Source organism: Homo sapiens, chromosome 13 (assembly GCF_000001405.40).
Source record: "Homo sapiens chromosome 13, GRCh38.p14 Primary Assembly".
NCBI lineage: Eukaryota > Metazoa > Chordata > Mammalia > Primates > Hominidae > Homo > Homo sapiens.
The window spans coordinates 78,723,466-78,784,413 of NC_000013.11; the positions used below are offsets into that span (position 1 = coordinate 78,723,466).

The 60,948-nt window shown below is 37.9% G+C and overlaps 1 long non-coding RNA gene and 1 pseudogene across 1 annotated transcript; one reads left to right on the forward strand and one right to left on the reverse strand.

The window, feature by feature from the left end:
- Positions 1 to 37,309: 37,309 nt before the first annotated feature.
- Positions 37,310 to 39,458, reverse strand: LOC105370272 (uncharacterized). Its single transcript, XR_942107.2, has 3 exons — positions 39,182 to 39,458; positions 38,077 to 38,219; positions 37,310 to 37,567 (listed from the first exon to the last, which is right to left on the reverse strand). It is a non-coding gene; the product is annotated as an uncharacterized LOC105370272 (long non-coding RNA).
- On the forward strand, positions 37,669 to 38,221 carry RPL21P111 (ribosomal protein L21 pseudogene 111; annotated as a pseudogene).
- Positions 39,459 to 60,948: the final 21,490 nt, after the last annotated feature.

Genomic DNA, 60,948 nt, shown 5'->3' on the forward strand with positions numbered 1-60,948 from the left:
CTTTTGAAAATTTATTTTTGCCTATTAAAAATGCTAAAGAAGAAGTTCCTGCAAGATCTATGTAGTAAGGCATATTAGTGAGCATTTGTGATGGTACATTGTCTCAGCTAAGGCAAGATAAACAGACAAGCTGTGAAAGGAGAATGCAAATTAGTAATTACCACCATTTGTCCTGATTCTGCAGGATACAGGCTAGGGACAATGGAAAGATACATGAAAAACATAAGACAAAATCCTTGTCATTATGGTATTTATAATCCAGCTGAGTAGACTAAATCTACTGTGTGTTCACTGTATGTGTCATATACCACAAGAGAAATTCTGCTCTTATTTGGGCATTTCATACTTGTCATCTCCTTGGTGCAATTCTAGTTCCATGATTGTATGAAACATCTATAATTAGGAAATTTTAAATAACCAAAAAGTACTTCTGCTTCCAGCCAATATAGAGTAACAGGGATTAGATTTACTTTTCCATCTGAAACCAAATAAACCAGACAAAATATTTGAAGCAACAAAAGACAGCAATGCCTGAGAGAAAGGGAACAAATGAACACTTTGATTGCTCTAACTAACTGCATGGAGAGAGTTTCCAGGCTGTGGCTCAGAAAAAAAAAAAAAGACCCAGGCTGTAACTGGCAAAATCCCTGAACTGAGGAGATAGAGCTATAGGTCTGGGGAAATCAAGGCAACTGGAGTTCACAGGACAGAGTACTTGAGAAAGAACCCCAGAGATTTACAGAGGGTCTTCCTTGAGTATTTCACTGATCATTACATAAATGCAAGGAAGCTACTCATAAGTTGAGGAAAAGGCCATCTGAAAGGATTAAAGAGAAGAATGCCTCAAATCCACACAGGGCTAGGGCTATTGCCTGTTCCCCTCAGCCAGATTGGAAAATATTACAATTCATGGGGCATTAGGTAGATAACTCAGAAGGGATTTACCTCAGAGTCAGGAATAATTAGCCCCATTCTAAACAAAGCTCTGATCCCAACTAACAAATATTAAAGCTAGACCTGAAAAGATCAGACTGTTTCCAGATGACTTAACTATATTCCAGAACAAAGCTCAAGCGTATTTAATATTTATAGGAATACAAAATATCCAGCTTTTAACTAGGTAAAATTTATAATGTCTGGCATCGAATTGAAGATCACCAGGCATGTAAAGAAGCAGGAAAATATGACCATTAATGAAAAGAAAAATACATAAACCAAAATGAACACAGAATTCACAGAATTATTAGAATAACAGACAAGGCATTAAAACAGTTTTTATAACTATATTTCATGTATTCAGATAGTTGAGTAGGGACATGAAAATATGAGAAATGGTTCAAACTGAACTTTTGGAAAAGAAAACTACAATGTATGAGATTTTAAAAAACACACTGAATTGAATTAATGGCAGCTTATACATTTCAAAAGCAAAGATTAGTGAGATTGTGAGACCATAAAGTAAGAAATTATAGAAAAAGAAAATCCAAATAAAAAATAAATTTTTAAAAATGAGATGAGTATCAAGGATCTGGAGACAACTTCAAGTGGCCTAATGTGGATGCAACTGCAATTCCCCAAAGAAAGGAGTGGAGTGGAAGAAATATTTGAAGAAATACTGGCCATTATTTTCATTTGATAAAACTGTAAACCCACAAATCCAACAAGCTCAACAAATCACAAGCATGAGAAACATGAGATACATCATGACTGAAGTGCTCAAAACACAGGACAGAATAGGAAAAAAACAGTTATGATGCATATAGAGGAATAAGAATAAAAATAAAAATAACAGCAGGATTCTCTTGAGAAATAATGCAAATAAAAAGACAGTGAAGGCAGTGCTGGAAAAAAAATCAACTTAGAATTCTATACCCAGTGAAAATAACTTTCAGAAAAGAAAGTAAAAAAGGCTTTTTCAGACATACAAACATTGAAAGAAATAATCACCAAGAGACTTCTACTACAAGAAATATTAGAGGAGGTCCTTTGCGCACAAGAAAATTGATACCAGATGAATTGGCAATAAAAAGAAGAGAGCTGAAAATGCTCTTGTGGGAGTGCTTTTTACCTGCATTATCCAATATAGTCCTCACACCAGTTCGGTGAAGTAGGAGCTAAACCTCAGGATGAAATGACTAACATTGGCCACATAGCTAGTTAATAAAGCGGCACTCAGTGAATTAGAAAACATAAAAAGACAATTGAGAAAACCAAAGAAACTAAAATCTGTATCTTAAAAAGATTGATAAAATTGATGAAACTGTAGCCAAACTGATTAGGGAAAAATAATAGGAAAGAAAAGCAACAGCCAAAGCAGAAATGATAAGGGTGACATTACTGTAGATGCTACAGATATTCAGAAGATAATAAAAGAACATTTAGAGCAATTTTATTTTAATACATTTCTACAACTTAGATACAATAAGCTTATTATTTAAAGATACCAACTACCAAACCTTACTCATAAATAAATAGATAACCTAAATTGCCCTATATCTATTAAAGAAATTGAATTTGTAGTTACAAACCTTCCTACAAAGTAAACTTCAGGTGTGGATGATCTCATTGGTAAATTCTACCAAACATTTGATGTGGAAATAATACAAATTCTACACAAAATTTCCCAAAAAAACTAAAGAGAGGGCATATTTTCAAACTAATTCTCTAGAGACAATATAATCTTGATTCCAAAACCAGCCAAAGACATTACATGAAAAGAAAACGACAAACTGATATTTCTGATGAACAGAGATGCTAAGATTATGGGCCAAATATTAGCAAATTTAATCTTATAATATATATAAAGAATAATATATTATGACCAAATGGGGTTTATTCCAGGAGTGTAGAGTCAATTTAACTTCTGAAAACCAAGCAATGCAATTCTTTGCATTAACAAATTAAAAACAGCAACATATAATCATCTCTATGATGACAGGAAAACACTTAAAAATCTATTATCTACTTTTGATTTAAAAAACTCTCAGTGAGCCAGGCGTCTTGTTTCACACTTGTAATCCCAGCACTTTGAGAGGCCAAAGTGGGAGGATCACTTGAGCCAGTAGTTCAAGACTAGCCTAGGCAACACAGCAAGACCCAATCTCTATAAAAAATATACAAATTAGCCAGGCATGATGGCACACACCTGTGGTCCCAGCTACTTGGGAGGCTGAGGTGGGAGGATCTTTTGAGCCCAGTAGGTTAAGCTATACTGAGCTGTGATTGTTGCTGTTGTTGTTTTCCTGAGACAGGGTCTCACTCTGTCACTCAGGATATAGGGTGACAGAGTGAGACCCTGTCTCAGGAAAACAACAAAAAAACAACTCTCAGTGAACTAAGAACACAAGAAGAAAAATTCCTCAATCTGACAAGGGAACCCACAAAAATATCTAAAACTACCACCATACTTCATGGATACTGAGTGCTTTCCCCCTAAGGATTGGGAACAAGGCAAGGACGTCTGTTCTTACTCCCTGTAGTAAACTGGGAGCCTCTAGAGTCCCAGTAGAGTAAGACAAGAAAAAGAATTCAATTTCATATTGTAATGGAAAAAGGAGAACTGTCTTTATTCACAAATGATATAATTGTCTATGTAAAAAATCCAATGAAATCTAAAATAAAGCTACTAGAGCTAATAGCAATGTTTCTGCATACATAATCAAGTTGTAAATATCCAACTATATTTCTAAATACTAGCAAGAACGATAGAAATTGGGTTAGAGTCTCATTTACAATAAGCTTCAAAATATGAAATACCTAGGGATAAATCTGATAGACTTATAGTCAAAGTTTTATTTGGAATAGCAAAAGCTTGGTAACAATCCAAATATCCCTCAACAGATGAATGAATAAACAATTTGAGGTATATCTATACAATGGACTATTACTCAGCAAAGAATAGGAATAAACATGCAGCAAAATGGATGAACCTCAAAATAAATATGCTAAGTGAAAGAAGTCGAACAATAAAAACAGTATATATTACATAATTCCATACTGTTCATGCATACTGTGTGATTCCACTTTTTTAAAAATTTGGAAATTGCACTAATTTATCATAACAGAAATCAGATCAGTGCCTGCTTGCTAGTGGAGGCAGAATTATAACCAGGCACAGGGAATCTTCTGGGGGTAACTGACTTGATTTTGATTATTGTTTCATGGGCATATAGCTATCTCTAAATATCAAATTATAAATTTTAAATATGTGTACTCTGTTAAATGTCAATTATACCTCAATAAGACCACTAGCCTCCATCCCCAAAACAAAACAAAAGTATAAATAAGGCTAAAAAATAACAATAAAATAATTATTTTTTAAAAAACAGTATTTTCAGCCGTTTAGCACCTGTAAGCTTCTTCCTATTTTCCCATTTGAACATCTTGTTCCCTTGTTAGGATTCCTTTCTGTTATGCTTTACATTTACAAAACTTCCTTAATAACCTCCTTATATGAGACCCTCTAGATATGTGATATTTGCCTTTTCTTTAATTTTCTGCTTTTGGAGTTCTCATTAATGGTGGCCATCTCCCCACTCATCTCTAGAAATTATGTAAGCCTGTTCTAGGACATTTCTTTCTTCCTTTTTCAGACTTGTATATTGTTGGAAAAATCACTGGTAAAATATTTATATGCATCTAGATTTTGAGGCACTTTCTAATCTTTGAGCATATGTATTATATGGGATATATTCAATATATACCCATTATTAAAGTCATTGATCATATTAATTAGCAGATGGAGGTCACGAACGCTACTTATATTTCCCTTAAGGCAAGAAAAGATCAGTGAGAAAGAATGTAGAAATATAGATTGGTTTAAGAACGGCTTCAAGGTATGCATAAAAATAAATATTATAAGAACAATAGGAAGCAATGATTCTCCAACCTGGATACATATTAAGATAGCGCAGGAAGATTTTAAAAAATACCTGCTCATGGGTGATCTCCAAATTATACCATTGGACTCAGAAGTTTTGGTGGTGGGGCTTTGTGTTAATATTCTTAAAAAGTCTCCCCAGATGATTCTAGTTGTGCTGCCAGAGTTTTGAGAACCATGGCCATATGCAGTTGTAAGGATCTTGGACACTGGAATACAAAGACTGTCCTCTGCCACTTTCAACCTGAGTGACTCTGGGTGAGATATTAAGGAAGTGGTGCTCAAACTTTGACTGCACTTTGGAGTCATCTGCATAGCTTTAAAAATTATTGATGCCTGATGCCTGGGTCACACCCCTAAAAATTCTAATTTCAGTGGTCTGAGGCACCACTTGGACATGGAGCTATTTGTAAGGATCTTTTAATGTAACTCTGACGTGCAGCCAAAATTGTGAACCACTGTTCTAAGATGAGCTTACTCAGCTATGGCATGTGAACAATAACTCACAGTTTTTGTTGTCATTCTTGTTTGTTTGTATTTTTGTGTATGTGAAGCTTTGAAAAATAATGCATGTTAAGAATTTAATATAGTTGTTTGGCTTATAATAAGCAGTTGATAGAAAGTGATTATTATTTTGGTGTTTTCTGGGTCCCTTCAACTCAAGAAAAGTGAGATCTATACAGGAGAACTCCAAACCAAGAAAGGTTTTTTTTTTTTTTTTTGGCCAGACTCTGAAAAAGTAGGCTCTAATATATATTTTTAAAAAGTCTATACCCATGAAGGACCGTGTGAGGAGATGCTATCTTATATAGAATAGGGCTGAGGCTTATTGAGGCTTTGCCAAGATTTCAGAGTAAATCTTATTCACTTTGAATAAGAAATTTGTCTTATGAGAAAACTATTGGCTTGAAATGTGGTGAATACAAGGGCTGAGGGAGACTCCAGTGGGTTTGTACCTATTCTCAGCCTTACCCAGGAGCTGGCTGAAATGGGTTAGTTGATGGAAAAATCTCTTTGTGTGTGTGTGTATGTGTGTGTGTGTGTGTGTGTGTTTTAAGTAAGTTTTTCTGTTCGTAAGTGACGTTATTTTGATTGTTAAATGTGATGTTTTTCTATTGTAAAAGAAAAGTCACTAAAAACTGAGAGGACAAATGGTACCTCATAAGCACCCAGACTTGAGCACCTGAATAAAAGCCTGCCCCAGATCTTCCTGGGACTGACTCAGGTTGACTGCTCTAAGCACTGTGATAGAAATAGTCTGTAATAGAAATGCATTAGTCTTGGATTGTTATCACCATCATCATTGGTGAACCCAGACTTTCCCTACACCAAATCAATCCCTTTCCCTCCAGCTTCTATTACTCCAGCTCTTCTGTGGGCAAGGTACTAGCTTCTCAAGGTATTACTTTGATATTGTGACTCTCTTGAGATCCTACATTAGCTTTCAATTGGATCAAAATAAACTCTCCATCTTGGGGTGTAAAACCACCCTCTAACTCCTTAATTTAATTTCCCTGCTTCCCAGGTCACTCTAATCCAGCTTGGCATACCTGCTTGTTATCACCTGTTTGAGCTCTCTTTCCCTCTCACCTGTAATGCACCTCGTGTCTCTGGAGCCCTTACTCTGTTCAGTGACAGCATCAGGTATTGTCTTAGTCACTTTGGGCTGCTCTAACACGTTACCATAGTCTGGGTGGCTTAAACAACAGAAATTGATTTCTCACAGTTCTGGAGGCTGGGAAGTCCAAGATCAAGGTGCCAGAAGATTTGATTCCCAGTGAGGGCTCTCTTCCTGGCTTGCAGACGACCATATTCTTGCTGTGTTCTCACATGGTTGTTAATGGAGAGAGATGACGCTCTCCCTTTCTTCTTATAAGGGCACTAATCCCATCATAAGGGCTCTACCTTCATAACCTACTTTCCTCCCAAAAGTCCTACCTTCAAATAGCATCACATATGAAATGTTGACATATGAAATTTAGGGGGACACAAGCATTCAGTTTTTAATAGGCATAATGTCATTATTCCCATTTGAATAATGAGAATCTCAAGGATTAGAGATATTAAATAATTCAGCCCAGGGCACATAGGTAGTAAGTGGTAGAACATGGCTTTTTCACTGTCTGTATATCACATACTGTAAATTTCTCCTTACCAAGAAGTATGACTTAAATTCCTGATTATAGCCATCATAACAAGTACAGCTGAGATAGCATCCTTTATTCTAGCTCCCTAGCTCCCCACGTATAAATTCTAAAATACATAAATTAGAACTTACTGAAATATCTTTTATGTTTTGTTTTGTTTTTGAGACAGGTTCTCACTCTTTTGCCTGGGCTAGAGTACAGTGGCATGATGGCACAATCTCGGCTCACTTCACACTTGATCTCCCAAGGCCCAAGTGATTCTTCTGCCTCAGCCTCCCAAATAGGTGGGACCACAGGTGTGTGACATCATGCCTGGCTAATTTTTAAATTTTTAGTAGAGGTGGAGTTTCGCCATGTTGCCCAGGCTGGTCTTGAACTCCTAGGCTCAAACGATACACTTGCCTTGGCCTCCCAAAGTGCTGGGATTACAGGTGTGAGTCACCATGCCTGGCCTGAAATATCTTTTTGGTGGTAGGGGTGGGGGTGGGGTTAGGGGGTGGCAGCTGGGGATGATTTTCGTATTGCTATCATTCCTTCATTCCTATTTAGCTGTCATGCATTAGACTCTGTCTCAAGGAGAGGGATTATTCCACTGCCTTTCTTTTCTTTTCTTTTCTATTTTTCTTGTCACCCAGGCTGGAGTGCAGTGGTGCAATCTTGGCTCACTGCTGCCTCCGCCTCCTGGGTTCAGGCAATTCTCCTGCCTCAGCCTCCTGAGTAGCTGGGATTACAGGCACCTGCCACCACGTCCAGCTAACTTTTGTATGTTTACTAGAGACAGGGTTTTGCCATGTTGGCCAGGCTAGTCTCAAACTCCTGACCTTGGGTGATCCACCTGCCTTGGCCTCCCAAAGTGCTGGGATTACAGGCGTGAGCCACTGCCCCCGGCCTCCACTGCTTTTCATAGATCTCGGTAAAGACTTTGTAATGAAAAATATGTCACCTGCCTTAAAAACAGTGTGTTGTCAGTAAATTATCAGCCCACTTCCAGAGTCCAATCAAATATATCAGTATAACTGGAGACTCTACAATGTGTTCCATGAAAACATAGCATCTGAATGATGAATGGTCTTTGCCTTCAAGAGATTTATATCCTGGTGGTAACAAGAACATATTGAAAATAAGAGTAATAATAATTTCCTTTAAATTATCTTTATTAATTGAATTGTTTAAACTATTTAGGTACACAACAGGGGCAGCTGCTTTAATTTGAACTTCTCCAGCGGGAAACCTGAAACACAAAGTAGATAGGTGACCTGCTTCAGTCTCCTTGTGGGATCAGCCATAGATTCACTGCTGCTGAGGCCTCCTGCTTTCTGGCAAGCTGGGCAGTAAAGCTGATACCTATGTGCCTGGCCATATCTCATTTATGACTGAGATCCAAGGCAAGATTGTGAAATATTTATTCCTAGGAATATCTATTGACAACTGATGTACTTCTTGGGAATTTTCACAAATTTGACAATTAGATAAAAAGAAATGGCAAATTCAATAAAATTTTAAATCAACTATAACACCTTGCACTTACAATTAAATGACCAGGTTTATTTTCATTTTTATTTTTTTATTTTGATGCCCCAGACTAGCTATGCTGTATGGACAAGTGTTTCAAGTTAGTCTCACAATAGGGAATCATCAAGCAGTTCATTAAGTATTTCCTGAGGACCTATAATGAGCTAGGTACAGTCTGAAAAACACAGGCAAAATCTCTGATCTCATAGAGATTCTATTCTAGTTGAGGTGTGGTAAAATGGGGAAGATGGCAATCACCAAGTAAACTATTAAGAATGTGCCCTAAAGGAAATAAAATAAGACTATGTGATAAAGGAAAAATAGGAGACTAATGTAGACAGAGTGGTCAGGGAAGTTCTCACTTAGAGATGCCTTGTGAGCTGAAACCTGAGGGGAGAAAGAAACAAGCCATGTGAAGACCTAGGGGTACTCTTCTAGGTACTTAGAACAGCAAGTGCAAGGGCTCTGTGGCAGTAAGGAACTTAGCATGTGCACAGCAAAAGGACAGTGTGGCTGCAGCAAACAGAGGGGAGAGTAGCAAGAGAAAAGGAAAAGGACCCATTATTGGAGACCTGATGATTTTGGCTCTTCTTTAGTGTGAAATAAAGAATAGGGTTTAGTGGAGAAGTGTTTTGTTTTGAGAGTAGTTGTACATCGAGAGGATCATCTGTCTCTTGTGTTGAGAATAGGCTGTAGAGGTGTAAATCAAAAATAAAATTCTAAACCCCTCAGCTGACTGAATGGATCCCTTCTGAATGTCCTCCCCAAGGACATTCCAAAGTAAACCTGAAAAGCTAGTTCTGACCATGATGGGAAGCAGGGGTTAGAGAAGCCTCATTATACCCTTCTCCCTCTGGAATTCAGGCCAACTGCCCAGCATTAACATTAAAACAGAGATCTTAAGATTGACAAAACAGCAATAAGATACCAAAATCCAACCTGACTAGTATAACATCACATGACAGATAGCAGACCCTGAAAAAAATAAAAGTATTTTACCCCAAAATACTTTTCTTGAGAATGACCCTGCAAAGCTGTCTCTTGTAGGGAAAATCTACATTCTGCAGAGAATCCCCTTCATCTTCCAGGTCTTTTACTAACCCAGGAGAGAATTAACTAAGAGTCTGGCACCTTTACCATTTATTCTCTCTGAAGCCTGCTATCTGGAGGATTTATCTACATAATAAAAACCTTGGTTCCACAATCTCTTATCTTAACCCAGACACTCCTTTCTATTGGTTCCAGGTCTTTAGATAATAACTCTTTCAACCAATTGCCAATCAGAAAACTTTGAATCCACCTATTTCCTGGAACCACAACACCACCCTCCTCCACTTGAAGTTATTCCACTTTTCTGGATTGAACTCATGTGTACCTTTGAGGTATTGATTGATGTCTGCCTGTAGCTTCTGTCCCCCTAAAATGTATAAAATCAAGTTGCAACCCAATAACCTTGGGCACATGTTCTCAGGACTTCCTGGGGCTACGTCATGGGCCTTGGTCACTCACATTAGGCTCAGAATAAACCTCCTTAAATATTTTACAGTGTTTGACTCTTTTCATTGACAGAGGGCCAAGGATAGCCAGGACATAACATTTGTTGTTTAGGAAATTACTGAAATAGCTCAGGAGAAGGAGAGGTGGCTTGGATTTTATGGTAACTGTGTTAAGATGTGGTCAGAGTCTGGACATGCTTGAATAATATCTTCATGTAAAAGAGAGATAGGAGTCAAAAAGTATTCTAAAGTTTCTGGCTTAAACAATTAGAAGTTGAATATTACTATTGACTGAGATTGTAAAGGCTAAAAGTGGAACAGTTTGGGGGGATGATTAAGAGTTCAGTTTTGGGCATGTGAAGGATGAAGTGTCCAAGTGGAGGTATCCAGTAAGTCACTGGATATAGAATTCTGGAGTTTGGGGAGAGATCTGTCCTAGGGATGTGCATTTGGGCAATTGATGGCACATGGTTGGTGTTTAAAGCTATGAGACTAGATGAGATTGCCAAGAGAGTACCAGGTCATGGGGAAGGCACAGAGAACAGATGAGGAGTGTGTCTTCATATCTTGCTTTCTAGGACGTATCTAGGAAGATTCTGGAGTCTCTGGCTTGTGAGCCTCTCCTTTCCTCTTGGCTGATTTGTTTGTATTTCATCCACTTTTCTTGAACTAGTCTGTGGCTTTAGTATCAGATGACAGTATTCACTAATTCCTGAAACAGCATGAATAATTAACATCAGGATAAAAAAAATGGTCATAAGTGATTGGGACCCATCTAAGTATTTGGAGGAATCACCTAAATGGAATAAGATATATATACAATGTCAGAGGACAAAATTACAACAAATTGATTAAAGATCTCCATTGACTTTATTGTGATTCTAGAATTCTATTCTATGAAATAGAGTAAGTGTTCCAATGTGTTGACCAGAAGAGATTGGCTTTATAGACAAAGAAGGCCTGAAGAAAGCAGAAATAAACAACAAAAAATGGATCGGTCATTTCAAAGTTACTTTCCTTGTAAGGTGGGGATAGGGAGACAGGATAATAGAAAAATAACTGATTGGTTAATGTCAGATTACTTCAGGTTAAGCATTAAAAGAGAGGAAACTTCATTATCATGTCCATTGAAGATTGAAACTGATCTGTTTGGGAAATTGGCTGTTACCTCTCTCTCCTGATTTTTCTGAAGGTCAGACAAAATTTAATTTAGGTTTCATGATGTAGAACTTTGGCATGGGTGACTCCATTTTGACTTTTAATCTGTTCTATTGGGGCCTAGTGCAGGAGTTTAGTTCAAAACAATGTTTTCCTATAACTTGTATTCAACAGTGTTCAGTGGAGCCAGGACATCTCTTCTACTACGTTGTTATTAGAACATTTTTGAATTAGTGGAATCTAGGAGTAAAGAGAGTTCTGCTGTAACATGTCTTCTTTGGTTATGAAGTTGCTTTCTTGGCCCTTTCAATTATGGAGTCCCCAAGTCCAAGTTTTATTAGGCTTGGAAGATGGTAGTCACACCCGCGCAGAATTTTTAAATTACGGGCTCGAATACTTCAATGCACTAAAAATTGTGCTTTCTCGGAGCCAGCGAACACATGAGTTATTTCTGTTTTAACTGTAAAATGATAATGTAAGGACAAATTCAAATTAAAAATAAGAGGCTTAATTCTCCCGTTGAAAAATAAGAGAAAAGATTTCCCTCTTTTCTATTTTCTTTGAGCATTTACTTTAGAAAACTTGTAACTGTACATACTTTCTCCTCTGTTTGAAATGTGTATAAATCATTTTGAAGACTATATTGGTATATTGTCAGCTTTTTGACCTGAGAATGTCTTTCTCATGGACCTGGGAGCCGTCTCTTTAAAATGTAAACATCAAGGGAGATAGCACCCCTACCCATTTCTGTGGAAGGGTAGAATCCTAACTTGGAGGTGAATGGGGCATCTTACTCCAAGTTACAAAACTACCTTCTGTCATAAAGATATGAGAAGTTCCTTTTTTCTCTGGATGAAGTCAATTAGCTAACCCAGATGGCCACTTTAATTATCAGGTAAAGTTAGAACAAGTTATGTGTGACAAATGGTGCTGTCAAGTTCTGTTACTTGAGGACTAGTTATTGTTTATCTTGACAACATGCATGCAATGGTTTTTTGTCTGCTTGGCTGTATAGAAGGTGACATTTTGTTCTGTCTTTGCAGTCTCTTAGTGGATTGCCTGTGATGCACGTCACAATCTGCTTTAATGCATATTCAATAATAAAACTGTTTTCTTTCTGTACTATTTTCATGGAGAGGATTTATGAACTGGGAGATTTTGCTTTTAATTAGATTTCTCCAACATTTGTTTATGATACATATCCAAATTACTGATATGTTTTGGTTCTCTAAAATCCGCTTTCAAACATTCATGCATGATTCATTTCCATTGGATTGTTTAACTGACTTTTTGCTCCCAAAAGTAGACTTAGTGTTTGAAGACTGGATTCTTTCTTTCTGAGAGATAATTCTGATCACTGTATTCTTGGTATAATTAATTTTTGGTTCTTTTAAAATATTATGCCTATTTGCTGAAAATAATCACTAAATAATTGAGGGCCCTATTAAAGGGTGTTCTGTAGGTATACATGTTAATGCCACAACAAACTATCACAGACTAGATGGTTTACATAACAGAAATATATTTTCTCATAGATCTGCAGGTTAGAAGTCCAAAATTAAGGTGTCAGTAGGGTTGTTTTTTTCTGAGCATTCTCTCCTTGGTTTGTAGATGGCTGCCTTCTCTGTGTTGTCTCATGGTCTTCCCTCTGAGCATGTCTGTGTCTTAATCTGTATCTGAATTAGTCATAAAATATGACTAATGTTCTTTTCACAAGAGCATTAGTATTAGAGCCATATTGTATTAGGGCCTACCATAATGACCTCATTTTATCTCAATTACCTCTTTAAAGTCCCTGTCTCCAAAGAGTCACATTCTGAGGTACTGGGAGTTAAGACTTCAACATAGGAATTTTTGGCAGACATAGTTTAGTGTTTATCTATTCAAGTTGTTATTTAAATATGTGCAAAAGTAGTTTCATCAAAATGCCCTAAACCACAGAATGCAACTGTCACTTAAACTAGTTTTTATGAGATTAGAATTCAGCAATCTACTTGTCTTAGTCACTAGAACCAGTATCTCCAAAATGATGCCCTATATTTTGTTTCTTGTTTGTTTCTAAGAATATAGAATTGTTTTAGAATAACAATATGTATTGCTGACTAGTTCCTTCAAAGAAAGAACAAACTGTTTTATGGAAAATGTGCCCCAAATCTTAAAATTGAACTTCAGTAATCTGAAAGTATTCCCAAGTCTCTTTTCTGGCCTCAAGTTGGTAGAGTAAATTTCCTCTTAAACATAAATAAAAATGAATAAAATGTCTTTATGGTCAGCTCCACCCTAAATGACACACATGCAACATTTGCCCCCAAAATGGTACTTATGACCATTAATTAAAATTCAATTCTCTCTATGTTCACTATTGCATGTATGAGGGAAGAGATAACATATGTCCACATTTTCTGACCTTTGCATATACTTGCATTTATTAAGAGATTAGTGCCTCCCCCAAGCACACTTTGGTGACCCACAAAGTAACTTGCCACCAGACCTGAGCCTTGGAAGGAGAAGAAGGAAGAAATGTTAAAAGGTGGACATATTTTCTCCTTAGACATTATATTTGTCTCCTTCTATTAGATTTATTTTTGGCACACAGAAGAGCACATCCATATGGGGAACATTTTAAAATTGCTTGTGAAGAACAGGCATATTTCCAAGAGGAAATGTAACCTTCCCTTCATCTGGCATATCAGATCAATGCACTGTAAAAGATCATGTTCAGTTACCTCATTTTTTTTGGATTAGAATTAATGGCTCATTAGTCTTGATCATATCAATATTATAACACCACTTACATTTGATAGAAAAGGGAAGAAGGCTGATGGAGTGCACTTATTCCCTTTTACTCTTAGAGAGTAGATTGTGTGCCAGCCTCAGGGAAACCAGCAGGATCACGGAGGTGGCCCTTTTCAAATGGGCCATTTAGGGTAAATGTGGACTCTTTTGTATGAGGCTGTTGGAAGAAGAGTTAAAAGGTTCTCAAGGTTTGGGTCACTTGGGACATATATCAGTGTCTCCACCCCTTACTTTGGGCAGCTGGCCAGAGTGGGGGAACCAGACACCCTCAGCCTTTCTTTGGCCACATGTTGGACCATATGTTGGAAACTGGAAAAATAGACATTAAGAATCTCTTGAACATCTCTCCAATGAGGAATTCCATCTACAAAAAAGCATATATTTATTCAGGGCTCAGAGAGAGATGCGGATGTACTCTTTTGAAATAAAAATAAGAAATATTGCCAGGTACAAGATAACATTATTTAAGATTTATCCCCGCTCCCATCCCTAAATTTTGCCAAAAAGAAACAGTAATCAAATGGACTCTCAAATTAAAGCAAAAGAAAGCAAACCAAAAACTAACTTTATGGAAGGAAACACTAGACTAGGAGCCAAGGACTCTAGCTGCATTGTTGATGGCCATTATCTCATCTTGTGGCTGTGGGTAGTGAGTACTCCTTAGTTTTTGTCTGCACAGCACCTTTTTCTCTTGGGAGCTGCCAGCCAGCCATACACATGCCTTACTGAGCTGTGAATCTATAGGATATGAGTTAATACCTTATCTCTTTGGCCACAGGGGTTGGCTTAAAGATGAATGACCTTCATGCCAATTTAGTCTAATTAATGACCCTGGGATTTTGCTGGGACTATCGGGAAACTGGCACTTGCTTTCCACTGGGTTTATGAATTGAAATGATAATCTAAATTGGTAGCTGCTGGTCTTCATCTTTGCCACATAAAGGCAACTCCAAGAAAGGCAGCCTGAGAAATGCCCAGAGAGAAGCAGAGCTGGATGACACATATTTGAATCTTTGGCTCCTCATGGAGCCTCTTACACACACACACACACACACACACACAGAGAGAGAGAGAGAGAGAGAGAGAGAGAGATTACCCAGGCCTGGTGGTACAGTGGGAGGATCACTTGGAGCCCGGTGTTTGAGGCTGCAGTAAGCTACTGTGCCACTGTACTGTAGCCTGGGCAACAGAGGAAGACCCCCCCCAACTCAAAAAATAAAAATAAAAAAGAAGTGACCTATATAAATATTCTTTTCTCTCTTAACCCTTGGAGAAGCTCACAAAATTTTACTAAGCTAATTTTTAAACGGAATTCAGTGTCACTGGAAAAGTCATTTTGATAGCTTTGAAAGTATGGCATCACTCTGCAAAACAGGCTCAAAAGAACAGTAGTACTTAGCTATTGTAGTACTTGAAAGCTGTTTACTAGCACACTTAGCATCCCTTCATGATATGCAAGTGTGGACTATGAAATGAGGATAATAATAATCAGAGTGGAGGAAAAAAGGCTTGAGTAAGTAGGACCAGTTTTAAAACTCATAGCTTTTGATGATGTGTTTGTCCTGTATGTTGGAGACCTGCTGTTTATTTAGATGGGGTCTTGCTCTGTTACTCAGACTGGAGTGCAGTGGTGCGATCATGGCTCACTTCAGTCTCAAATTCCTAGGCTCAAGTGGTGCTCCTACCTCAGCCTCTCAAGTAGCTGGGACCACAGGCATATGTCACCACACCCAGCTTATTTATTTATTTATTTTTGTAGAGATGGAGTCTTGCTATGTTGGCCAGGCTGGTCTTGAACACCTGGGCTCAAACATTCCTCCCGCCTCATCCTCTTAAAGTGCTGGGATTACAGGCATGAGCCGCCTTGCCTAGCCAAGACTTACTGTTGTGTATTGCCCCGTGAGCACTTTGCCTGAGGTTTTGGGAAAATGGCCTTGCTTTAGTTGTGGGGTCTCTAATGTATTATCAGGAGCCAGAGGGAGAAAGATAATCTATCTTCTAATGCAGAAGTGACTTAGGAAATCCCTAATGGGTAAGTTCATCTCTTAACTATTTTCGAACATGTTTTCCAGTGCTAATTTATAAAAGTAGACTCTGGTTTGAGTGCCTCTGCAGAAAATATCACAGATGAAGCACCTGAGCAGTGAATGGATATTTGTGCATTATAAACTTTCTGTGGCTTTGTGGAAGCAAGCAGACATAAAAAGAAAAGTGACCACGTTCAATTCCCAACACACATCTGGCAGGCTTCCTCTTCATAAGCAGAGAATGAATTCATCCAACAGGTTAATGGCTCTTCAACTTTGATGTGCGTGAGAATCACCTGGAGAGTTTATTAAATTACCCATTCCTAGGACCCTCCTCAGAAATACTGGTTCAGCCAATCTGGAGCAGAGTTTAGGAATCTGATTTCCATGTAAGGGGTTCACAAGCAGGGTTGGTTCCCTAACACCACTGCTCTAAGTGCTGTGGCGAGAGTACAAATTCCTCAATGACAATCAGTTAGTCACAATGTCCAGATGAGGGCCAGCGGAACATACAGGTGAACCACATAATGGCAAAAACCCAAAGACCAGAAAGGGCTATTGCTCAGGAATACACAGCCTCGGGAATTTTAGGTTACCATGGGCTCGAGTTGAACATGAAAGAGCTGTAGGCCAGATTTAAAAAGTAACCTGGACTTTAAAAGAAGTCAAATCTGATCCAACCTTTCTATTTTTTTTTTTTTTTCAGAAAAGAAAAAGGAGATGCATAGAGGTTAAATAACTGGCCTATGGCCACTCAGCTAAGAGTTGAAGGGCAAGGACTGGAAGCAGAGTCTTCTAACTGTATCCAAGCCACTTGAGCCTATAAGCAGCCCTTTCAGGTTGCCCTGGAGACAATGGCAGAAGGTACACAGAGCGACATCCTATTAAAGAGACATGGGAAAAGATGGCTAAATATTGATACTGTTTTTAGATTTGAGTTTACAAAGCAGAGGAGATATGTCAATAATTTTCAGTGATATGCAGATAGTGTTCCACCCGGAAGAAAGGGATTCCATTGTATATGTTTTCATCACTGACTTTGATACACATAGATGATATATTAACTAACAATTATTAAATGCCATTAGCTTTTTACATGAATAAACTTCTCTCATCTTCTCAAAAAAAGGACTCTACGAGAGAGAGTATTATCCTTAATTTATAGATGCAAAAACTGAGATACAGGACTAAGAAGCTTGTCGAAGTTTGCACAGCCAGTAATGGCAGAAGTGTGGATGCAAGTAAAGGCTCTTTGCCTTCCCAGCCCTCTCTAAACCACCACTCTATACAGAAGCTTATAAATCTACATAGAATCACTCCATGCTTGTAGGAGTGGCCAAATTCTTAAATGACAGGATGAAGATTTTGAAAAGGTTCTGTTAGTTCTGTTAGAAACTAATGATGTAACTTAATAGGTATAAATGTACATTTCTACATTTAAGTTAAAAAAAATCAGCTGCACACATATCAGGATGCTAGTAAGACCTGACTTAAACACCAATCCTACGAAAGTCTTAGGGGTTTCCTCTGACTTTGCACTCCTATGAACATGTAATGAAAAGTGGCTGACAAAAGCTTGTGTAATCTTAGGCATAAGCCAGGACAAGGTAGATAAAGGTCCCACTGCATTTTAGATATGTTAGATCTAGACCGGAGTTAACTGGACAATAAAATGAATCTGTTTTGTTTTTTAATAAAAGAGAACAACAAGTTGAGTTCAGAAGTGGAGGTCTTTCATGTGGTAGAGATTTGTGAATTTTGGTGGCTCAGTATCTACTGTCTCAATTCTCTGTGTCTCTCTCTCTCTTTTCTTCTTCTTTCTCTTGATAACAGCACCATATTTTCTTATGTGTAGGACATGAGACAAGTGTCCCACACCAGATTTTACTGCACACACTCTTTCTCTCTTCTACTGTTGCTTTCCAATCAGTGTCTCCTGGGCCTGGTTTGCTATTCATATAGATTTACTGGGTGGAAAATCCGGAGTGCTCATAAGCTGCTTCACTTGTCAGCCACTAAGAGCCCTCTCAGCCAACAAAAATGCAGGTGGCTGTGTTCTGACCAGGTCTGTTGTTCTTCAACATGAAATCAAAACCCACCCTCACTGCATCTTGGTCGTCCTGATGGAACTTGTAGTGCCCTTGTGCCTCATCTTCCATTCCTGCCCCTTAGCCAAGGTGCAAGTCCATGGTCCAAACTGGCCATACTTTATCTTTTTGGGGATTTTATTTTATTTTTGAACAGAGTGATACATGACAAAAAGTGGTTGGAGCAGAATGATTCTGATATTGGCATCTGCAGGAGACTGTGCACTCCTCACCAAGATTTCTGTACACCTCTACCTTGGTTCCTGTGCCTTTTGAGGCTGAAAGCCCAATCTGAACCCAGGTACTTTTGCATAGATCACTCTTTATGAGCTATCAGCCCATTTATCCAAATGACATTAACACTCATCATGAAGTCTCACAAATATTGGCTTCTACTTTTGCTTCTTCTCATCCTCATCATCCTCTTTCTCTTCCTCTTTCTTCTTTAGAGAAGTGCTAGGTTCCAGACTTGTGTATAGAGGTGAATATAAATATGGAAAGCAATTTCTTCCTAGTAAATTTAATAACATGAAATTGTGTTTCTGAACTGTTTCAGATACAAGAGGTCATGTGTCTGGCCCCAGGTGGGTGATGGATTGATCAAGAAAAGACTAACTCGTGTACTAATTGAGGAAAGAAAGAAACAATTTCCAGGGCTGACATAGAATTCTGCATAAAAAAAATCCCACCCTAATTGAAAAGAAATAACCAAGAAAAAGAGGTAAAATTACAAAAAGAGAAAGGGTAAGAGAGCAATGATGACAATGAGGATGACTAAAAGTGTGTTTTTAGTTTGTCAACCACTGTCACAGATTTCCTTTCTTGCTCCTTGTGAACTCTTTAAGGTCCCTGTTTTCTAGGCTAGCATCCACAGGGCTGGACAATTCGACTTGCTCAAAGCCCTAGAGCCATGAGATTTACATGGCTAAATCACCCACTCACACCTTCCTATCCTCCACCATATTTTCCTGCCAAGCCCTTTCCTTTTCCCACCTTTCAACCTTTCTGACTGTGACTCTCTGTTAAAATAAAACTATTTTAGAAATCTCCCAGCTTCCTCTTTCTTTCCTTCTTTGAACAAGCACTGTGCCTCTCATTTTGTTTAGAACCAATTATAAAACTCATCTTTCACTCATGAGACTTGTGTCCTACACCAGATTATACTGCACACACTCTTTCTCTCTTCTAGTTTTGCTTTCCAATCAGTGTCTCCTGGGCCTGGTTTGCTACCCTTGTAGAATTAGTGGGCGGAAAATCTGGAGTGCTCATAAGCTGCACCACTCGTCAGTCACTAAGAGCCCTCTCAGCCAACCAAAATGCAGGCGGCTGTGTTCTGACCGGGTCTGTGGTTCTCCAACACAAAATCCAAACACCGTGATACTGTGCCCCTGTGACTGAGCTTTTAGGGGCTGAAAGAAAGGAAATGTTTATTAGTAGTAGCTAGAGATGTTTCTGAAGGCAAAAGGCCTAAGCAAAGAGATGGTGTTCTGAGTGGAGTTTGTATTAAGTCCCTGATTCCTGCTGTGAACAGTGAAATGTGGTTGTTTTATAAATTAGCCACATTTGAATTCTAAATCACTACAGGTGCAGCAGAGCCTTTGATATAAGACTAAGCTTATTTTTCAACCAATGAAATAATTGCTCAACATTGGTGTGTTGGTTGATGGGGGAAGGGAAAGTCAGCTTTTTGAAAAACTATACCTGCAACCCAGATAATATTCTAAATACCTGACAGTACAAAATAATGGTATTGATAAGATGAATAAATCTGATCCTGGCTATTTTATGTCAAATTGGTAGAAGACAAATTTTCATGCAAGTATGCAGAAAAGTAATAAACCTGCTTAAGGAACAAATTTAATGGTTTCTAAGACTATATATTTCTAATAATTGTTTATATTTTTAATGTAATACTACTATTCCTAGCAAGAAGCTCGTTTCAAGTTGTGGAGAGATTGGAATAAAACTGAAGAATCAGAATTTTCTAGAAGGCAGTTTCAAGGCAATTCAATATGACTAGATGCATTTCCTATCATGTTTAATTCTTCTTTGTCTCAAAGATTTTTTTTTTGTAATTAACCATGGACAGTCTTCAGTAGCTAGCTCTCCCCTGTCCTCCCTCATGAATGTGGGAGGTGAGAAGGGAGGGGTAGGTTTTAGAGGATTTTTTTTCCCTTTAAATTATTTTTTGGCTTCTTACTAAAGGCATGTCCACAATTCACATTCATACATTTTAGGTCTAATTGAAGATGTTAAAAACATCAAGCCTTAACCTGATGGTATTTTCAAAAATCCCATGACTGTTTAGGAGCAGTCAGCAGAGAGTTGTTAAGAGAAGCTAAATGAGGCATCAGGCAATCAAGATAATCATTTCTGGGTTTTCTTTGGTTCATGAGAAATTAATTTGGATTCACCTAGTTGTACTATCACATCTTCCAATTCAAATCACCTCTCCCGGCCCTACAACTAAAAGTAAAAAAGTAAGCTTTACAAATCAAGCTGGAAGTCTATTGGCAAGCCTTTGTGGAAAACTCCTGCTGCCATTGAATAGGTTCTGCCTCTTCTGGGGATATTTAAAACCCTCTGTGTCCAGGATTGCCAAGTCAGCACTTTCCAGGAGCACTTAGAAATGAGGCATCCCCACCTCTCCATCAACGACAGCCAAAAGCCCAAGCTACTAGTAACAGCATAAGGGGGAGCAAGGGGGAACTTTAGAAAGGGTCTCAGGAAATACTTTCCCAGAGCAAGTCAATACAAATGTGAGGTTGTCTTTCAGAGTGAGCGGTGAAGTCCCTTCTTTGGAATTCTGCCTACTTGCACTCTTAATACTGCTACTGCTCTTTCGCCTCTGCACGTTGATCAAGCACCACTCCTGCTTTAGGCTCCTGTGGAACACGCTTAGACCAAGTGTCTGCAAGATGAAGCACTCTGAAATGTTCTGCAGGAAACAGCCCCACGCTGACAGGGAGAGAGGAATGGATGGTCTCCTTCTCAAGTCGCTGGTTCTATTATAAATTAGATGCCTACTTAAAAAATGAGCCAAGTATAAATAATTTAAAACAAACCAAAGGCCTTTATTACCACCATTGTACCCAGGCTTTTGAAGATGACTCGTCTACCCTGGTACATTTATGGATGCTTGTTCTACTTTGCTCTCCTCTATTTCTCTCATAAGGACCTGCCTACTATTAAAAACAAACAAACAAAACATAACAAAAAGAATGAAAGAAAAACACCTAGTACTGTCTTCAGTCTAATTTCACTTACAAGTCCCAGGCTCCAAGGCAGCCAGGGTTTATTCTGGAAACAGTCCACATATGCATCTAACATACGTCTGTCTCCCCTTTACTCCCCAAAGGGATGGGAGATCTCAGGGCAAGCCACCAGGAATTTCCTGGGAAGCATTTAGAGTTGAGTATTCATTGGTCCAGCTCTTCCCATCCAGCTTTGTCACTTATGCCAGCTCTGGAAGTGCTGCAACTTTGTCTATCTCCTTTCCTTTTTTTTTTTTTTTTTGTAGTGATGACCACACCCCTCTTTACCCTATTGCTGATATTTCATTATTTAACTGCTTAAATTGTTATTGTTTTCCGACAAAATGATCTGACTCCTATAGAAACAAAATGCAAAGATAGTTTTTCAGTGGGAGAAAAGGAATCCAATAGAAAATTAGTAAAAACTGCAGCAATACAACTCTCTCTAATATATAAAAATATTCCAGAAGCTTAAATGAGAAAGTAAGAATGGAAAACTGGAAGTAAGAATGTGAAAGTTTATAAGGCTGCTGCTTTTGTAAGGAAGAAAAGAGAGGGATAGGGTGGGTAAATTTGAGAGCTCTGACTGAGGCAAAATACTCTTAGTTCCCAAACTCAGCTGCACATTATACCACTTGGGGTCTTTATTACAAATTCAGGTTTCTGACTGAGAACAGTGGTTCACACCTGTAGTCCCAGCACTTTGAGAGGCCAAGGCAGGCAGATCATTTGAGGTCAGGAGTTTAAGATGAGCCTGGCCAACATGGTGAAACCCTGTCTCTACTAAAAATACAAAAATTAGCCAAGCGTGGTGGTGAGCACCTGTTATCCCAGCTACTTGGGAGGCTGAGGCAGGAGAATCACTCGAACCCAGGAGGCGGAGGTTGTAGTGAGCTGAGATCTTGCCACTGCACTTCAGCCTGGGTGACAGAGGGAGATTCCATCTTTAAAAAACAATCAGGTTTCATAGATTTACACTGGGAATTCTATACGGAGAATTCTACATCATAAGATCTGGGTAGAAGCTTAATAATAGGCACTTTGGGAAAACCTGCTCTAAGAAGCAATAATGTTAGCTTGGTTGTTACTTGAACTGTAGCTACTAACCTTCTGAAATAAGTTAGATCAGACAAGATTAGTCTATTAGTCCATTCTTACACTGCTATAAAGAACAATCTGAGATTGGGTAATTAATAAAGAAAAGAGGTTTAATTGACTCACAGTTCCACAACCTGTGGCATGGCTGGGGAGGCCTCAGGAAACTTACAATCATGGTGGAAGGGTGAATGGGAAGCAAGCATGTCTTCACACGGTGGCAGAGGAGAGAAAGAGAGAGAGAGAGAGAAAGGGGGAAGTACTACACACTTTCAAACAACCAGATCTCTTGAGAACTCAGTCACTATAATGAGAACAGCAAGGGGGAAATCCCACCTCCATGGTCCAACCCCCTCCAGCAAGAATACAGAGGCTGCAGTTATCATGGCTCACTGCAGCCTTGACCTCCTGGGCTTAATTGATCCTCCCCAGTCAGCCTCCCAAATAGCTGGGACTACAGGTGTGCAACACCATGCCTGGCTAATTTATGTATGTTTTGTAGAGACGGTTTTTCATTATGTTGTCCAGGCTGGTCTGGAACACCTGGGCTCAAGCAATCCTCCTGCCTCAGCCTCCCAAAGTGCTAGGATTACAGATGTGAGCCATGGTACCCAGCCTTAATTTCTTTGTAAAAGTCCTAAAGAAAATAGAGAGTAGCATTGTATTTATTTGCTAAAAGAGAGTCAATTTTGGGAGCCCCATTACCAATATGAGGCTCTCCCTACAAACCCCGAATGTCAGTTTTTGTAACATGAGTGCCTGAAGAATCTTAATCTCTTAGCCAAGATGAAATCTTAGCCAACATGGAAAACAAAACAGATGACATCCTTCTAGGATAGAATATCTCAAACTTTTTGAGGATCCCTTATCATTCTCAAGAATTATTGAGGACCCAAAAGAGCTTTTGTTTTGTTTTGGTTTTTGGATGGTTTGGATGGGTTATTTCTATTGACATTAACCACATTTTCAGTTAAAACTGAGAATTTAAAAAATATTTTAATTCACTTAAATATAACACAATTAATTCATTACATGGTAGCATAAATTTTTTTTTGAAAAGTAACTGTATTTTCCAAAAGAATTTGTAAAGAGCAGCCTTGTTTTACATTTTTGCCAGTCTTTGAAAAGTGTCTAGCTTTACAAATGATGGTTGGATTTCCATATCTGTGTCTACATTCAGTGTGTTGCAAGATGTCCTTTTGTTTGTTTTTTGAAATAAAGTCTTGCTGTGCTGCCCAGGTTGGAGTTGAACTCCTGGGCTCAAGCGATCCTGCTGCCTCAGCTTCCTGAATAGCTGGGACTCACTGTGGGTGTGCACCACCACACATGGTTTGGAAGATGTCCTTTTGACTGAAGCGTGTAAAGAAAATCTTGCTTCACATTGATACATAGTTGGAAAACGAAAGAGCTTGTGGGTCTCAGGAAAGGATCTCAGGGGCCTGGGTTCCATGGACTATGCTTTGAGAACTGATTCTTTGATGGTGAGCCCAAGTCATCAGCTGAAGACAAGAGTTTCAGATCTAAGGACCAAAACTTGTCTACATAATCCAGGTTGACCAGGAGGCAGCAGTCAAGAAGAAAGATGTGTGGTCCCTAGAATGTGGTGCAACCAGGGATGTTTATGGGCAGGGATTGGGGATGGGGATGAAGGGTACATCTAGTGGAGGTGTCTAAAGTGGTTGTTGCAAATCATTCCTGCTGTTTTATAGGCCCACTATTTTAGGCATTAAAAAAATTTCTGTGTAGTCTCTCCAGGACATTCAGATGCCTCCTGAAGCCTTGTTCAACGTTTTTGAGGTGTCTTTGTGAGATGATCTGCAGTTAGGCCCTTTTGTTCAGTAAAGTAATGTGCTTTATTCAGAATTTTCCCTAACGGATTTTTTTCCCTACTTTGCCTTTTTCAGAAAGCTCATAATCTCCCGTTTTCGAGCAACGGTGTCTCTTGTTGTCTCATCTCCAGAGAATAGTCAATTTAGCAGTCTGAGGAATAGTCTGTAGGTTCAGATCTTTTGCAAGTTGTCTCATTTCCCTGGGAATCTGGCTGTAGAACTGATTAAATCTCATCAGTTCTGTGACCCTTTTTCCTGGTGCCTGCTTCAGCTTTCTGAATCCAGTCACTAAAATGGCCAACAGGTTCAGCAGCAAAGTCTATTAAGGAAAGATCCCTGTTACCCCCTGCCTTATGGAATGAGGCTCCATGACCTCTCTCAAGTGGGTTTAAAATCTATTGGTCCTTTTCCACATTTTAACTTTATAGTCCAGATTAGTCACAAAATCCCCATTTTAGCATGTGGCCAAAGACATCTCCCAGATGTTGACTGGCGGTTTGTGAAGGAACTTTGCACAGAAGGATATCCCTTATTTAGCATGCCTTCGTGTTGAGTCCTGGCAGAATGTCCACCCCATCATAGGGTCAAAGAAACTTCCCTTTCTCTTCAACCATCTTCCTTTCTTTTTCCATTTCTGCCTGGCCTTGCCTTGCAGACGGAGACAGAGATGTGCTTGGAGCCAACTTCAACCTCGGTCTCTGCTTCTTAACTCTCACTTCCCTTCAAGTCACCTGTGGAGTTTCTAAAAACAGAGCAACTTTGGTCAGAGGAGGAGAGATTAACTCTCTGTACTAGCATCTTTTTCCTCCAGCCTCCATCCTTTCTCCTCCTCTCTTCTACGCTCACTGACCTTTTCAGCAAGAAAGGAAATTAATGTTAGTTGAGTGCCTCCTATGTCCCAGCCACTTCCTGAAAACATTGTCTATTTCATTTAATCTAAAATCACCTTACAGATCTTTACTTTTTAGATGGATAAACTGATACTGAACAAAGCCACCCAAGGATCTGTCAGACGACATTTGTGCTCTTGGATCACTCAGTGCTGTGCTGCCTTAGCCCAGGAATGCCCTGAATTGTTTTCCTTCCAGAGACAAGGTCTGCTACATTTGAGTTCTCTTTCTCATTTTCTTGCCATGTGAAATGAAAGTAATTCCTCAGTCCTGTCAATACCACCCTTTTCATAGTGCTCATGGTTGTCTCCCAGTACCACGATTCCCCTTTGATCGTTTTATACTTCAGGTCTTGTTCGGTCTCAGCTGCCCTCCGATGATGGCTGCCTCACCGATCCCCCTCACTCTACTCTCACCTGTGTGAGAAGCAGCAGAACCTGTGACTAATGGTCAAGGGCATAGGTGCTGCAGCCAGACTCCCCATTTCATACCAAAGAAAGACCAAACCCTTGAGCTTGGCCTTCAGCTCTTATATTATCTTCCTCCAATCTATTTTCCAAACTTCTTTTCCATTAAATTGCCACATACACCTTCCAGCAACCAGAGCTTCTGGACATCTCTGTCTCATATTTTTGCTTCCTTGTCTTTATGCCTCTGCACAGCTAACTCTCTGCACATTAAAATTCCGTTCTTTTTCAAGATACAAAAACCAATGGAATTCTTTCTCAAGAACGCTTCCCTGATCTTCCTGGCAGACAGTAATCTATTTACTTTGTTGACTCCCACAGTGTTTTATTAGACCTCTCTTTGGCACTTCATCATGTTTTATTATTGATTGTAGTTATTTGTGTATCCATCTACCCAACTGGAATGTAAACCCCTCAAAACGGGGAATGTGTTGTATTAATATTTGCATTCCCCTAAGTGTCTATACAGTGTCTTTCTCATAATGAGAATTCAATAAAAATTGTGTTTAAATGACTGGGATATGAGTTTTATCTAATAATAATAGCTACCATTTATTGAGCTCTTCCTCAATGCCGAGTACTGTGGAGGAGGGCTTAATGAGTATTATCTCATTCAATCTTCACAATTTTACGAGGTACTTGTTTTCATTCTTCCCATTATTCAGATGAAGATATTGAGTCACAGATAGGTTAAGGAATTAGCCCAACATCAAACAGCTGATAAATGACATAACCTGAACTGGCCCCCAGTGCTATTCAACTCCAAGCCCAAACTGCATTAGAGTGCCTCCTCTGTTGTCAAAGGAAGACTTTATGGAGTTAGATCAGTGCATACACACGTATACAGTCATGTGTCAGTTGACAACAGGGATATGTTCTGAAAAATGCCTTGTTAGACAATTTCATCATTGTGTGAACAACATAGAGCACACTAATACAAACCTAGAAATATAGTATAGTCCACCATATACCTAGGCTACATGGTTTGGACTATTGCTTCTAAGCTACGGACCTAGGCTACATGGTATGCCCTGTTGCTGCTAAGCTGCAGACCTGAACAACATGTCATTATACTAAGTGCTGTAGCCAATTGTAGTATAATGGTAAGTTTTTGTGTATCTAAACATATCTAAACAAAGAAAAGATACAGTAAAAATACGATATGAAAGATAAAAATGGCACACCTGTGTAGGGCACTTAACATTAATGGAGCTTGCAGGACTAGAAGTTGCTCTGGGTGACTTAGTGAGTGAGTGGTGAGTGAATGTGAAGTCCTAGGACATTGCTGGATGCTACTGTGACTTTATCAACACTGAAGACAGGCCACACTAGATTTATAATAAAGTATTTTTCTTTCTTCAACAGTAAGTTTAAAACCTTTGCTGACTGTAACTTTTTTTAACTTTAGAAACTTTAATTTCTTAAAACTTTTTGACACTTTTGTAACAACACAGCTTGAAACACATTGTACAGTTGTACAAAAATATTTTCTTTCTCTATATCCTTAGTCTGTAAGCTTTGTTCTAATTTAAATGTTTTAAAATTTATTTTTACATTTAAATATTTTTGTTAAAAATGGAGACATAAACACACACATTAGCCTGGGCCTGCACAGGTCAGGATCACTGAGATATCATTAGGTGATAGGAATTTTTAAGTTCCATTATACTCTTATGGGACCACCATTGTATATGTTGTCCATCATTTACCAAAATGTCATTCTGTGGCACATGATTGTGCTTTCTGGTACCTTCTGCCATCTCAGCAGTCACTTTCTCAGCACTCATAGCTCTATCTTAGCTAAAATGCACTTCCTTCTTTTTGGGAAGGGTAGATTCTAAGAGCAACCACAGGGAGACCTCTCCTGCCAGCTGTGCTCCCAAGGACAGGAATTGAGCTCCACTAGGTGGACTGACTGCAGTGAACTCTCCAAAGGATATGTCAGCATTTACACAAGGCTGATTAAAATGCAGCAAACAAATCATTCACTGCCTAATACGCAATGCATTGTAGCTTATTTGATAGCGTACTTATGCACACATTTTCAGAAATATTCTTGTAAATCTTGTATCAAACCCTTGGGGAGATATTGGTAGTAAGCAGAAAATCAGCAAACACATTGATCCTACATGCTCTGTGATGTTAGCAGTAGTCACGAAATTGAATTTCATTTTAACATATTAAAATCAATATACAGTGTTCAGTTTAATTCAGAACGTAAATAGCATCAAGGGTTTTCAAGACAGAGAAAATAATAGTTCCTAACTTGGATATGTATGTATTATTATACAGGCAACTTTCCATTATTTAGAACTAGTAAGACCCTGAAATAGAAAAATACCTTGCTCAGCTTATCAGATTGAACAGGAACTCAAGTTCTCAATTGATCAGAATCAGTGGCTAAAAAGGGGTTCTCATGTTAAATTAACATGGAAAGTTTAGTCATTTTTCTCTGTAATTTTATTTCAGAATAAAATTTTGCCCTAAATGGCACTTATCACGTCTAATTCTCTAAACTGTATGTTACTACATTACCTTGCATAAAACTCCAGTGGGAGAGTGTTGAGAATATTTTTGCAGCGTGTTACAAAACAAAACAAAATTCTCTTTGCCATTGGTATGGTTTGGGTCTGTGCCCCTGCCCAAATCTCATGTTAAACTGTAATTCCCAATGTTGGAGGTGGGGTCTGGTGGGAGGTGATTGGAACATGGATGTGGATTTCCCTTTTTGTACCGTTCTCATGATAGTGAGTGAGTTATGGCGAGATCTGGTGGTTTAAAAGTGTGTAGCGGCTGGGCACGGTGGCTCGCCTGTAATCCCAGCACTTTGGGAGGCTGAGGTGGGTGGATCATGAGGTCGAGAGATCGAGACCATCCTGGCCAACATGGTTTAACCCCATCTCTACTAAAAATACAAAAATTAGCTGGGTATGATGGTGCGTGCCTATAGTCCCAGCTACTAGAGAGGCTGAGGCAGGAGAATTGCTTGAACCCGGGAGGCGGAGGTTGCAGTGAGCTGAGATGGAGCCACTGCACTCCAGCCTGGCGACAGAGCGAGACTGCATTTCAAAAAAAAAAAAAAAGTGTGTAGCACCTCCCCATTGTCTCTCTTCCTCCTGTGCTGGCCATGTAAGACATGTCTGCTTCCCCTTCACCTTCCACCCTGATTGTAAGTTTCCTGAGACCTCCCAGCCATGCTTCCTGTACAGCCTGTGGAACCATGAGCCAATTAAACCATTTTCTTTATAAATTACCCAGTTTCAGGCATTTCTTTATCACAGTGTTAGAATAGATTAATACAGACATTATGAGGGATGTGGGCCCAAGCGATGCCCCTTATTTTGGGATCTGGGAATCTGAAGTTCAGAGTTTGAGGACTCCCAGATTCTCTCACAATATTCTTCTGCTTTTCCTTCACACATCTCTAATATTATGGAGAAGGTGGGGAATAGCAGTTATTGCGATTATTACTGTATGATTAGTGTAGGCTCGTTAAAGACATGAAAATATGCCAGGGACGACACTGAGTTCTCCACACATGTGATTTAGTTAATACCCTTACTGCCCTCCCTGAAGTAGGCATTATTATTTCTATTTAATTGATGAGAAATAGAGACTTAGAGGAGTAAAACGATCTGTCTGAAGTCACATGATTTCTAAGGAACAACTGAGATTTCCACCTGGGTTTGTGTGACTCCACCTCTCAGGCTTTTTTCCATGACTGGACTGGAGGAGGGATTGCTGTTCTCTTGGACAAAATTGTATTCAACTTCAAATAAATAAAGCCTCACCTTTAGTGAGACTTGAAATCAGAAGATGAGAGAACGGTTTATGACCCAAGCATGAAAGTATGTATTTTCCAAAGCCCAAAGGTAAGAAAGAGTTGACACAGGTAATGTTCAGCAGCAGTGATTTTGTGGCTAACACATTCTTCTATTTTCATCATTGCTGCTGGGCCTGATGGATGTGATATTTCTGTAGGATCTCTTTTAAATGTCTAAAAGGCTAAATAGGAAGTATGTAGTCTACTGGCTAGTTTTTCAAAGTGCCTGGCTGTAGGAGTCAGGCTTGTAGAGCACATTCATCTTTTTACTCTCTCATACTGGTATGTGTGATGTCCAAAGTATACGTAATCATCCAGTCAAAAATGCTTATTGCCTGTATTACCTAAGCACTCTGAAAAAAATAAAAATCTCCTCAGTGGTATTTAAGTAGTCCTGCTTTTATCCTTAGAAGAATATATATTACCTGCTGGTTTCTAGATTTCTTGTGGTGATTGAGGAGAGCTGCACTTTTAGGAGCCACTTCTCAGGTTAGAATCACAAGGATGTTGTGAGGTAATGTCTGGAAAGCACTTTGAGCTCCTTTGAGAAAGGTGCTACATCAATACCATGTATTATTATTTATTATCAGCCTGAGAGAAAAGCACGGGCAGGAGATGCCTTTTGTTCCCTTCCCTGGATACAACAGTGCTGTGGCTTACATAGATTTCAGTTGTGGGGATGTTCCAGCACTTGCAGTCTTTGACTGGAAAAATGCAGGCTGCTAGGGAACACTCCAGGGAGAGAGGATCAGTTTAGTGCTACAGATGAAGAAGGACAGACTCTGAGGTTGTGCAGGCCAATCACACTCTTTCTTTAATAAGCAGAAGCTGTTTCTCCTGTTGGGAAATTTAATTCCCAGAGTGTGTGTGGGATGGGGGAGGAGATGCATTTTGCATTTCTGGAGATTCCGAAGCACTCTTTGAAAAGAAAAAAATCAAAGTGCTCAATACAGTATCCTGTGAGCTGGGTTCTGTTGCTTCCCGCCCATTCTATTTGTAAAATGAATACCCTCCTTGAGTTGAGCAGCTTGAGCTCACACAGTCTCCTCAGTGCCTTAAAATAAAAATAAACCTCATCCTTCTTGGCTGCAACAAAATTCAAGTCAATTTTAAAGTTCCAGCTCAGATGTCATTATTTCCTCTTTAAACTTTAAAAAATAGTTGTTATGGATTGAGTTTCGTTCTCCCGTAATTCATATGTTGAAGTCCTAACCCCTAGTACCACAGAGAGGAGCTGTATTTGGAGGAAGGGGTTTCAAAGAGGTAATTAAGGTTAAATGAGGTCCTTGAGGGTGGACCCTAATTCAATGTGGCTGAGGTTCTTAGGAGAAGAGGAGATTAGATCCCAAACACACAGAGGGAAGATCATATGAAGACAGAGAAGACAGCCATCTGCAAGCCAAGCAGAGATCTCAGAAGAAATCAGTCCTAATGACACATAGCTCTCAAACTTCTAGTTTCTAGAATTGTGAGAAAATAAAATTCCGTTGTTTAAAGCCACCCAGCCTGTGGTACCTTGTTGCAGCAGCCCTAGCAAACTAATACAATAACCAAAAAGTAATCAGTAAAAAACATCGTGTACTCTAAATTTTGCCACTCAAAGTGTGATCCCCAGGCCAACAGTTTTGGTGCCACCTTGGACCTGGAAAGCACCTTTGGAATGATCTGCCTTTTAACAAGCTCCGCAGGTGATCTGTGTGCATATAAAGGGCTTTCATTTTGTTTTTTTTGTTTTGTTTTTTATGGATTTTTTTGAGACAGAGTTTTGCTCTGACACCCCTGCTAGAGTGCAGTGGCATAATCTCGGCTCACTACAACCTCTGCTTCCTGGGCTCAAGCCATCCTCCCAACTCAGCCTCTCGAGTAGCTAGGACTACAGGCGCTTGTCACCATCCCTGGCTAATTATTGTATTTTTAGTAGAGAAGGGGTTTTGCCATGTTGCCCAGGCTGGTCCTGAACTCCTGGCTCAAGCGACCCACCTGTCTTGGCTTCCCAAAGTGCTAGGATTACAGGCATGAGCCACCATACCCGACCCATATAAAGGTTTGAGGAGTGCTCTCTTTGAATTATTCAGCTTGCCTTAATGGGTAACAAACCACTCCAAAACCAAGTGTTTAAATCAGCAACAATGTGTTATTTCTCAAGATTCTGTGAGTTGGCTAGGTGGTCACTCTTCCAATTTCATTGGGGCTCTCTCATGTAGCTGCATTTGTGCAACCTTTGCTAAGCAACTTGATCTCACAAGACTTTAATAACATTTTTTGTTGTTGTTGTTATACATGTTGGTATGGCTACCTTATACTTAGGACTAATGGCACTAAATAGTGCCACTATTAACTGTATGTTGTTCAGGGAAGGGCAGGGCCAATGGATTGAATAGTATGGACTTGCTGGACCTGAATCCATGACCGCTGCTTTGCCACACCAGTGTCCTTGGTAGCCTTGAATTATGATACTGGTAGAGGCATTTAATAATTCCATTTATGGTGGGAATAAGAAATTTTATTTTTAAGTAAGTGCATTTTTTTAGAAAAGGAAGTCAGTGCAAAGACCATTACTAAGTAAATGATGTTCTAGGGTGTATGAGACTATAGCAAAAAGCATGAAGCTAGTATGTAAACTATCAAAGTTTGCAAAACACTCTCTTAGTTCACAATTTGCAAATTTTGTAAAAGGTCAAAGGCCCTCCTACTACTTTCAGTATATGTGGGGGTCTTTGAGAAGATGATAGGAAAATAAAAAGATGTGAGGTCATTAAGATATTTCTTCTTCCTTCAACCTCAGAACAGAATGGAGGTGAGAAAGTACCTCCCTATTTCCCTTCTTAACTGTGTTGCTTTTCAACCATGATTATTATGGTAATATCAGCACCTGATATTTATGTGGGATCTTATGGTTTGAAAAACTCTCACACATGCTTGATGTCATTTGATCTGTAAAGTATTTTATCTGTATGGCATTTTATCCTATATAGAAAGTAAGCAGAGTGATCGCTTGTCTTTGAAGCGAAGGAAGGTCTGGGTATTGTTGGAATCATTCTCTCAGTAGGGGCAGAGCTTCCCCTATATGCATAGTTTTCTATAAAGCTGATCCTATTTGTTGGAGGCCAACAGTGCCTTTGGTTTTCTGGGAATCACTGGATAAATCACAGTCAACATTAACCACATGTTTTCCAGGGAAGGGCAGGGCCAATGGATTGAATAGTATGGAGGGCTGGCTGGACCTGAATCCAAGACCAATGCTTTGCCAAATCAGCATCCTTGGTAACCTTGCATCATGATACTGGTAGAGCCATTTAATAATTGGCAATATTGGCACAAAGTAGTGTGCCATGTAAAGCACTCCTGTTCTTCAATTTCTACTTCAAATTGTCATTTCTTCCTCAGGTCCTTTGATGTGGAATTTCTTTCCCCCTTTACTTGCAATTCATAGAAATTTTAAGGTTTTTCTATTCTATTCGTGTTAAATGACTTTGTTTGGAGTTATGTTTGTAATGACTTCCAGTGCAAAAAGTGATTCCTTAAGAGCAGAAACAAAGTCTTACCAATGTTTGTAGTGACCACAGCCTCCAGTACCATGCTTTGTACATAGCAGGTGCTGAAGGAAGCTTACGGGCTTGAGATTAAAACATAAGACACAAAGTATTACCAAAAAGAGAAAAGATTCTAATAGTATGTTATTTTGCATCAATATTCTTTTGAGACTTTTATATTTTGTAAATTGTAGCCTAGGTATAAATTTTTCATGGTCCAGTTCACCTTTTTAAGAAACTTTCTGTCATCCTTTCTAGATGTGAGAATTTAGGTTCATTTAGGAGCTATGGCAGAATAAAATGCTGCTATCCTGGGATCTGCGAGCAGACTTTTATCTTTAATTTTAAAATATGTAATCCCTATTTCTCCACTGAATTTTGAAAATTACAGGCACACATTTTGTGAAACATTCCTGTTTTTCTTTAGTTGTGTGTACATTAATTAATGGTTATTTATACACATGTTAAAAATGTCTCAGATAATGTCACTTGAATAAGACTTTGTATAGGTAGAACTAATACAGCAATTTAATAATTTACATCAGCATTAAGATTGGCTTAGCATTCAAAATAAAAGCTATTTAAGCAGGCAAAGAATTTAGCAGTAGCTTTGTATGTTTTTATGTAACCTATAATTAAAATTATTAATGGTAGAAATCTTTCAGTAACTCTACAGAATAACAGCTTGAATTCTCATGAACACTTGGTTACTGTCTCTAATATTGAGGATTGTACTGGCTCATTTCATCCCAGGTCCTAAATTTACTAAGGGATAGTGTCAAACCATTATTTAAAGGCTACACAGTTTTCTGATCATGTGCTAACCCCTGAGCATATTTTGTTTATTTGTGTAATTACTCCTCTTAGCTGTGAGAATTTGGAAGTGCAAGTACAGGAACAATATCTGCATACCATATTGTATTTGTTTCATATTTTCATTTAAAAAACCCACACACATTCTGCAGTAAGATGATGACAAGCTAGAAGTAGTCCCTAATATAACCTTTCCCAGCTTCTCATGAAAATACTCGCAAACAGCTCAACATCTTTTAGAAAACAGAGGCTCTTGGAAAGTTCCAAAATGTCTCATGGGGGATTGAAATATACAGACAGGAAGAGCTACTGAAGAAAATAACCATTGATTGATGCTTCAAAAAGCAAGGGAAATAAGGTCAAAATGTATATATTGTAAAATTAAAAGTATGTTAAAGGGAATGAAAAGGTTTGAATGCTCCTGAAAATTAAAGTTAATACTAAACCGTATGGCAGAGTCTGAGGTGTGAAGGGGTTTGCCATCTGTGATTTGGAGGCACTGGTTTGAAGAACCCAGTTGTAGCCTACACATGCATTTGAACCTGAACAGCATGGCTGGCTGGCACGCAGGATGGAGGACGTGTTGACTCATCAGTCAGCCTCTTGGATGAAAGAGTAGGGGCAGGTAACTGGACAGCTATCACCTACGTTTAGGACACATCTTTTGCATTGGCCAAAACAGAAACAGCCTTTATTTTGTGTATACTGTTACTTACAGACTCCAATCATCCTGAGTTGGGTGGTAAACAGATGCATACTGAAATTCTAGACCATATTTTGTTATAAGGTAAAGATCAAGCCCAGACACACACACACACACACACACACACACACACACCACATCCATATTTATATATGGTTGTGCACATGTGCCCTTGGTAACATTTTGGAGAATTTGGAAACTATAATTTGTAAGGTTATATAGGCCAAATTTTCTCACCAAAATAAATGAGAAATTCTATTTTTAAAAATCTAGATAGAAATGTTCAGGCCCTTAAAAGCTAAAAAATACCGTCCTAAAACCTGGTTAACAGAAACCAACCATGCAGTTGTAGATTAATTTAAACATACAAATATGAGAATATTATACATCAAAATGTATGGCATATTTAAAGATATGCTAAGAAATATATTAACTATTAAAAGATAGAAAATGTAAGTCATTTAATCATTAAATTCAATACTTAGAAGAAAGCAAAGAAAACCCCAGAAAGTAAGAAGATAAAAATGATAAAACTGAGATAGGAGCAATACAAGGTGGTCGCAGGAGAATGGAAAATTCCTGAAGGCCGTTTCACATGACTGGCAAAAGGGAACTGTTGAAATAGCTGCAGAAGCTAGTTGCTGATAAGACCTGAAAAACCAGGGCATGGGCCAAATTTGCTAAGACTGACTGGACCCAACATGGCACTGGATTTGACTTAGGTTCACCTAGGGCCTCATTAGATGCTCACGAACATACTAAATCACACACACACCAGTGTCATGACAGTTCTGGGAACACACATATTTGATGCAAAAATGGGCGGCATCACAGTTCCAAGAAACCTCCACCTATTTCCAGGAATTTTTATGAATATTCTACCCCTTGGTTAAAGAAACCCATAAAGGTAGCGGCCCCAAACCCCCTTGTGTGACTCTCTTGAGTACACTCATACTCCCCTTTCTTGAATGTGTACTTTTCATTCTACAATAAATTTCCACACTTTCACCATTTTCCAACTTGTCCTTGAATTTCTCCTTGCAAGATAGTGTCAACAGCCTGGACACTGGCCAGGGTCAGAGGTCCCACCAACGTTTGGAGACCTCCCTTAGCCCACCAGCATCAAAACTAACTGCAGAAATTAGTGAGTTAGAAAGCAAAATGTGTGATTACAAAGTAAATCTGGCTGGGCGCGGTGGCTGACGCCTGTAATCCCAGCACTTTGGGACGCCGAGGTGGGCAGATCACGAGGTCAGGAGTTCGAGACCAGCCTGGCCAACATGGTGAAACCCCGTCTCTACTAAATACACAAGAAATTAGCTGAACGTGGTGGAGTGCGCCTGTAATCCCAGCTGCTGGGAGGCTAGGGCAGGAGAACCGCTTGAACCTGGGAGGCAGAGGCTGCAGTGTGCCAAGATCGTGCCATTGCACTCCAGCCTGGGCGACAAGGTGAGACACCATCTCAAAAAAAAAAAAAAAAAAAAGTGAATCTAAGAACTGCTTAATTTTCATGAAATTCGGCAAGATAAATGTTTAGCAAAGCTAATTAATTAGATAAAATACATAAAATTAGAAATAAAAGTTATAAAAACTGCTTACATGAGCATATTACGTACAATTTTATATTAATAATTTTAGTCTAAATGAAATACATGATTATTTGTGGGGGGGGGGACTATATATGCTCAAAATCGACCTAACAATTGAAAATCTGCAAGATAATTTTTTAAATCTAAAAAAGCTTTCCCAAGGTATTTGTACAATCAACAATTTTAAAATTATCTGCAAAATTTACTGAGAAAAAAAGTTACAAAGCAAAAGTGACATGCGCTTGGGTAGACACCAGCACGGCTTCACTAATCTCTGAAGCAAGGTGGACATGGTCCTCTGTCAACTGTCAGCCAAGGTCCTTAGGAGACTTTGATAAGCAGAGCCCCCTACTGACCCACGCTGAACGTATAACATGAATGAGAAATAAACTTTTGTTTTGTTAGGTCACTGACATCTTGAAGTTATTTATTACTACCTATTTTGTCTGATACTGACACTGATATAAAAATATATTCAACAATGTAGAATAAATAACCAGAAAACAGCCCGATTATCTAAAACAATATAATATGCAATAAAGAGGGGCTGGGTGCCGTGGCTTACACTTGTAATCCTAGCACTTTGGGAAGCCAAGCCGGAAGGATCACATGAGCCTAGGAAGTTGAGACCAGCCTGGGTAACACAACGAGACCCCATCTCTACTAAAAATAAAAAACATTAGCTGGGCCTGGGCATTGTGGCACATGCCTGTAGTCCTGTTTACTTGGGAGGTTGAGGTAGGAGGATCTGTTAAGCACAGTAGGTCAAGGCTGCAGTGACCCATGATTGTGCCATTGCACTCTAGTCTGGGAGACAGAGAAAGACCCTGTCTCAAGAAACATACAACAATCGAACAAAAGTAAATAAATAAATGAGGCATCACAGATAAGTGGGAAGGCACAGAGATAACTAGTTATATGGAAAAATAGAGATTTTGATTCTTACGTTATACCATAGAAGAAAAGAAAAAGTCAAGACATAAAAGTAAAAGGCATCATGAGGGTGAATACTGAAACTCTGAAGAGGGCTGTAGGCTTTTGAGGGGATTTAAAAACATTTGGAACTGGAAAAAAAGCTAACTCCAAAGAAAGACTCATAAAATTTAAACTAATAAATGTTAAATTAAATATTAAGAAACTAAAACCTAGTCTGCTGCCACTCAAGTCTTAAATACAGTAATTATATGAGTTCCAATCACAAAGATAAAATCAAGTAATGTCTTCTTAGCAAAACTCATAATTTAGCTTATAAGATCTTATAATCAACATTGAATTCATCTTGGAGAATCCCAAAGCATCATTGGCCAGACTTAGAGCTTGGGTTTTCAACTTGGCTTTTCTGCTTGTCAGAGATGTGAGCTCTGATAGTCACGTAACCTCTTGAAGACAGCTTCTCTTTCTGTGAAGGCATTGAGTCAGGTGATCTTAAAGTCTCTTCCAATTGTCAAATACTGTGATAATATAATTATCTATAGCAATCAAAATATTTTAAAATATTGTTAAAAGGAGATATAAAATAACACAAAACAGATTGGCTTAAAAGAGAAAGCATATATTTATAAAAGCATAGCCTTTCGGCCAGAACCACCATCTTCCAGTAAATCGCCAAAATGATAAACAAAAGGGAAAGAGGAGAGGCACCCAATATATGTTCTCTAGACCATTTAGAAAACATGGAGTTGTTTCTTTGGCCATGTACATATGAATCTATAAGAAAAGTGATACTGTAGACATCAAGGGAATGGGTACTGTTCAAAAAGGAATGCCCATAGGTGTTGCCATGGAAAACTGGGAGAGTCTACAATGTTACCCAGCATGCTGTTGGCATTGTTGTAAACAAACAGGTTAAGGGCAAGATTCTTGCCAATAGAATTAATGTGCGTATTGAGCACACAAAGCACTCTAAGAGCTGAGATAGTTTCCTGAAGCACGTGAAGGAAAATTATCAGAAAAAGGAAGAAGCCAAAGAGAAAAGTACCTGTGTTCAACTGAAGCCCCAGCCTGCTCCATCCAGAGAAGTGCACTTTGTGAGAACCCATGGGGAGGAGCCTGAGCTGCTGGAACCTCTTCTCTATGAATTCATGGCATAATAGGTGTTAAAAAAAAAAAAAGACCTGTGGACTGTAAAAAACAAACAAACAAACAAAAAAAAACATGTATTAAACAAGTTAGTCTTATTTTCCGCTTGGAATTCGACAATTTGATGCATGTGTATACTTAGATAAGATACAAAGAAGACATGTGAGTCTTTTACTGTAGCAAAACTCCAGAATTCCACAGTCATAAATTCAGTCTTATGACCTGGTGACCTATTTTTGATGAGCAAATTTTTTGCGAATTACCCAGTAAGAAGCCAACACACAAAGTAAAAGGATAACATATCATGACAAGTATTTAGGTCATTTATTTTGATATGTGAGGTTTGATTTTAATTATTCATACAATTTCATAGTGCAGGAATAAGTGTCTTGTGTTATTTTTCCAAAAACTAATGAAGGTGTCTAAAGATAAGCTCTCACTAGAGCACTTTTCTATGAAATTCTTACAGAAACATTTGTTTAGTGAAACTTGCCAAATTTAGATTACATGACATCAAAATGAGTGAGGTTCGGACAAACTAAATGTGTTTTAAACTTACAAAATAATAGAAAGTAGATATGTGCTTAAGAATAGGAAATTAAGTCACCAAGTAATAGTTCTGATTTTTGCCCATTCAACCACTACTGCCCCTTTTCAAGTCCAGCAGTCAGACTGGACTAGGGGATGAGATCCTAGGCTTTCTTTTCACATTCAAGAGAAGGAATAGGTTTTTATCAAAGGCTATGAAATACTAGATAATGTCAACATCTGTCATTGACAGGAACATGATTGTCAAAACATTTATGAAGTAGATACTCTGTGCCAAGCACCGTACCAGATTCTAAGAATATAAAGGTGAACACAACCCAGTTCTTACTCTCAGGGAGCCTGAAGTCTACTGTGGAGATAAACACATGTATTAGTAAGGATGAAAACACTATTCTCTGTAATATACAAACACCCAAAGTTCATATGACTCAACATAACATAAGTTTACTTCTTACTTGTGAGTGGCCTTCTATGTTGTCATTCAGAGGCTTGAGTTTCTCCCATTGTTGGCTTGCTTTCTCCTAGATCTGTGGGGTCTTCTGCTGGATCTTTGCATCCAATTAGAAGAGAGAGTGTGGAGAATTGCACCAGAGGAGTTCATGGGTAAGGACAGAGAGTGATACACATCCCTTCTGCGCACCTTCTATTACCCAGAACTTGGTCACAAAGTCATACATAACTGCTGTGAAAGCTGGAGACTGGGGAACATGGGCCAATTTTGTGCCCAGGAGGTGGGAGAAACGTGTCAGTTTGCTGTACTATGTGAAGAAAAGGGATCACAATTAGTGTTCATTATTATAACAGAGCTGGAATGCATTGTGTGGTGGAGGTCAAAGGAAGGAGGAAATGACCTCAGCTGGGATAAGCTCACACAGGATAGGAATTAGTTAAGGGCACCTATCAAGTTGCAATTGCAAGTTGCAATTGCAGTCATAGGCTCAATAAATCCTTGTAGAATAAATAGAATTAAAAGTATTCCTAAATTAGGTTAAATGAAACCTTGGGAAATTTATAATAAAAAACTATAGTGTTCATTTAGTTGAAATTTTTAATGTTTTTATTGTTGATTTTTACGCTGTTGTAAGATATAATACAAAGGATTTATTGTACACTCTAACCAGTTTCATCTAATGGTAATATTTTGTAAAACTATGGTAGAATATCACAACCAGAATATTGACATTGATCAAATCCACCATTGACATGATCCTTATTTGAATAATTCAAATTATTCATATTTTCCTAATTTTACTTGCACTCATTTGTGTGTATGTGTGTATTTCTATCTATGTTATCAATTCCGCACCCCGAACCACATGATACAGAACAGTTTCATCACCACAAGGACCTCTCCCCCACTGCTAACTTCTAGCAACCCGTCTTCTTTCCTCTATCTCTAAAATGTTGTCATTTTAAAAATGCTATATAAATAGAATCATACAATTGTAACCTTTAGTGGTTGGTTTTTTTTTTACTCAATATAATTTTCTGCATAGTCAACCAAGTTATTGTGTTTATCAACAGTTCACTCCTTTTTATTGCATGATGTATTAATTCCATGATATGAATATATCACAGTTTGTTTAAGCATTTGCCATTTGAAAGACATCTGGACTGATTCCAGGTTTTGGCTATTGCAAGTACACTGCTATGAACATTGAAACAGGTTTTTGCAGGAACATAAATTTCCATTTTTCTGGTGTAAATGTCTAAGAGTGAAATTTGCTGGGTTGTATCATATGGAAATCACATATTTAATTTTATAAAAAACTACCAAATTGTTTTCCAAAGCTGCTGTACTATTTTACATTCTCATCAGCAATGTAGAGAGATCCACTTTATCTGCATCCTAACCAGCATTCCATGCTGTCATTATTTTTTGTTTTAGTCATTCTAATAGGTGTGGTTTTAATTTGCGTTTCTCTGGTGGCTAATAAAGGTGAACATCTTTATCAGCGCTTATTTTCCATCTGCATATCATAACCATATTGTTTTTTATTTTAAAGAAGTTTAGAGGTTTTCCAGTTCTTACAAGTAATTTCCCCTTCTTTTTATTTTAATTTAAAAAAATTGTGGACAATTCCTATTCATCTTTGTACACCCCATCTAAACTTCCTGTTTTCTTTGAAGCCATCTTCAACTCTCGAGCCTAGTTAATTAAACCTTTGTCTGGCTTCCACAGGCAAAATGAATCTCTGGCTTTGCTCGGTTCCAGTTTGTTTTTCTTTCTATTGTAGCTGTTACCAAAGCATGTTTTCATGAAGATGATTACCTGTCTGTGCTTCCCACTAAACTGTGTCCTGAGGGAAGGGACTGTCTTACATATTTTTGTCTCCTCAGGACCTAGTATGATGTCTGGTGCACTTAAATCCTTAATAAACATTTTCAATGACTTTGAGTGCTTTATGTTCTGCCTCTTTCCCCGAAGGATTTGAGGGTCTACTTTTTGGGCAGACACCATGCCGGACATTTTCACAAATGCTATCTCATTTAATTCTCTGAACCACCATGAGGTATAAGGATTAGCTCTCTATTTTGCAGCGAATGAAGCATAAACTCAGAGATTTAAGTAATTTGAAAGTTAAGACATCAGCAAACAGCGGAGCTAACCCTTGGCTGTGGATACTTTCGTTGCTATGCCATATTGCACAGAGGGGGCACAAGAGAGCTGTGTTCTCCCCCCTGCACTAAGGCGCCCCCGCCCCGATTTCACTCACTGTCTGCTACAAAATTGGTTCGTGCATACTACTGACAGTCTGTGCCTTTCTGGCCCACCACCTCAGAATGGGCAATGGCCATTGCTACATCGCCCTTCCCTGACTTACCCTTCCCAGAACACCTTCTTCCCCACTAGCCCCGAGGCTTAAGGCTTTTATTAACTTCACTAAAAAACTCTGCCAATGTCTTCATGGCTCTCCATTTTCTGTGGTGACCCCTGTGCCTTTAGCCTTTGGGTTTTTCCTTCCCATTTCACCTCTAACCTCCCCATACCATCTTCCTAGTTTTATAACACCTATTTCTCAATGGAATTAGATTCCAGTTAATTGGACGTTTTTGAGAGCCTATTGTGGAAAACACGCAATAGACTGTACGAGGAAGACAAAGATGGAGGCAGTGTCTTTTACTCTTAGAAAATTACCATCTAAGGGAAGTACAAAAAATAAAATCCCTATTCTTACTATATATGGCACTTAAGGTGCAGGCACTCTTTCTTTAGTTAATTCTGCTCTCAAATGCCCCAAATTTATACAAATGAAAAGCCAAAGGGGACGGTGCTCTGGTACCAACCTGAAACCTGTCCCATCACCAAGACAAGGCTGTGTTCCACCGTGCTCCATTTAATGATACTAACCTCACTTTTTTTCTTTAATATTGTTTGAATACTGAGAGCTTAGTGATTTTTTTTTTCATGTGAAGGAAGCACTGATGAAAAATAGACTCCAGATAGAAGAAAGTACTATTATTTATGTATCAATTTAATAAAAAACATCTTGAACAAAGTTTATAATATACTATGAATAAAAGATAAACTCTAGAACATTATACCTTGAAACAACCTAAGTAAAAGCAATGAAGTATTAAAATTTCATTCCTTTACTCTTTACGGGAACAAACTGGTATTAATAACACCTCATCAATTCTATGATGAACAATTTCACCTCTGAAATTGAGACCTGTCTTAGAGGTAATGACACTGCATAGTTTAATTGGCACCATTTTTTCCTTCTCAGTGTTACAAAAATGGTGCATCTTGCAATAGACGGTATCTTGGATTCTATGATATACAGTATCTGTTTGTCAGGTCCTAAAGGAAAAGAGAACTATCCCCATCTTATTTGATCTTATAGCTCTAGTCAGGGAGATAGATGTGTAACAAGATAAATTATTAGGTAAAGGGACAAATGCAGACAAGTGTGGCTGTGCAAATACCAAGGGAAGTAATGAGGTGTCCAATTCAAATCCATTCCTTTCTTCTTTCTTGTTGGCAGCAGGTACTCTCAGAGGGGAGGAGGTGGGTACAAATGTCTTTTACAAGCTGAGAGAGGCTGCAAAACACTTGTAAAGATGTTTAGTCATCTGTCCTTGCTGGGTGCCTGACTCCAATTTTTAATTTTTATTTATGTATGTATTTATTTTTAACCAGAGGCCAAATGGATTCTCAAAACCATGGCTGGCAGAACCAAATTTCATTTGGGTGTTTCCCCTACCTCTTAGGGTACAGTCTGCTCATGGAAAGAGCTTCTCTCCAGCCCCAGGGGCACAAATCCTGATTAGGGAAGGCAATTAAAGTCAGCCATCCAGTTCCCTTCCCAATGACTGGTGGAGGCCTCAGCATGTGATTTCATCTTGGCCAATGACATATGGAGAGCAGTCTACGGGATAATTTCTGAAAAATGTTTCCTCAGTGATAAAAAGATGCTCAGGAAGAAACGTTCTTTTTTCTTTTGAAAAACTTGCTTTGAACCATTATACCCTTCATCCATATAACCAAAGCCACTTGTACTCCAAAAGCTATTGAAATAAAAAATATGTAAAAATATGATATATTAATATGTATACTACTGACTCTGTTAGCTACATTTTGTTTTACATCTATGATCATAAGTGAAAATGGTTTAATAATTTTATTTTTATATTATCATTATTTGAGAATTTAAAATTCTAGTCTCATTTTTAAAAAGGCAAAAGCCCAAGTGGTGAGGATTGCAGAGGGGGAGACTGGAGAGAGTGTGTATCCCTGATCTTAGATGTTGTTATTGAGCTCCCGGGTTAACCTGCCTGAAAGCCGGACTTCTTATTATGTGAGACTATATGTTTTCCTCATTGTTAGGACCTTTCGAGTGGATATTTTCTTCATTGCAGCCTAAAATATTTTAATTAAGATTGTGGCTAACACTGCCTAGGGGTATTGGGAAAACACTGTTCAAAATAGGTAAAATTCGAATCGGGTCTTGTAAAATAAAGACAAGGCATGGGGAGAGGAAAGAGTACTTGCAAAGGCAAGAGAACAGTGCTTGCAAACGTAAGGTGTGATTGACTAGGCTGTGTTGGTGTAACAATAAGAAATTTCATTTTGCCATAGAATAGAGATAAGGCTGGGAGATGCCAGAAAAGGCTTTTTTGTATCATGTCGTGGAGTTTACTTTTTTTTTTTTTTTCCTGTTGGCAACATGGAACCAGTGGAGCTTTAAAATAGGTGGATGCCTTTAAAAGATTTATATATTAGTCATCAAACTTTGGTGGCAGAGTGACACATGGAGTGGGTAGAAGCTGATGGCAAAAAGATTAGGAGAGATCAGACTCTTTTAAGTTATTTGTTTTTGTAAATGAAAAAACGTCTTCACATATCTTCACATAAACTTAAGCAAAAAAAAAAAAGTCCTGTATAATTGAAAATCTGGAGACAGAACTTGCTACAGAGCTTACTGGATTCAGCTGCTCCTATGGTGTTGTCAGGATTCTGCCTGTCTCTCTCTTGCTCCTTGCATTTTGTGGTTTGCTTCTCTCTGGGTTGGCTTCATTCATAGCCAGTTCCCTGGCTACATTAATTTTCCATCACTGTCAGAAAATCATCCCAGAAAAAAGAACACCTATTTCTCAAGAGCTCCAGCAAAAGCCCTGTGATAAATTTCACTGGCTTGCCTTGAGCTCCATATCATCATCCTCAAATGAATTACAGTGGCCAGAGAATTTGAGCATTCTAATTGCTCAAGCCTAGTCATATACCCACACCTGGACTCAGGGGGAAGAATCGCTGAATGACAGATTGAGAAAGGGAGTGATTCCCCTGAAGGGAAAAGAAGTGTAGGGATACAGAGCAGATTTAACTAGTAGTTATGCCCCATGAAGAGAATATAGTCCATGCCAAAAAAAAAAAATTGATCTACACAAAGGCATGGAACTGGGAATTGAGAAAATAGGCTGACCTTCAGTGTGGGAGGTGATACTATTTGTTGTTAGTTTTACAGATGAGGAAACTGAGGCTTAAATAAGAAAAACAATTTGCTGGTAGTCCCATAGCTTGTTTTTTTATTCTTTTAAAATTAAATTTAATTCTTTTTTTTTTGAGATGGAGTCTCGCTCTGTCGCTCTGGCTGGGGTAAAATGGCACAATCTTAGCTCACTGAAACCTCTGCCTCCCAGGTTCAAGTGATTCTCCTGCCTCAGCCTCCCGCATAGCTGGGATTATAGGTATGAACCACCACACCTGGCTAATTTTTGTATTTTTAGTAGAGACAGGGCTTCACCATATTGGCCAGGCTGGTCTCAAGCTCCTGACCTCAAGTGATCTGCCTGCCTCGGCCTCCCGAAGTGCCTGGATTACAGGCGTGAGCCACCGGCGCCCAGCCAGTCCCATAGCTTGTAAATGGCAAATCTAGGATCCAAACTAGGTCTGTGTGACTCCAAAGTCCATGATTCTAACCCATACGCAACAAGGCCTCCTAATGAACAGCTGAAGAAGGGGAATGGGAGTGGAAACCAATTTACTAGTATGCTCACTCCAGCTGCCTAAATGAGAAAGGAATAAAAAGGAAATCATGTGCTGTCTCTCTTACCCAACTTCATCCTAAAGAAAACTGAGGGAAGTTGGAGAAGAAAGGTGTACAGGGAGGTCCTACCCTAAACTGAAGTTCTTCAGCCTCAGCCCCATTGACATATTAGGCCAGATAATTCCTTGTTGGAGTTGGGGAAGGATGTCCTGGGCATTGCAGGATGTTTAGCAACATCCCTGGCTTCTACCTGCTAGATGTTTGTAGCACCTTCTTCCTGTGTGACAACCAGAAGTATTTCCAGAATTCTCATATGTCTCCTGAGGAGCAAATTCTACACTCCCTAACTGTAAATCCTTCCTTGCCCCTACCTCCACTGGAAGAAAAACCTCCACCTTAGATAGAGGCTAAGGCCTGGCAGGCTACCCTGAGCTGTGCTGTCCTCTGCCTTAATGGAGGCCCTGCCCCACTGTGAGCTCCAGTATTTTCAGCGTGCCTACTCTCTCCCCAGAGGAGACTCAGACCACACCATCCTTCTCAATCCTGAAGACAAGCTAGATTGCATCTCTTTGCTCCTGGCCCTTGGAACTGTATGATTTCTGGGAATGTTTTTGGGTAGGAAATTCACAGTTCCTGGGGTCCTGATATTTTCTGTTTATCAATGACAAAGACCATATGAGGAGGAAAGACCACATAGACAGTAGGTCAAAAGCAAAGGCAGATTAGTCATTATTGGTTAATTCAATTGAGTTTTGCCACTTAGATTGCCTGCACTGTATTGGAGGCCACAGAGTGAGAAGGGAACAACCTAATTTCACCATTTACAAGAATTGTGACCCAGGGCAACTTCCCTGAGCCTCAGTTTTCTACAACGTGAAACTGATAAGATGCCCATGCCTCTGAAGTCATGATTTTATGGAGCAATAGCGCTGAGCAATTACAAATTTGGCTATCATCAAAAGGCCAGATAGTCAATATTTGCTATTTTAGATATAGAGGAGCATAAGAACTATGCTTCCAAAAGAAACAGCCTCTAAAGATGACCACTGATAAGGTTTGGCTGTACCCCACCCAAAATCTCATCTTGAATTGTAACAATCCCCACGTGTAAAGGGAGGGACCAGGTGGAGATAATTGAATCACCGGGGCAGTTTACCTCATACTGTTTTAATGATAGTAAGTGAGTTCTCACGAGATCTGATGGTTTTATAAGGGGCTTTTCCCCACCTTCGTTCCGCATTTCTTGCCGCCACCATGTGAAGGGTGTATTTGCTTCCCCTTCTGCCATAATTGTAAGTTTCCTGAGGCCTCCCCAGCCCTGCAGAACTGTGAGTCGATTAAATCTCTTTCCTTTATAAATTACCCTGGGTCACATATTTCATCATAGCAACATGAAAACAGACTAACACAACCACCATCCCCCGCCAAAAAAAAATGAGGGAGAGAAGATAGAAGTAAAGCATTTAAATATGCTTCTGAAAAAAAAATCACTTCTGTAGAATATTTGTTAACCTATGTGGTTTAAATTAGATATTTTTCTGTTTAGTTTCTGATCTTTTCAAGTCCTAAAAGAGGCTAATTTTCAAGTTTTGATATTATCTCACATAAGAAAAATTAATATGGAAAGACAATCTATTACTTTTATTACTTGTATTTGGAGAACTTGGGCCTCTGAATCTCCAACTAGAGAAGGCAGAGATCTTTCAAATTCAGATTCAGATGTAAAACAAAAGCAGGTGACTTTCTGATATAGAAAAGGGGAGAGAAAGGGGTAAAAACTTGAATGCTTTTGTTCTTATGTCTAACTGGCAACATAAATATTATTGATTTCTTCTAAAATATTTTTTAAGTGTTAATGCTCTCATAAAATTTTAAATTTTAAATCACTTTAATATCAAGTAACAGACTAAGATACTTGAGTGAAATTCACTAATCTGTTTTTGCCAAAGAGCAGACCCGCTCTTCCCATATGGACCACAGGGCTCCAGCTCTCTAGTATCCTCTGGCTATTTTCTCACTTGGACTCCAATAATTACCCCTCTACTGGTTTAGTACAGCTTTCTTAACTCCTTGTAATTCTCAATGTCTTTGCCCTCTTTGCTTCCTCTTTTTATTCTGTTTAGACATTGTGTGTTTTGCAATTAGACTATGTTTATTTGGTATCACCAGGAAGTACTTACTAATAAGGGAATTTCAGAAACACTAACTTTAAAAAAATATACTATTGATAAAAATCTTTGCAAATTATATCATTAATTTTCATGCTTTAGTTAACAATGAATTGACCACATTTGAATTTTGCTTAAAAAGCAGTCTGGTGGAAATATAGATGATATCCTAGAAACTGAGGTTTATGGGATTAATTGAGTTTTATTAATATTTATTTCAACAAAGATTTATTGAGAAATCATTATATTTTGTACATTCTCTTGTGTCGGCATTATATTCTTCCTGATCACCATGATATTGAAATTACACAAAATCTAATATATAAGATTAAGGGGTTATACATTTTTCCTATTTTTTTTAATTTTCAGAAAACAGGAGACAAAAATTACAAAAAAAATGCAGTCAAAATGCACTAAAATTTGACATATCTATACATATATTCAAGCAAGTTTATTTTTTTTTTTTTGGTTCCAGCAACTTTCACCTTTCTGTGAGATCAAACACAAATGCAAAACAGAAGAAAGTGGAAAATGTAACTGAATCTGATAAAATAATTGTAGCAAAGACCTAGAATATCACTCTGAGATGAAAGGAGAAATACCCTGCTTTTATAAGAATAGACAACAGTTGATTAAATTTAAACACAGATGAGACTATGCTTATACTTCACATCCTTCAGTTCTATGAGGAAGTAAACAGCAGAGGTTACAGATTATGATAATAAGACTAGTGATTAGTATGACTGCCAGGGAGGCCGAGTGGCACAAAAGCCCACTGATAGACTGCAGCAAGAATTAACTGAAGTACAACTACCAGTTCCACTGATAAAGGCTCTATTTTAACGTGAACTTTGAGAAATTGCAAAGAGCAACTGAAAAATCTTCAAAAGTTATTATAAAGCCTAATTAAAAAATAATTGGCCGTTGATCACAGAAATGGCAAGGGCACTGCATATACAAAAGGCTTAGTGAAAAGAGCAGTCTGTGGAACAGAAAGTAATTCCATATGATTAGGGGAACAGTATGGTTAAAAGATGAGGCTAAGAGAGATCAACAGAAGTCAGATCAAAAGGGCCTCTAAGCAATCTTACAGGTGGGTAATGAGAGCCACTAAAGGCCTAAGTAGAGGAATGACATGATCACATTTGTGATTGAAAAGATGATGGGCAGCAGTGTGAGAGCAAAAGGGAGAGGGTGAACCTAGAGGCAGAAGACATTTAAAAAAAAACAACTCAGGCAATGGGGGCTGATGGGTTGCATGAGAATGGAGAGAAGAGGACAGGTTGCAGAGACACTTGGGAGGCCAAAGCATGACAACCTGATGGCTGATTGGATGTTATATTTAAATGATATTTCATAAACAATGCCTTAGTGTTTTCCTTGGGTAACCAGGTAAATGGGGGGACCATTCCCAGAGATGGGACAGCAAAAGAGCAGGTTTGGGGAAGAAAGAGATAATGAATAAAATTTGGGACACAATTAGTTAGGGAACATCCACTTGGAAATGCCCAGGAATTATACATAAGGGTTTGAAGCTCACTGGGGAAGAGATTTAGGCTGATGGTAAATATGCAAAAGCTATAGAATTGAAAACACTTTAGTGCAGGCTACATTCCATTATACATATTTGTTTTCCTTTCTAATTTAACTCCTCTTATGAAACTGCACAGAAAGCACTTACAATTCCATCTTCTGTCCCTGAAATTCAGCTGGGTCTGCATTAACTTGAAATATTGATCAGCATATTTGATTTGCAATATCTACTTCCTATTTGGAACTTTAAAAAGCAGATAGGAATGTAAAAAATGTGTGGAACATGTGGAAATTGACATCTAAGGCTTAAATTTCACTGTAATTTAATAGTCTTTTAACTGGGAATCAGTCTGTATGGTGTTTATATTTTGTATGTTATGGAAGAGTTATTTTTAGGGACTTAAAACTTCTCAAAATTGTCTTCTTTCATTGAGAAATAGATTGCTACATCCTGTATAACTGAGGTCACAAAGAAATAATTTGATGAAATTAATAAAGAAACTTAATGTTCTCTAGGCAATTGTATGCTGCCAATGTGCTAAATCTTTGTCTGTTAACTTATTCAATTATTGTTTTATGAATCTTCTGCAAGACTATATCCAAATTGAATGTTTTGCCAATATCAATCCCCTACTGGTGGTTCTAACAAAGAATTCTCTTTCAGGGACTGGTCTTTTTCCTTAGGGAAGTAAATACAGCCAGTGATTTACTGATAAATCCACCCAGTATATACATCATTTCTGTCCCATATATCAATGTCATTGGCAACAGCTTGCTTTACTAAGTGATTCTGCAGTGTCTTCTCAAAGACTATTTTGTTCAGTAATCAGATCAAAGTGCCAACATGAATACTTTTTAGCATTGTATGAATTGTTTTTATCTTTAATAGCACAATTAGTTCTGAGACACTTTTGTGAAATGATTTCCACTGCTGAAATTTTAAGTAAACCAAATTGGTCTAATTCTTTAAAAAATGTTAGTTTGTGTATCACCCGTGTGTAATTGAGCATGGATTATTTGCTACACACTGTATTTAAAACTGAAATGTTATTCTTGTTTCCAATTAGGAGAATTTTCACATTTGCAGCTCTTCCTGGCTGACCAGTTTTTAATTTGATGTTAATTATCTAAACATTTTGGGAGACTAGACAGCCTCCTTGTTTCATGCTATTAAATGGCATTAAACATTCTCTCCAAACCTTGAAAATGGATCGTGAAACTAATGAGTGATAGCTTTGTGAAAATTTACATGGGGGTGAACAGAAAACCATAAAGGAAAAGGGCTTCTTTGATGATGACTGACAGATAGTGACAGAGCTTTCCATCTTGGTTTTAAAAAGGAGGTTTTACTGAGTGGGTAGTTCAGTTTAATATCTTTGTAAGTTGATCCTGGAAAGGACTTCAGGAAGACAATCAGAAGGACACAGATTTTTTTTTTGAAATGAAACATTAAGACAAAGAAAAGTTTTTTAAAATGGTACTTTAAAAACACGCTATTGATTTTCTTCATGTGTTTGTGATGCAGGCATTTTAGCATGTTCCGTTTCAAACTGGCTCTGTAGAAGTGTGTTGTGCTATGTACATAATCTTCAGTAAGAAATTCTACTTGCAGCATATTTTTCTTCAAAGGTTTTGCATTTCGCATAAAAAGCTTATTAATTATTTGTAGCTGCTTGTCATCGTGTTCTGATAATAGAAGTCTGGTCAAGGATAATAATTACCACTTCACCTTTTTGGATCATATATATCCACTATTCCTAGTGCAATATTACCCAAAGCATCTCTTCTCTCCCTGTACACAGGACCAAAAGTGCAGGCACATCATTTATTGATAAGACAAAAAGAATGTAATGAAATTATCAATGTTCTTGAATTAATTATGAACATGATTAAGAAAGCTAAAATCTCAGGAGCCAGGATCTCATTACCCATTCAGTCTTAGGGATTGCTTTCATTCAGCGAGGCAAAAAGGCTTTGAGCAGCCCCACAATTGCCTTTCTCTCATTTATTTGTGCTAGAATTAAGGTTTATTTGTTTTCTGTTTTCTTCTTCTTCAGATTGTTTCTCTGTCTTTATCCATTAACAAACTGTTTCCTCCTGTATCTCAGAAGGATGCACCTTCTAGGGCCTACCTCTCTGTCTGCAGTCTGCATACCTTCTTTTGAGTGCATTTCTCTCAACTCATTTTGCTGGAGCTCCTCAATATCTCTCAAGGTAAGTCTGAGAATGTAGCCAAAAAGTTTTCAGATTTATGTCTGCAGCTATACAGCAGTTCTGTCTGAATCCCATTCAGCTAGGAGTCTTAATGACATCATTATTACGCTGTCTGGACTGGGCTAGATTTTGCTTGGAGCCTTCACTATATTTTTACTTAACTTTCTGTGTGAACGTACAAACAATACTTGTTTAGGGTGGGGGAAATGATTCAAAACTAAGAGGGAAATACATTTTTTATTCAAATCAGGTTTCCAAGAGTAGTATAAATGATAAGCAAAAAGTAAGTCCATTTTAAATTTATATTTGGTGTACAGATATTCTGATCGCACTAGAATGCTTACCCTTTCATCCTTGATAGTATGACTGAATTGAGAAGCACAACGGCAATGTAATACCATGTTTGGGTTTATTTCTAAAATTTCAAATGTTCCTTTTTAAAAGCCATTCTGAATTTCTGGTATCATAATGTCCAATGCAGAGGAATATTAAATTGGTGTCTGTTAAAAGATGTCTTGGAATTGTCCTAATGGCACCTCAATGAAATGATGTTTTTTGTAAAATTAATCAATGGTAGTTTGGCAGCAAACTTTTCTGAATTGGATAATAGGTCATTTATAAACAAGGTTATTGGCAAAGCAGGTAAAATCCTGTCAGTATGCATTTAACAGGCAGATACAGAGTGATTAAAAAAATCATACAGTTGGATGTTATTTTGGTTTAAACATATTAATAAGGGGCACATATTCTTCCATAAGCAAATTTGGTATTGCAAAGAGAAGAGAGAAGAACTATAGCTTTAGGCCATTGAATAAATACAGTATATGTGATACTAAATCCATTGATCCTGCTTTTCTTTAAAGTGGTGATTTGATAAGATTGCTAAAACATCCAGGAATCTGAATTCATAAAATCACTGAAAATCCAAAGCATGATAGAGCAATAAGTGACAAAGTGACTTGATTATAGCACACAATACATAAAAATGATCATCTCTCTAATCTTAGGAACAACCTTGACATTTCATGATTTTTTAGAAAATGTGGTTAAAATAACACAAAGGGAGAAGGCTGTTTGACTTTTTCCACAAACCTATAGCCTGTGGACACAATATTTAGATAATTATGTATTTTACATAATTCTTTTTTCATATTAACTAAACATCCAAGACATTGAAATATACTGCTGGAATATGCTATGGTTTATGAACACAGTACTTTTAAATTTGGGGACACATTAGAGATTTCTGTCCTTGTATATGTTCTGCATTTTTGAATGCTATTAACTTAATAAGCAAATGGTTATTAGAGCTTACTAAAATCACAATTGCTAGGCATTGTTCTTATTAGTTCTTAAGTTAACTAAATTAATTAAGATAGGCAATTTAATTTGAAAGTGTTAAAAATGCAACGAGGCACAGAATCTTGTTTTCAGGCATCAAAGAAAAAAAGCAGTAAAGAAAATTTTCTCACTTTATGAACCGAGAATGTCAGGGAGAAAAAAGCATGTTTCTTAAGTAGAAGCTCCCTGTGCTTCATCTCATTCTGAGAAAATGGAAATACCTCTGAATTTCTTTTGATATTTCTTTCATACTTATCAAAAAGGGAAAAATGAATCATAAAATATCCTGCATGCCGTTTCTACATGAAAGGAATGAACAGAAGTCCCACGCGGCTCTCTCAAGGGGAAGCCCGTTATTGTGGTTCTCTAGGTGGTCGCCGGCACTTCAGCGATTGGACATGATCAGGCAAAACAGTTTGGAAGCTGAAAGACACAGACAGATAGCAGAGGCTGAGGTGAAGGAGAAGGAAGTGCATCACTAGCAGAAAAGTTGGTAAAGAGTACTTTTCCTATTAGTTTCTTAGTGTCTAAGTAGTAATATATTTCCAAACAACAAAATACAAAAAAATCAATTATGAGTGCTATAGTGGGCTAGATGTGACTAATTAATAAGCTGTTAATAAACTTTTAAAAAGTAGCATAAGTGAAAAGTATGTAAATGCTGATCTTAGAAAATCAAAAAGCATACTCCCATTTTACCAAGTAACTGTCAGAAGCATTGTGGTTTATGTGTTGTTGTTAATTTTTATTCTAGTAAAATGTAATGATAATTCCGTGTGTCATCACTAACTTCACAGAGTTCACAGAATTTGAAAACTAATAATTGTATATCAGTGGAGAAGACTGAATATTTATTCCATTTTTTGAAGGTAACGTCATGTGGAAAAAAGTAGGGATAGTATTTGAAATCATGCATAGCTGGTACTAGGATTTTTTTTCTTTTTGAGTTTATCTTTGACACTTTACACTTCTGATACTGAGTGAAAAGGTGAATGTATTCAAATCTAATTGATATGGAAATAAAACTTCAACTGAGAGTCAATATAAGTAATCTTAAATATTTAATATATGAATACTGCTTCATTCATCGTTTGAATGAGTTCTGAAATTCAGAAAGTGCTGAAATCCCCTATGCACATGGAGTTATACACATTCACAAAGACTTCTCTTTTAAAGAAGCAAGCCACAGTAGAAAAAGCATTAGCAGATGTTAGGAGATTTCATTTCTGTCAATTTCTACTTGTGACCTTGAATAAGTTATTGAACCTTTCAAAGCCTCTGTTTTCTCTCGGTAAATCTAGTGGAGCAAATTGATAATATTTAAGGCTCCTTCACACACTAAAATCTATTATTTTGCATCTATATTTGTATGTGTATATATATTCATTTGACTGTATAAGTAAGCCTGAAATCTGCCTTTAGCATTTATTTATCCAAGTGTTAAGATATTAGAGAACATTTTTCCTTTAGAACATGCAACTCTAATATTGTATGCCTGTATATCGCTGGGACTTTAACATCTGAAGTCTCTGCTAGCTTAATTCCTGAAATGCAGGGCTTAATTTGCTCTTGAACATTCCTCCATTCGCATTTATGCTGATCTGTGCCTCTAAACAGTGGGACTTTCCTTCCCAGCAAATATGTCTTTAACTAAATTCCCCTAGTGTAGAAAGAGCGAGTTGTTTCATCTTCACATTCCTCACAGCAAGTTGTTGGGTCTTTGCAAATTGCTAATAGGCTCATTAAGCCCCTGCTATGTACATCTACTGAATGAACGTGGAATTGATAATTGTTACTAAAACTGGATTTCAATTGTTGGTCAGTAGCCTCAATTCTACAATCTTTCAGAGCAGCAAGTTTTTAAAAAGATGCTTAGTATAGAAGATGAGAAGCAGTGTTTTGCAGTTTCTTGCACGTTAAGTTTCAGGACTGGCAGTTTGCAGAGAGAGTTTGAGGGTGCTCTGTGGCAGGGCTTAGATATGCTCTGAATGGATTAAGGAGAACTACCTGCTTGAGATTGATATAAATCAGTAATGGATCATCTCATAAAGCTGCTGTTACTAGATATTAGCCTGCTATCTCCGTCCTCTGATAGCACAGATAAGAAGTGCTTACCGCAGAGAAGGTTCCTAGAGGACAGATATTGTTTCCTGTACCTCAGGGAGTAAAAAGCCGTACTGCTGGATCAGTGACTTTTTCTAACAGCAAGTAAATTCAGGCCTTATCAAGTTACAGCACAAACTGCACTCATGTTTTATTATTCTCATTAGAGATTTAAGGACTAATTCCAGTTGTTAGCGCTTAGCAGTTTAATGTTTTCCATAGATAAGAATTAAGATTCTTCTGGGGGATTTTTTTATTTGCTAAAGCTTGCAAAATATAATGCGGTGATGCACTTACTGTGATGTAATGCGGTAGAGTTTCTAAATGTCCTGAGTGTTTTCAAGGCATACGTTTTAAAAATTTAAATCTAATGATGGAATTTTTCTGAGTTGAACCTGCAGTCATTTCACTGAAACATGACTTTCTTTGTCTGGGATCCCAAATCAGCTCTCCCTCTGGAAAGAGTACCAAAGAGGCTGAACTTGACGCTTCCAAAGCTTGTCTTTACTGCTGTGTATTTTCTCAAAGTAAACTCACTTAATGGAGACTAGTAGGGTCTGATTCAAAAGAAAACCTTGAACAAGACCTATTCTGTAAGTAAACTGGGATTTAAATTACTTCCTTGAAGTGAAACTGACTTTCCTTTCCCAACCAGGTGGAGAAAAGCTCTGACTGTCATGTTCATTCTGTTTCTGTTTCAAAGAGGTTACAAAGTTTGAATTTACAAGTAAAAATCCAGGCTCCTGTGAGCTTGGATACCAACATTGAATCAATGCTTTAATGACTTTCCAGTAATGGGAATCTGCTGTTGCCCCAAGTTACCCTTCCTAATGTTCTCGAAGGGGGAAAAAATCATTTATGAATACAAAAGTTTACTCTAAGTTGCAATGTGATAACATTATTACTGGAATTAAAGCTCAATGATTAATGACATATTTTTGGTCATGTTTATTGAAATTCTTTTTGTATAGACTCTACCATGAAAAGCTTTATTTCCATCCCCCTTGTTTCCTTGGGTTTGTCTAAAGATCTTTCGTTACATGTAGTACGTGGCTGTGTGGTATTTAAGAGGTGGCTGAATTTCAATAACGTAAGTCACAGACACTATAGTCGTCAAGTTTGGGGATCAGGTCATTTAAAAGAAAATGTGGTACATATAAATAAAACTTGCTGTCATTATGAGATATGCATTGGCTAACCCACTTTGATATCCATTTTTGGAAAACCATTTTCCTAAGGTAAAACAGTTCTAGCATCAATGACAGAAGAATGGTGTACTTTGTGGCAGTTCAGGAATCCTGGGTATACTTAGCAGGTAGGAGTCATCATGTAGTAACAATAATAAGAATAGCAGTGATCATTTCTTGTGTGCTAGATGCTGTGATAGATGTTTTAAATGCCTGATTTTATATATCGATCATTTTCAAAGAAATTCTCATAGTGTCAAATTTACCTTTTTAATTTTTTTTTTTAAGACAGGGGAACCTCTCCTGGCTCATGTTTCAATTATTCCTGGCTTCATAGGCTTTGTGCCTGTTTGTGCCCCAGATTGTTTTCCCTTTTTGGCCAGTAATACTCTATCTGCCTGAAAAATGTAACATGCTTGTTCCAGTTACGTTACTGGGTGCAATCCTCCCTTATACAGGAAATAAATTTATTATGAAGAACTCGCAGTAGAAGCCTTGGAAAACTTACACAGAGCTGTGCTGTGTCCAAAATGCTGTTCAGTAGGTTTTCCAAAGCACCCAGGTAACAGCTGGTGCAGGCCATGTGCCAGCTCTGACAGCCCATATGCTCTCTTTAGTGCAGTAATTATCTCAACACAAAACTCTGATAGCCTAGTCTACTGGGTCCAGTTTCCCTAGGTTAAATTGACTCAGTGGCTTTGTTAGTAAGTTCCTTTGGCACGGTAAGAACTTCATCAAGAGTTTAAGTATTGGGATAGGCTTCAAAGACCAATATGACTGCTACTTTCAAGACAGGTGGCTTATTAACCCTAAGAGATTCTAGGTGGCAGTTCATTAGGCTATCACCCCACAGCAGCAATCTAGTTAAAGTTCTGCAGTTGTTTCTACCAGATATCCAGCTTAGGGGTGGTGGTAATGCATCTATTTTGGTCACAGGCTAAGAGTAATTTTGGTATTTCAGTTCTCAGGCAGATACCAGGACTTCTGTATTTCAGTGGTACTGTTGACAGTGGAAGAGTTGGAGTGAGAAATTTTAAGAGAGAAGAGTCGAAAAAAAAAAAAGCTGAGCTGGGTCAAAATGTGTATAGCTGTTCTTATTTAGAGTATCACAGAGAAAACTTTTTTTAAAATGTCCCCATGGCCCCTGAGATGTTAACAATACATCTCTGTGTACAAAATTCACTTGTTGGAGGCTTGAAGTCCGTATTCATAATCTCCTTTTTTCCTTCTGTCCTCCCTCCCTCCCAACTTCCCTTCCCTTCTTCTTTCTTCTTTCCTTTCTCCCCTCCTTTCCTTTTCCTATTTTGTTTCCACTTTTCTTTCTCCCTTCTTTTTTATTTTTTACTTCTGAGAAATACAAACATTCCAAGGACCAGCTGCAATAAAACCATAGATGCAATCCTGCAATTTTAGTACAGACAAAGCTTCTCATAAATTGAGTAGCAATAATCTTGAAAGATATTGCTGGTATGGAATCATAGAATTGAGCCATAGACGTTTGAAACTAAACAAAGGTGATAGGATATGATCACTTCAGCTTCTTTCTGTCCTCTGTTCTCATGGAATTTAGTGGAGACCTTGAATGATGACTGTGTTTGTCCTGACATGATTTATGTCAGGCACAAGTTTAAACCTCACTTCTGGTCTGTTTATAAGATGATACTGGGCTTGTAATCTTAACGAGAGGGTTGAGTAGCTAGATCTTTTGGCCAATATCAGCCTTCCCTGTACTGAGATCATCTGCTGAGATTTATGGGAGCAACATAAATGGCTGCTTCTCCACTGGATCTTTTGTGGGGAATAGTTTCAGATACCCCGAGAAGAGAGATGATGTTCTGTCCCATGTTAATCAGCAAGTGGTATAGAGTAATTAGATTATCTTATTACTGAACATAAAGATGGATTCAAGAAAGTGCTTTCTGCTTTGTCAGTATAGCTTTAGTTTTAGAGTTAAAATGGAATTCTGAGGTAGAGAGAAATGCAACAGAACAAGTGGAATGTAAGTTCCAAGAGGAAGTGGTTATGTTTCATAATTCTATGGCATCTGATTTATTTCATCTTTCATCCCATACAGGCTAATCTGGTTCAGGCCAAACCTTGCCAGTATTTCTCACTCCTGTCACTTTAGAGTAGTGCCTGGCATGTAGTCGATACCAGTAAATATTTGCTGGTTGAATACATAAATGGATGGATGTGGGCTCTTTTTTTTTAGTGGAGATGACTCCAGCTATAAAGGGAAGTGTATAATCTGGAGTAGGTTGTTGGGATGGAGGACAGTGTGGTCCTGAGTGTTGGACTATCCATGTAGGCGAGAAGATCTGTTGTTGATAATTTCTGGTTTAAATGATCCCGGGGATATCCAAAGGGCTCAGGATATCCAAAGCCCTTTACAGTGACCAAGGTCTAGGGGTAGGGAGGTGACCAGAACTGGTTTATTTCAAGTCAGACTCTAGGTTGAAATGGATTCACTAGTAATATAATCTCATTGCATTATTGTGTTTTCAATTTAATAAAGCAAATTATAACCACAAAGAGCTCCTATAGAAAACGAAATCAGCTAGTTCATAAAAACCCATACACGGACTCTTGTTATTTAGTTTTCAACCACAGGTAGTTATACTTCTAAAGTCATTATTTATATGTTGTCAGGAGTACTCACCAAATTTATTGACTTGTACATTATTCTTTGCAAATAATTTCTGGCTGCTCTCCGCATATTATAATTAAAACGACAGGGACTTTAATCATTTATGAAATTTTAAACTACATACTGAATATAAATGTATCATTCAATGTGATAGAATGAATTAAATTCATCACTGTCAAATAACTGTATAAAAGATGAAATATCTCTCATCTCACATCATTAACTTATTAAAAAAAAAAGACCCAGATCTGAAAGCATTGTTATAGTACTTTTATGGTATTTTAAGGACACTTTGAAAACTAAGACATTTAGCATATACAAGAAAAATGCTTTTGACCAAAAAGTTGATTTCTAATTTTATCTGTAAAATCCCTAATTTGAATTTGATGATAAACAACTTTTACTTAGACAAAATCAAATAATCAAGATTAAAACACTTCTAAATGAACATAAAACTTTTAAAAATCATCATGATATAAATATGTGTACAGATAAAATAGAGTTTTGTCAATCCAAATCATGAAGGCAAAAATTTTTTCTGTAGATCGAAAGGGTGATTTGGGATAGAAAGGTAATTTAAATATTTATCTGGAGCAGGTAAGTAGCTGATGTGTGATCATTTCTCACTCTGTGCATGCCCAGACACAGTGTTAACACCTAGAGTTCCAAGGAAATCAAAATACATTTGGGAAACTATAATTCTGAACATTATTTTCATTTTCTAGTTTGTTATAATCAAATTACTATCTTCTGTTAATATCTATACTTGATAAATAACATAGAATTAAACTCAAAATAAATTTTACCAATTTTACATCAAAACTCTTCAAATGTGAAAAACTTATTATTTATTGATTATATTAGGAAAATATGTGCTATAGGCCTCTTTTTTTTTTTTTAGTCCTTCCCTAAATCTTCTGAGTCTTTCCGAGTTTCAATGATTTCACCCATGTTTCTTGATATTCATCTGTTCTTGGGCAGGACGTTTATTCACTCATTCACTGAACAAACTTTTATTGAGCCAGGTAGGGAGTGGGGAAAGTGGGGGCTTGGTTTGGAATGACATGAGAAGCTGAGTACCCACAAGGACTTAAATGGGGGCTACACAGTCTTGATAAAACCTGAAGTAGGCAGTGTTTTTATAAACTTATGAGTTCTAATTTGGGGGGAAAGTATAAATGAAGCCACTTACAACCATCTTACCATATCTCAATTTGTTTAATCCAGTTCATGGTCACACAACTTTATGCAATTTTTCCAAACAAATGTAAGGAAACATGACATGAATGGAAAGGAATAGGCTGTTGTGTTCTGGGATACACATGTATTTTCATAGAAATGAAATTAGGAAGAAAATCTCAAGCACAGGCAATATATGTTACTGTGGAAACCCAATCCATGAGTTTTCAAAATGATCAACATTATAATCAGTGATATAATTTTATCTTGTCAAGAGTTTTAGATTGCTTATTTTGGTAGTGTAGATAATGGTATCAAATTCCTCCTTGTCTCTGTCTTCTTGAGTTCTTGTCACATAACATCAAAAAACAAGAAAAACAATGCAATTTAGAACCTTATATATTGTTATATTTGCTACATGGTATCTGATTGCCCTGTAATTATCTGAAAAATAAATTTTTAAAGTAAGAATTATTTTGGGTGGAAGAGCAGAGTGAGGAAGTATGTATAAGACTTGGGGATGTATAGCAAAAACACATATTACCATTGATTAACATGCCCTGTCCTGAAATAGCTTGTTAAAACCTGACTATCAACCAGTATAGCTTGGTTTTCATCTTATGAAATTAACTTTACCTCTATTTTAATTAGCAAGTTTGAATAACAACAACACTACCAAAATGTAAAATTAAAAAGAAAACACATGCACATAAAAATCTGGAAATTGGAATCAATAAAGAAATATTTTAAATTTAAAAAATTTGTTATAAAAAGTATTTCTATGGTAGTAGCAATATTTTTTCCCCCAACACATGGGTTTCTATCTGTGACATGTATTCCATATACATTTTCCTTGCTTTTAAAATTGGCATTACTGCTTCCTTTGTACTTTTTCTTGTTTATACTTTTTTTCAGTGTGTGTGTTTTCACAAAGCAGTGCTTCCTCATTAGCCTGCTTTAGGAACTTATAATGGACAAGTTTTCATACTTACCTGATTGTTAAGCACCTGATGTGAAAATCATCAGTCTGTTTGAAGGCAAGAAGCCCTGCTGAAATGCTTTCCCAAGATTTCTAACAAGGCACAGCTACATTATAGACCTGTAACTGTATACGGTGGTAGTTGGTATGAAGTAACAAAGCATGGCTCGGGGTAAAAAGACACGTGCAATTTAAGCAACCATTTCTAATAGCTTTATAATAAAATCTCTTCATATTGAGAGATTTTATTAGGTTTGAAATATAATTTTCACAAAGTTGCCACAGAATCAGAGTAAAGTACATTCTAAACCCTTTACATTCTGTTCCCCGTGCTTCTCAGTATTGTTTCAGAATAGAAGGTGAAACTGTATTCCTTGGTG